We start from the raw sequence: 72,089 nt of genomic DNA, 5'->3' as shown, positions 1-72,089 counted from the left end.
GCGCAAACCGTGAGGTTTCGGCTTTTCGACAGTCCAATACCGATACGACGGCGATGTCTCAGAACTACTTTTATGCTCCAGCGCTCGCCCGTAATGAGCGGATGTCTCGTAGCATGCGCTCGTGAGGAAACGAATGTGACCGTCATATGCCCCGCTTATGCGTTTGCCGCTACACCAGTGACACGTCGCATAGGGAGACCGTCTCCACTGCATCAGACACACACAGCCTACAATGTAGCCAGTTACATTGCCAACCTATGCCGAGAGTGAACGAAGACTCTCAGCCTCCAAGTCGAGTTCATTCTTTGAGACGAGTTCATAAGCATTCAAGTGATTCCTAGAACAAAACGACCATGCCTGTCTGCTATTTTCTAGTAAAACGAGAACTCAATACTATTTAGGGGTATCTTCACGTGGAACGTCTTTCCTGAAGACTTTCTCAGTCAGTATGAACAGCTTACAGCTCTACAGGCAGTCATTGTTCCGAGAAAAAAGTACAGAAACGCTGGCCCGCCAACTGCAATCGATGGGTCGCAGCTCGCTTACGCGACAAGGCCGGTGACTTCCACCTGTTTGACGCCCGTGCGTTCCATGCGACATCCAGCTCCCCTTAGTGAAGACCAGTGAGGACAACGAGCGAGTATTGCTTGCTCCTGTTAAACGCCCACACATTTATTTTGTTGGCGGGTGAAGTCCCGCGAGTGTAGGCAAAGTCGTTGAGAATGGGACGGCGTCCACATGATAGACAAGAGGAGCTCGTCCTAAAGCAGGCGAGGCTTACTACAGGCCAAGGCAGGAAGGACATTCCCTTGCGTCCGAGCGACGAAGCCATCACGTGGCGCCTCTGTAGGCAAACTCCGCCAGTTGAAACTACATCAATGGTGGAATAATGAAATATACCAGCAATGGAAGATGTGAGAAAACGTTTAGGGATCATAGAGAAGCTAAAATGCTAGGTTTGAAGGCACAGAAGAATGCTGGAGTAAGAAAAGTACCGCGAGAAATAAATGGTACCAACCAAAGTAGTGCTACAAGCACATCCACCTGCGAGGAAACAGTGGATGAATGTTTCGCAAAAGACTTACAAGCACACCTTCAAATATTTATTATTTGTAGCTGTCTGAAGGTCGTTGTAACAATTACCATCTGGACGACATGTACGAAAGTCGAAAGCAGGAACATCTTGGAAGGAAAGAACGCATTGTGTTGCATGGACGTCGTTATGAGCGATAACTTGAGTGGCTAAAAAAATTGAAGCAGCTTTATGTCTTAACGTCGTGAAGACTGGTGAAACAGCAGAGCTGGTGGCATCATATTGCTATTTCATTACATGACTTTCTTCTATATCAGTTTGGCACCGTCTGCACTCTTCACAGTCTTCGCGACGCTCAGTCAGTGAAACTGCTTGGAATTACAAAGTCATAACGTTTGGCAAGCGTCATAACGCTTGGCACATACCCGCTACACTTGTTGATACAGCTTCTTTGTTTTTAGTAGACCGGAGGTGATTATTGGGGCTCGGTCCAATTTCTGTGACCGAAAGCAAGATTAGCAGCAGTCATATTGCACCTAATCAAGCAGTTATGTCCAAACGGCAAAGCGCAGCCAACTCGTGCCATGTTGCAAATTAATAAAATTAAGAGAATTCCGAGGTGATCGCGTGAAAGCAAGATGAATGATATCTATAAGGTCAAAGAAAATATTTCTAAGACATATTCGTACAGGCATAATAATGCAACTAGAGGTGTATTACAAGAACCACTGAGTAAATTCGAGCGAGCGAGCTGTTTAGAGAGCAACATTATTGTATTCACATAGTGCATGGGCATATCATCAACCCACAATAGTGGGTTGATGATAGTGGGAGTTGGAGATATCGAATGAACTTACGACAACGTGGACCGTGAAATACTTCACGAAATTCAGGAGTACCACTGCATGCACTGCAATATTGTGAAAATCCGAGAACTAATACGCCTGTATAACCTCAAAGGTGTTTGGGAAGGCAAGAAACAAAACGCGGCGTTTTTTTCTGAACGCTACAGTACGACGACTGCGGAACGGTGAATCAGGGCTTCACTCGTCTTCTATACCACGCTGAATGAAGGATGCCATTGTTGTTCACACTTTCATTGCGATAGCAATTATATGAACACTCTCGACAGGTTTTTGCCGTCGGCGTTGGCGTTGCCATCATGTGCGGTATAATGTCCAAGTTGATAACATTCTGCCTATGCATCGTATGCTCTACCCGCGAGTAAAAGCGCCTGAGCGCTGGCGACGGACGCGGCTGAAGCAGAGATGTAACGAGCCGAACCCATCTCCGTTGCACGGAGGGCGCGTGCGATAAAATCACCCCGTGTGGGACCCCTGCCATCGATTGCTTCTCTGGCAGAGTGAAAATGCCCCGTCTGTCTTGAAGGAGCATGACGGAACGCGAGAGAGGGGGGGGGGGTGTGTCGCTCGAGAAGCAATAATGAAGTTTGATTGTAAGGGCGCGGTCAAGGTCGCTGGCACGCGCGCTATCTCGGCAGCCGTCAGCGGACAGCTCGTATACTCTTCTACGTATTCTGCTCTCAACGCGAAGCAACGAGTAATTTTTTTATACCAGCGTTTTTTTTCTGAACGCTACAGTACGACGACTGCGGAACGGACGACTGCAGGGCTTCACTCGTCTTCTATAAACGATGCGCACATAGTGAAACAGAGGATTCCTGGACTCATGCATGAAGTACGATATAGTTCTAACAGCAAACGGTGCGACGGACGTGGAGGAACTGGCATACCGGTGTTGATTCCACTGCAAGCGCCGGCGGACAAACAGAAGAAGCGTCGACGAAGATGATAGGAGTAAAGGAGGACTCTCGATGCTTTGCGACACGAGCATGGAAAGCGATACGCAAAACTTCTGTACACAGCACAAACTGCACTGGTGCTTTTTGATGTATTCTCTAAATGGATAGGCCCTTCATAGCGACAGTAGTGAAAGCGCATGTGTGATCCAGCCTTCGATTACCTTCTATTCGGAAGAACTGAAATGTCTAAACAGTTATGTCAGACTCGCACGTGTGCATGGTTGGCAGGTGGCGCTACCATACCGGAGCACGCAACGATAAGATCCGGCTTGTCGTTTCAGCAGCAAAGTTCGAGATCGGGCTAGTTAGTTTCAGCCCCATTGCGCCCTTTTTGTTGACAGTCGTTGTTTGCGCTGTCTTTATCTCTTGCGCAGGTGTTTACGCGCCTTCATTCTGAATTTCCTCTAATATTATGCAATGTTAGGACAATACTGATAACTAAACAATGTGCAGTTTTTAATGCTATGTGCATGCGGTGTGAAATGTTCAGCCAAGCGCTTATTACGTCATTCCGGCTTATTTCTCAGTCATTCCGCTGTGTTAGTATCGTCGCTGACAAATGAAATGTGCGGTAATTTTCTATATCGCTACATTACGTGACGGTTTCATGTTGAATTGTTAAGGCCAAAAACTCCAAGAAGCTTGTCGAAAGAAACAGGGCGATTACTTGTCAGTACTACCACTGGCTAGGGCAACGCACGAACCAGGACGAACCAGTCGCTTCTGTCTACACTCTTGCAAAGGAAGGAGCACTTGGACCTCAGCATCACCGAGTCACATGACCCGAGAAGAAACGTCTCGTATGACTTACTGCAACCACCGTACAATTTTAAATAAAGGCAATGTTTTTCAGGCGTTCCATGAGTATAGCTACATTGCCAGTGTCAGCGATTAGTCCGCGTAACCGGAGGCCCAGTAGCTTACGCCTTGCAGCTTCGAGAGGCTCACTGTTTATAAGCATCACTTCTGCCAGAGCCGTGGCGGATAGCAACGTGATCATCAACCAATGGCGTCATACCCGACGTTTCACCTCATATCATGTGACCCTGAAGTGCTGCAGTGCAGATAGTCTCACCTCACGAATGATTCTCATGCAAATGGTATAATATGCAGTCGCTCAGGATGTCACCGTGATGTTTCGCCTACCCATCTGCGCGGCAGAGCTCTCGTCGAAAGGCTGTAATGCATTTCATCTCGTCAATACCACAAAATTTTATTCATCGATGCCTACCTCCCGTCGTAACACAAACCCATGCGCGATACACTCGGCTTTTCTTCTCACAGAATTACCTCGGTCAATTGTATATCGCCTTGAGTGACCCCTATTATTGTGCCAAACCAGCTACCGGTAAAGCCTTCAGCATATCCGCGTTCGCAGGAGTATGTGAGATATGACAATTTATTGTTAGAGTGTTGCTGCTGCTGAATACGGCTTGAACTATTTCGGTTTTTTGGTTTCAGCTTGAAAGAGCGTTCCCGGTTTAGCTGCCCTTGAGGATATAGACTACCCAGAGCAGAACTTTTAGACAAGTAGACTACTTAAGGCAGACGTTCCAGACAACTTTGAGATAACCAAACAGATTTTCCGGCTTCTATTGGCCTCGCGAACGAAAGGAGTGGGCACCTAGGCGCGAGTTGACGAAAACTCCTAGTCTGAATAGCTCCTTGCGTCGTCTGCGGGCCACACCATGTTAGCACACATGTGAATGTCATGCGCGTCCTCAGCGGGCAGCTTATTCCTTTATTAGCACAGTATCGAATACTTGTACGTATGCCTGCACGCTATACACAATCACTTCGCCTGCATAGGCTTTTACGTACACTATTAGAAGAGGGCGTACACTTATCGGTATGGCACTAGGTGTAATCATCATGCACATCACGTAGAGCATTTGACGCCGTCATAAAGGAAAGAATTACTGAATGTCGAGGTGTAAACGCAGATTTGTCATTTCTGCAGATTGCAGAAATACGGGCCTTTTTTTGGTAGCCGCTGGAGCAAGAAGTAAATGCTTAGTTGGCTCAGTCGCGCATCAACAGTTATATTGCTGTATGGGCAGGACACAAGCTAAACACTAACAGATAAAACGAGAAAAAAACATCGAGCACAATGTCACCGAAATCCAGCACGCCATTGATTGGCAGATTCCGCTTCCCTCACACGTTACAGGAACGTTAGGCCGGCTTCGTGCATTAGAGTAGAAATGAAGGGCGAATATATCACCACTAAGCTGCAGTAAACCCGATTTATTCGTCGAGCATCGGCTCAAACAGCTCCCAGCGAAGCGCCGTTGTGTAAATTTGGATACGTGCCACTAAACGCCAATCTACGCTAACGCGGCGACGGCGCTGCAACCTGTAGTCCGACCTCGCGGTGAATAGGATGTTTACAAGATTTCGGAAATATTCCGTTATTTACGGCGTATATATAAACGCTCCTATTTCGCACGCAGTGGAACCAAGCATACGGCTTCTCGGAGCACTGGCTTACCTCTCGTTTCAGCAGATTTTCAGCCGCGAAGTACCTCCAGTCAACGTCTTCTTCCGCACAACACTTGCCGTCAATCGGACAGGCGTGTTCCACGGTAGCCCAGCACTGCTGGAAGCAGGAATGACACAGTACGTGGCCACATGGTAGAAGAGCGGTTGTTTTGCGCACCAGTCCGCAGACACTGCACAGTCTGTTCTGTGGAAGAGGCGTAACGAATTCAAGAGGCTTCCAGTCCAGGTCTTCCGTAAAGCCTACCAATGTATATCGCTGGGTCATTATTCGGAGCATCTGTCTTCGCTGAACGATAGGCTTGAGCTGGGGCTGTTTCACTCGTGCGATGATAATGATGTTGTGCCTTTACACATGGCTCATACCCACTCAGGGTCGGGTGAACTAGGAACCCTTTTGTTCTTTTCTTCATGGTCCATCCCAGCAGTGTGAGCACTATACTCTATAGTCAAGTTTCCAAAAGGTGTGCTCATTGATCGCACGTTCTAGCCTGGTTCATGCAAAGAAGAAGAAGACCGGGAGAGCACGGGAGGCGCAGACGCTCTGATTCCGTAGTGCTATCCCCTAAAGAGGCATCTGACATGTTGGAAGACATCGCGAAGGGACTCGAAGCGCGTTTTGCGCCTACGTGTTTGAGACCTATGATGTTCGCAAGTTCGACATCGGACTTTCAGACAGTCACTATGGCAGAATTGGCAGATGTCATATTACCTGTAAATCAAGCGGCTCCTGGACCGGACCGCATTACAAACTCTATGATTAAATTGATGTTTAATTCCTATCCCGATGAACTTTTGAACATAGTTAACTGCACTTTACAGTACACATGGATCCCGAGTTCACGGAAAATTGCTAAAATTGTGCTGCTACGATAAAATCAGAGCCTCGGATATGTCCTGGATAACATTCGGCCTTTCTCGCTTACTTCAAATTTAGTTCAAATAATTGAAAAAAATTATTCATATTCGGCTTAGCGAATTCATTTCTCGTCAGGGTATCCTTTCTTCAAGGCAAATCGGTTTTAGACAGGGATGTTCGATATGGTCTGCTCATGTTGATTTGGAAAGCCGTATTCGACTTGCAGGAGCATCTGGTCAGATTTCTGCGTTACTTACATTAGATATCGCAAAAGCCTATGACAGTGCTGAACACGGTATATTGATTTCTAGATTTCTGAGTTGTGACGTGCCAAATTACATCGTATCATGGGTAAAGGACTTTCTCTTCGAGAGACAGTTCTTTTGTTGCCACGAGGGGGTGACGTCTGGGTCATATAAGCAAACAAGAGGTGTCCCGCAAGGATCGGTTTTTTCCCCACTTTTATTTAATATTTTATTGTCATCTATCCCAGTTAATCGAGATGTTCACCTTTACGTCTATGCCGATGATATCGCTTTTTTCTCGTCATTTTATGATATCTATACTTTATACCAAATTTTGTAGTCTTATTTGACTGAACTTGAGGTATGGCTTGACGGACTTTCTTTCTCGCTCAACGTTAATAAATGCGCAGTACTCGTATTCCCTTTGGCAGATCGCGTTTTTATTTCACTTCATTATCGAAACAAACAGATCCCGCAAGTAACATCATTAAAATATTTAGGGACTGTTTATCTTCACGATTTAAATTGGCAACAGCAAATTGAATTAAACACTCGTAAATCAAAACGCGCCATGGGGTGCTTGCGCCGCTTTTGTAATAAAAATTCAGGAATGCGCAGAGAAACTTTGCTCATGATATATAAACTTTATGTGCCCCCCATTTTGGAATTCGGTTGCGTCCTTTTTTCAAGATCTGCTGCTTACAAATTAAGACCTCTATTATTGTTAGAAAGACAAGCGCTACGTCTGTGTCTTGGACTACCCAGATGTGTTGCTATTGGCGTGCTGTATTGGAAGCTCGAATCATTGCACTTGATGCAAGATTCAAGCAGCTTACCGTGCAGACGTTTTTAAAGCTCTACGATGCACCTCTCTCCCGTTCTCAGACAGTTCTTATCACGTCTCCCGATTCATTCTTCAAGCATCCGTGGCAACGTTATCGAAGGCCTCAAGTAATTTTCGTCGAGTCGCTGTTATCAGACCTACAAGTTTCTTTGCCGTGCTTAGCTTGCCCAAAACCGTGTTCGCTGAAGTTTAATTTAGTTTTCGACGACATTTTCTAAAAAAATGCTAAATTGCTACCAAAGCGTATTCTCGAAGGTGTCCTTCAAGATCACCTCGGTTAATTTCCTGCTCACCTTGTAATTTCTACGGACGCAACGCAAAATCTTCAGAAGGCCGGAGTGGGCATTTTCTCCCAGCAGCTCAATTGGTATTTTGCTCTCAGACTGCATGACTTCATCCCAATATTTCTTGCAGAACTTATGGCAATCACATTGGCTGTTACAAAACTAAGTTCTCAAAAATCGAAAGTTAATATTAATACAGATACCTTGTCGGTTTGTATGCATTTAACGTCCGCAAAACAATCACAGCTACTTAGAATATTTTCGAGCATTGTATCATGTAGCATATCAGAAGTTCGGTTAGTATGGGTCCCCGGGCATGTTGGAATCTCTCTAAATGAAGCAGCTGACGCACTCGCCATGGCGTCTTTAGATGGTCCAGTGTTACATGTCGTACCCCTTTTTTCTTTCGTTACCGGAGACAGATTCAAACGACTGTTATACTTAAAAAACACCGAAACAGCTCTCATACAATCAGAGGAGTACCGGCACTTACAGTTCCCACGGAAAACCACCAAATGTCTTTCACGTCAATGCGAGATGACCCTTACAAGCTTTCGCTGCAGAGTTCCCCGGTTAAATTATTACCTGCATAAATCTGGCTTTTCATTACCAAATCTCTGTGCAGTTTGCAATGAACCTGAAGCAATATATTACTTTTTTTATCATGCCGCCGTTTCGCCTCACTCCGTAGAATATTTCTGGTAATGCCGACTGGTAGGCTGGGCTTACAATTTACTACTTCTAGCCTGTTGTCATTTTGAGCGAATCAGTTTGGGGCAAGCCGCAGTGCTTTTATGACTGCGCTGCACAAGTTCATTCAAGCAACAGGAAGAGTACGCTGCTAGTGCTACCGACCACTGAATCCAACTTTTTTTTTTTCCTTTTTTATTATTATATATCTTTTTTCAAACTTTATCCAATGGCTTTGTTAATTTCTTAACTCTTTCACTTTTTATTTACATCGCGTTTCGTTCCTTTTTTTATGTTCATAGGGTGTACATTTCCCTTTATAATTGTCAGTGTGGCTGGGTATGAGCCAGTCTCCTTAAGGCGACAAAGAAACAAACAAACAAACTAAAGGCATGGCGATTCCAAGCTGAACTGAATCAAAGCATTGTAACTATAAGATGGAACAGAACCATATCCAGCAACCGAAACTGGGTTAAATTTCATGGGCACGTAAAGCACGTCTGACTGTCGTTCACATTTATACCGTCTGTGATAAAAATGGCGCAATTCCCAATTGTAACGTAGACTCAAAAAATCAGTTTCAAATCGAAAAAGAGCCAAATCTCGCGTCTGTTTGAATCAAAGTGAGCCATAACCAATAAACCAGCTCTGCGTCTATAATCGTGACTAAAACAAGCAACGCGGCCGCATCCACTCTGTCTCATTTGTGCCCTAGTGGCTTGGTATCGTGCTTTCTCTCCACAACTGGTTTTTCTTTGGCGAGTTGGCACTTGTTGCAGGACATGGTATCCGCCTCGAAATCTCTGAGTGGCGCTCTCTCACGTTTGACGTCAGAGAGAGGACTAGCGTGCCAGTCTTCGCGAACGCGCTCGCTACGTGATGGCTGCTTGACGCTGCCAGCCAGTCTGTCATGCTCGAGCTATTGAAACATTAGTAGGCAAGATCTCAGAGCAATTTTTACTTAATGTTTAAGCAAAATGCCCTGCGAAATCGAGCGGAGTTGCCGTCAGGAGCACGTTCAGTGTCGATTGCTCCTGGTGTCGTCTGCTAGCCATCAGCGTTTACATCTGCACGTATGGCGACGATTTCTTTTCGCGACTGTTCTAGCACCGTTGCGCAGTCAAAATGTCTTTCCGGCCCGTTTTAAATCACTAATTTCAGCGTTCGGGCTTCGGCTTATACTTATAAAAATGGTTATACTTATAAAAAGAGATTACTTATAAACATGGTATAACAGTTAGGCCCCTGTGATCTTCGTTAACGAACTCAACGCCAAGGCGGAAGAACTACGCCAGGCTTAACGTTACATGCAAATGAGAAATTCACGAAATTTTGTTCATTACCTTTTTAATTGTTACCTTGAGGACCTTTCTCTATATAGCATAGTTGTAGGACGTGGCAACTTATGACATGCCCATTTTTGTTAAATTGCAATAGACTCATGTAATGAGATAATTATCATGGAAATTCGAGGCTCCGATCTAGGTGACACCGAAACTAAGCGCTCCGGGTGCGCAGTAAATCCGCGAGCCCTGTTACGTCAAATCTGAAGCTCACGTGACAATTTCTGAAATAAAAAGGCGCGTCGAGGCGGAATATTGTCGGAAGAAACTGGAAGTCGTCCCGAATACCCAAATGGAATGCTTACTTTTTGCGTTTGGTGTGTAGTGCTTATCTGTTTCTTTTGCGTTATGCCCATGGCAACTGCGGTTTTCACTTTTTCTTTCTCTGTACAGCTTAAAAATAGGTGGTAGCCACTGCGACGCCGCTTCTCACCGAGAATCGAATGAGTTCTCCACAATTATTTCGAGTTTTAACAAAGAAACTGATAAGCACTACGCACCAAACGCAAATAATAAGCGGCCCAGTTGGGTCTTTGAGACGGCTTGCCGTTTTTTCCTGACTACGTTCTGCTGCGACGCGACTATTTTCAATGTTCGCCACCTGAGCGTCGTGCCTGACGTGAAAGGGCTGACTGATTTCTTGAGCGTCAGGTGCGCTCAGTTTCGGCATCGCCTCAATCGGGGCCTCGAACTTCGGTGATTATTATCTCAAATTACGTTCATTGTATGGGAATCCTAAAAAAATTGACATATCATAGAATGTCATGCCCTACAACTCTTCTTTATAAACTACGGCTCTAAAGTTAATAATTAAGAAGTGAATTAACGAGTTTTTTTTAATTACTCATTGGAATGTAACTTTAGGTGCGGCAAAAATTTTCTGTGTCGCAGTAGAGTACATTTGCGAAGAAGACCAGGGCCTGACACTCACATCATAGTTTATAAATATATTCGGTAGTGTCTAAAAAGCAACCTGTACATATATGCAAAAGTTTCTTGTATAGGAAAGCCTGTATTGCAATGCGCATTTTTGTTAACTTCTTGTGGTGGGCTCCTTTTTTCTCTAATGCAGGTTAAATGCTGGAACGCAAGTCATGGTTGCACACTTGTCATGGCTGCTTCGGAAGTTCCCAAGCACTTCCACCGAGAATGCGAGTACCACGGCACAACCTGTCCAAGATGCTCGAGGATGGTTTTGATCCGTGGTATGAGGGAACACTTGAGAGCTTCATGCCACGCCGTTACATCACCTGGCGCAACGCATGGCGAGGGAAGCATAGGCGACGCTGTGGAGACAATAGAAATACAGCGCAAAGACGGAAATACAAGAAAGAAGACAACACGCTTGGGTGAAAGTCTACTGTCATGGATTTCCAACAAGCCAAAGCCAACGTTACTAGAACAAACTCAGTTTAAAAACTCCGCCGGAAAGGTAGTCCGCGTGGCGGTCGTAAGAACTAGTGGCGCTGCAGTCATGTCTAGCTCCCGCGGCTGGCGCTTGTTGTGATCGGCGTCGCCGATGTACGAGCGCACGTGGGTTACAGCGACGTCTGCGTTTTGTTCGCTCGTCATTTTTGCGACTGTCCTTGACCAGGCTTAGCGTTTTGTACGAAGACACGTGCATGATGTACGAAGCGTAACGAGGGCGAACAGATTCACAGTGCGGTACGCCGACTTGCTTTGCGCTGGGCTGCAAGAGCGGCTACCGCAACGACGACTCCGCTTCACGACACTTCTTCGGACCTTCAAAAGACCCTACCCCATTCAAGCTTTCCATCGCAAAGATAGAAAGCTTACTGCGAAATGCAAGGTCTGTGACGTTTATTTTGAGAGTGACGACATTCTAAAGCACTATCGTCGTGTCGTTGCGGGACAAGAAGTTTTGATCCCACGTGGAAAGTGGGAACTCGCGCCCGGTGCCGTGCCGCGCTTGTTCCCAGCACTTCCACCCCACATTTCAAAGCCAAAATGTTCGGGGTTTAGGCGCAAATCCCCCCAAGACGCACGGCCTCCCGCGAAAGCCCAGTGCCCAGTTTGGCGGAGCCGCCAGAAATAGAACAGCAAAACGAAAGGCAGGTGATTACCTATATACGCTACCGAGACTGAGAGTTACATCACACTGACATTCGATCAGTTGTCAGCTGTCGCTATGCCTTCAAAGCAGTGTATTTTCGAGAGAATTTACGACGAGGTATCGAACAAGATGTGCGGAATATTTTACACTCGCCGGCTCGGGAACGGGCTGCTCAGCGCAAACATTTGACACGGTACACATAGAAAAGACGAGGACCAGCGCTGGTCCTCGTCTTTTCAATGTGTACCGTGTCAAATGTTTTGCGCTGAGCAGTTTAATAATGGAATACCAACTAGCCCAATCCCACACTTTGCTTCGGGAACGGAGACTTACTTGTTCAAAAGATAATTGTAGTTAACGAGCAGTTTAACTGCGTAGTGAACGGCTACAGCACGAAACGCAAACGGCTGTCGTACGGTGTTAGAAGTGCTGCGGGCATGGAACATCTGCTCGGTGAAGTTGAAAAACTGAAGTTGAATACTGACGACTCTTCTAGCGACAGAGTATGCGCGAATAACTGCTCGGTGGTCACATCGGCCGATCTGTTCAAATCGTTTAAGGCACCGTAGAAGTATGCGACGTAGAAAGGTGAGACACCGAAACTACAACTATCCGCTGAAAAAATTGCTCAGAGACAACACCTATTCGATGTCATCGCACACTGAGATTTCATTTACCGAGTTCTCGTAAAATATTCCGATTTTGGGTCAGTATCCCTTTAACCGTCGCGAAAACGTGCCTTGTAAACATTGCAAAGCATTGGTGATGTTTTTCGAGAAAGTTTTTTTCAATAAATTGTAGACAATATGAGTACTGTTTTTCTAGAACGTTTTTGTATCTCGAGTAAGTACGCTTCTTTGTACACTATAAAGACTTTTACAAACGTGTTGGGTTGTTCTTGGTCTAGATAAGACGGCAGCGGCTAAAATTGTGGTGGTAGTTATAAAAATTACGATGAAAACCTTCATTCGCTCAGAAACTCCTATGCTTGGAAGTTAAGCGCAATGTAGACAGCTCAAATATTGTCCCAGGGTCGTGACGTCGACGAAGGCAGCAGTCAGCAGGTCCGAGATGAAACTTTTTATTTGGCCGAACTTGTGGCCGGGAAACTGAAAGTCAAACTACAGCAATACACTGATAGCGTCGAACAGAGCGTTGACCACCGATCAACTGACAAGCGGTCAAGCGCGTCGACTTTTATACAGGCGCTATCGAACTTTCCAGCAATATCGCTGGTGGCGGCGTTATCTCTCGACAAAGCTGGAACATTCGCGTGCGGCGTGCAATCTTACCAAAACGATCTACTACAATCTCGAAGCTTCTCGAACACTGCTTCGCGGACAGCGTCGAGCGTTGATAAACGTCCTTGCTGGTCAAACCCGAATACATCAAAATAAAACAAGTGGGCGTGACAATATAGACCGAACATCGATTCTTAGCCAGTCAATGAACAACGCACGCGGGCCAATGCATACAGACGACCGCATATCCACCTAAGTATCCACCTAATTAGTACAATAAGAAAGTTGCCGCGCAGTTGCCTGCGGCAACTGCGCGGCGGACCGCAGCGTTATGCCGTGGCAGCATACGACGCACCAATAGTGGCGCAAGACGGAACTGCAGCGCCGCTAGTTCTCGCGACCGCCGTTCCGACCACCGTCCTCCGCTGGCGGAGATACGGAGCTTTGAAACTGAGTTTGTTGTAGTAACGTTGGCCAAAGCCTCCACCTTTTTCAAGCGGGGAGACAGACATGATAGAAGGCTTGTCAACTGCGGAGACAGGCATGTTGGAAGCCATGAGGAGAGTATTGCAGGCGGCAGGCGACATAAAGACGCTCCTACTACACTGTAAAAAATACGTGTAAAAGTACAGATATCTTTACAGAAACTGTCTGTGGTCACACAGAAAATTTCTGTTAATTGCCCTTAACAGAGATATGTACCTGAAAAAAACTGAGAATTTCTGTCTTTAAAGTCGGCGCTTTACAGACGATTGATCACGTGTTTCTTAGTACTTGAAAAACAACTATAAAAAATAGACTGCACCAAGTAATAAATTGCTTATATTTTAGGAAGCAAGCCAACGGTAGCAATTAATTTTGTTTCAAGTAATATGCGTATTTGTACATGTTGCGGTCCTTTCTTTTGGCGCGCTTCAATGCACAGATTCAAATTTCACGCTGTGTAGGCCTAGTTTCTTCTTTGTGGACCGGACCAACTGATGCTCCTCGTTGTTTGCTGGTCGACGGTCTGCTGCCATTGAACCACTTCGCTTTGTTACAGTTCGTTCATCAGGTGAGTAAGAGCTCCCGTGCTGCTTTATCTGATTACTGAACTCTATTCTGTGTTACTGAAGTGCTATTACGTGATTATTTTGTTGCTGTAGCGCTTGATGACAACGGCTCGTGTAGCCATACACAGTTAGGAACGTTTTTTGAACTAATGTAGAAATGGTTGCTAGTGCACGTCGTATTTAGCTGTGCTGCTGCGCTTAGCAGTGCGGCAGGAGGTGTAATCAAAGCAGTACTGCCATTTGAAATGTGCCAAACGGCTGCCGCCGTCTGCGCAGTGTGCTTCGTTGTTACCGCGCAGAGCGTACTATCGTGCACGCCGAGTTCAGGCGTTGAGTGCGCGAGATTGCGTCACACTGCAATGTGTTCGTCCTTTGTCTTATCTGTAAGGAGCTAGTTTAGGCGCACCGAAGCAGGTGCTCCGCTAATGTTGCCATCAAAGATTGCGTTCGTGTCATGTGGTGTTGGCGGAATGAGTCCCATTTATGCGGATCGCGTGCGTCCTTAGATTATGATGCGTGATTTTTTGTTCTGCTTTGCCAGCCTCGTTATAAACGGCCCTTTATAGTCCAGCGCAGCCTTCGCGTCAACCAGCGTCAGCAGAAGTTGGCGACGCCACGTTCGTTGGTTCGTCACGTTACGTTGACTCGAAAACCGAGCACTACGTCGACTTGACGCATGCGCAGTTGAACACGCCCGGCGTCCCTTCGAAGTGGAGGCATTTGATGAATGCGCGCTCCGTCGAAGGTATCGGCGCCGTGATTTGATGCTGGATTTTGAGTGTGATGTATAGCGCTTACTTGTTCGAAACACGCTGGTTGTTCTTGCGTGCGTTTCGCTGGCTTGGGGGGGAGGGTGGGTGCTTTGAAGTGGAGGCATTTGATGAATGCGCGCTCCGTCGAAGGTATCGGCGCCGCGATTTCACGCTGGATCTTGAGTGTTGTGTTAGCGCTTACTTGTTCGAAACACGCTGGTTGTTCTTGCGTGCGTTTCGCTGGCTTGGGGGGAGGGTGGGTGCTTTGAAGTGGAGGCATTTGATGAATGCGCGCTCCGTCGAAGGTATCGGCGCCGCGATTTCACGCTGGATCTTGAGTGTTGTGTTAGCGCTTACTTGTTCGAAACACGCTGGTTGTTCTTACACGCATTTCGCTGGCTTGGGGGGAGGGTGGGTGCTTTGAAGTGGCGACCTTTGATGAATGCGCGCTCCGTCGGAGGTATCGGCACCGTGATTTGACGCTGGATTTTGAATGTGGTGTAAGCGCTTACTTGTTCGAAACACGCTGGCTGTTCTTGCACGCGTTTCGCTGGCTTGGGGGGAGGGTGGGTGCTTTGAAGTGGAGGCATTTGATGAATGCGCGCTCCGTCGAAGGTATCGGCGCCGCGATTTCACGCTGGATCTTGAGTGTTGTGTTAGCGCTTACTTGTTCGAAACACGCTGGTTGTTCTTGCACGCGTTTCGCTGGCTTGGGGGGAGGGTGGGTGGTTTGAAGTGGCGACCTTTGATGAATGCGCGCTCCGTCGAAGGTATCGGCGCCGTGATTTGACGCTGGATTTTGAATGTGGTGTAAGCGCTTACTTGTTCGAAACACGCTGGCTGTTCTTGCACGCGTTTCGCTGGCTTGGGGGGAGGGTGGCTGCTTTGAAGTGGCGGCCTTTGATGAATGCGTGCTCCGTCGCAGGTATCGGCGCCGTGATTTGGCGCTGGATTTTGAATGTGGTGTAAGCGCTTACTTGTTCGAAACACGCTGGCTGTTCTTGCACGCGTTTCGCTGGCTTGGGGGGAGGGTGGGTGCTTTGAAGTGGAGGCATTTGATGAATGCGCGCTCCGTCGAAGGTATCGGCGCCGCGATTTCACGCTGGATCTTGAGTGTTGTGTTAGCGCTTACTTGTTCGAAACACGCTGGTTGTTCTTGCGTGCGTTTCGCTGGCTTGGGGGGAGGGTGGGTGCTTTGAAGTGGAGGCATTTGATGAATGCGCGCTCCGTCGAAGGTATCGGCGCCGCGATTTCACGCTGGATCTTGAGTGTTGTGTTAGCGCTTACTTGTTCGAAACACGCTGGTTGTTCTTGCACGCATTTCGCTGGCTTGGGGGGAGGGTGGGTGCTTTGAAGGGCGACCTTTGATGAATGCGCGCTCCGTCGGAGGTATCGGCGCCGTGATTTCACGCTGGATTTGAATGTGGTGTTAGCGCTTACTTGTTCGAAACACGCTGGCTTGTTTTCGCTGGCTTGCACGCGTTTCGCTGGCTTGGGGGGAGGGGATGCTTTGAAGTGGAGGCATTTGATGAATGCGCGCTCCGTCGAAGGTATCGGCGCCGCGATTTCACGCTGGATCTTGAGTGTTCCGTGGTTGGGGGAGGGTGGGTGCTTTGAAGTGGAGGCATTTGATGAATGCGCGCTCCGTCGAGGTATCCGGCGCCGCGATTTCACGCTGGATCTTGAGTGTTGTGTTAGCGCTTACTTGTTCGAAACACGCTGGTTGTTCTTGCGTGCGTTTCGCTGGCTTGGGGGGAGGGTGGGTGCTTGAAGTGGAGGCATTTGATGAATGCGCGCTCCGTCGAAGGTATCGGCGCCGCGATTTCACGCTGGATCTTGAGTGTTGTGTTAGCGCTTACTTGTTCGAAACACGCTGGTTGTTCTTGCACGCATTTCGCTGGCTTGGGGGGAGGGTGGGTGCTTTGAAGTGGCGACCTTTGATGAATGCGCGCTCCGTCGGAGGTATCGGCGCCGTGATTTGACGCTGGATTTTGAATGTGGTGTAAGCGCTTACTTGTTCGAAACACGCTGGCTGTTCTTGCACGCGTTTCGCTGGCTTGGGGGGAGGGTGGGTGCTTTGAAGTGGAGGCATTTGATGAATGCGCGCTCCGTCGAAGGTATCGGCGCCGCGATTTCACGCTGGATCTTGAGTGTTGTGTTAGCGCTTACTTGTTCGAAACACGCTGGTTGTTCTTGCACGCGTTTCGCTGGCTTGGGGGGAGGGTGGGTGGTTTGAAGTGGCGACCTTTGATGAATGCGCGCTCCGTCGGAGGTATCGGCGCCGTGATTTGACGCTGGATTTTGAATGTGGTGTAAGCGCTTACTTGTTCGAAACACGCTGGCTGTTCTTGCACGCGTTTCGCTGGCTTGGGGGGAGGGTGGCTGCTTTGAAGTGGCGGCCTTTGATGAATGCGTGCTCCGTCGCAGGTATCGGTGCCGTGATTTGGCGCTGGATTTTGAACGTGACTACAGAGCTTATTTATGACTAGAGGGTATGTCTTTCTCGGCACCAAACTGACCTTTTGTAGCGTTAGCTCCACTGGCCTAGCCGAGCCAGTTTCGCGTGGCTCCTCAAGAGCCGTGCTGCGCATGCGCGAGGATCAGTGATGTCACGCACAGGAGCCGGCACCTCCCGCGCACTCCGCCGCCGCAGCGCGCGACTCGCCGCCGCCGGTCTGCGCTTTCCAGTGGAGTGACGTCGTAGCCGTTGCAGACGTATTGGCGCCGGCGCGCGCGCAGCTATTCGCCTTCGCTGTGCAGTCGCCGTCTGACACTGCGCTGGAGCCACTTGATAGCGCCTCTGACTAGCGTTTGCCAGTGTAGTATAGTCATGGAGAAAGAGAGCGCAAATGCTGCTCAACGGCGCAGAAGTGCGGAGAAGCTTAACTCATCGGATCCCGAAGTAGTTGCCTGGCAAAATAAATATACATGTGCCACATAATACATATACCGTGTGTGTGTTTCATTGGAGCAGCAGTAAGCATTATAATCAAGCTAATCCTAGACATTCAGGAAAGCTAAGAATAATTAGCCGAACCTTTGCTAACGCTACGTTATCGCGGCACAGCCGAGCTAAGCCACTGCAACATTCTTTCTTTTTATTCAGCACTTCTTCCTTCTTGCGCATTTCACGTGTGCTGCTAGTTGAGCCCCGTTGACCTGATCGGCTTTTTGCTCATCAAATAAATCATTTATCACCGTCGTGTGCCTATTGTCGATGCTGCTTTTGGATGCGCCAATCGGTAATCTGCCGTCTTTTTGCAAGTTCACACATTTGCAAGAGACGTGCTAAGTTTTTATTACGAGCACAATTTCGAATATCGAATTATTTATATATCGAACTATTTCACAATCTCCATCGAGTTCGATATATCCGGGCTCGATTGTACACCGAAAATAGAGCGAACCATCGCAGGTGCAGACCAGCACTTTGAAAATGCGCCATTTCACTTCCACTTAGGGCAAGAAATTCGGGGCTAATGCAGCCTGAAAATCGCTTGTTGATTTTTTATCTTTTCTTGCATTGTGCTTTTTGTTAAGCATCGCTGGGGCGATCAAAGTGTTTGAGAGTACGCAGTGTTAAAATATGTGCAAACATCCAGGTTTAAAAGGGCTTGAGCTTGTTGGCTTGGCTTCATAACAGAAAAAAGCGCGGGCAAACGGGACAAGAAAGTCCTGTCAGCCTTTCTTGTTCCGTTTGCCCGTGCTGTTTCCTGTTATTAACAAAAATAACAAATTCCATTTTGCCTCGTGCCTACTTATTCGATCAATGCTCGTTTCTTTATTCAAGGATACCATCTGGGATGATGACCTTCAGGAAATGCCAAGTTGGCCTTTCATATTTGCGAAAGGTATGCTATTCTCCCCTTCTTAATATCAGTAAATTATGAACCCAAATTTTCAACTTGCAGGTGGTGGTTTCCTGACAGCGAAGTCCTTCACAGTTTGCATTGACAACGTTCCTCTCATGCAAGTATGCAGTCCTAGAGAGGCGTTCAAGATATTATTCCTGGCACACTTTGCGTCAACGTTGCCTACCCAAAAGAGGCAAGTCTTACCCTGGAGTTCACTCATAGGTGAGATTGAAACTAAATCTTGAGCACAATGCTTTGGTCAATAACTCTAGCTTTCCGGTAACATTGAAAAAAAAAATGTATGGTATATTGCTGACATAAAATACCTTTATTTATTGAGATGGCTTCATTTAGTTAAAAGGAAAAGAAAGCGTTTTGGAACAAAATACTAAAACTAAACCATTATCCCATCAATGAGAAGCTACCTGTTTTATGGTATACTGCTTGCGAGTATCCACAAACATACTGGCTGTCAGTACTTAGACATTAGAAAGTTCAAATTCTAATTTTAGTGTTATATAGGTTAGAAGTATCATTTTAGACTTATGTGGCAATATTGTATTTAAAGTGAACGTAATGCAAGCAGAGATGGATGTATGCAGAAAAGCCTATTCTTAAAGTGGGTGCCTTTGTAGTTACACTGTATCTAAGGATATTTAGGTACTTCTGGACTGCTAAAGAGAATTGTCTCTTCTTTATAGGTCAACTGCCACTGTCAGTCCCGGAAAGGGCATAAAGACTGAGCATACACGTGGGAAAAAGCACAACATGAACCCGAAAGTGGCGTCATTGATTAGCTCCCTCAAGGACTTGACTTTTAAACATCCGTGCCTGCCAACTCGAACAATATCCCCGGGAGATTCCTTAATCTGGACCCCTTGTGATACTGTGGGCATAGTGAACGAAACGAGAATTGCAATGGCATGTTTTTCTTTGTTAGACACAACATTAATTACAACAGACAAGAAAGCCAAGGCAACTACAGGGGATGTTATTTGTAGTCATTACGAAGCAAATGTGAAGAAAGCAAAGTGGAACGAAAAGATAACGTGCCGCTGGCAGGGACCGAACCGGCGACCTTCGAATAACGCATAGTGACCGCATGGGATAGTGTGGGCACCTCTCGTATTTCAAGATGCACATGTTGGCAACTGCCTGAACTTCTACGTTTCATGTCAATAAACTTGTTTGCATTTCGCTTTATGGTTTACTGAATTAACGAATTTCTGAGAGAGGATGCGTGCTATAAAGGGGACAATGCAGATGCAAAAAATTATGGTGCTTTCTGTTTGTGAGGTTTTCTATTCTCGCACCACATACATTGTAGGTTTGCATAACCTGTCAAATTGCAGAATATTTGTCAACTGACGTTGCTGCGATGAGAAAGAAATACAATTTCAAAAATGTCTTGTTACTTAAAGCAGAAAGCACATTTTAATTACAGAAACTCCCTGTACTGAAGAAATGAAAAAAAAAACTTGTCAAGTCACAGAAGATTTCTGTACTAAGAAACCAAAAGTGTAGTAAAATTACAGAAATTCTCTGTTAGTGAGAACCGAAAAAATCATGTCAAGGTACAGAAGTTTTCTGTTACTGAAAACAGAAAAACCATTCGAAATTACAGAAATTTACTGTTACTGAGAACAAAAAAAAAACATGTAACATGACAGACATTTTCTGTTACTGAAAACAGAAAAAACCATGTAAATTACAGAAATTTTCTGTTAGCAGGAACAGAAGAGACATGTAAAATTACAAAAACGTAAAAACAGAAAACAGAAAGAGAACAGAAATTTTCTGGCAGGCCAGCTGCCAAACAATTTCTGTTTTTTTTTCAAGAAAATTTTTACAGTGTACGAGCGCTTAGAGACAATGAAGCGCTTAATGACAGCCTCACAGGGGTTTGTCAAAGTGTGAACTCTCTTAAAGAATCAGTGAAAAAAGAAATTGCGCCTGTAGGACAAACGAGTGAAATGACACATTGCATGTTGGAAGGCATGAGCGCACTACATGGAGCGTTTAGCGGCGAAATGGCCGAGATAAAAAATCAAACGGCCGAAGAACTTCCGCGGATTCGAGACGCAATTGAGACCGCAAAAAAAGATGCAGAAGCACGCGCGAAGACAATGCTGGAGTTGCAGAAGAAAGTGCTAGCATACGCTGAAAAGAATGCGTCCCGCTGCGACTTCTTCATTCCAGTAATAGAGTTGCTTGAAGCGTTGGCCTTGAATGACGGCAACTCCGCATTTCACCATGGAAAGGTTTATCTTCGTGGTTACAAGATTTCACCTGGTGTAGAACTAAGGAGGAAGGGACGAAGCGTGTCACTGGAAATGGGGCTACAGCTGCACAGAGGCGACCACGACGATGAGATTCAGTGGCCATTCGAGCACAAAATCAGGTTCACTATTCTGCACCCTGTGAAAAACGAAGAGCAAATATTCGTCCACTAGACATGGCCTCATGTTCTTGAAGCATTTGAGAAGCCGGCAAGTTCAAGCAACACATTTGCTTACGTCAATGATGGTTTCAGTTTGGGAGATCTGCAAACTCGTGGCTACGTATGCAACGACAAGCTGCGTGTCGTGATGGAGCTCCTCTAATGCTTGCCGCATTTGGTGTCAACAAAATATACAACGTGTACACAGTGGCATAAAAATATCCCGTTTTTGCGTCGAAATCTTTGTGGACCTCTGCAGGTAGGCGGCTGAAAATTGCAAAAATACAGCGGCTGGAACACTGTGAAGCTGGGGAAAATTTGATATAATTGCAATACCACATCATCCTCCTCTAGGCATTTTTTTAAATATTAGGTACAACGAAACGTTTGTATATAAAAGAAAAAAATTTAAACTGTGGGACACATGAAAATTATCAGCTGTCAAGTGTACTCTCCAGCACCAATAAAGAGTAGATATTTACTGTTTGACTTTCGACATCATACATTTATTTTTGAAAAGCCCCCAGCTCTAGGCTTTAGTAAAGGCTAACTTATTTTGCACAATGAAGAATAAAAACATAAAACCCAGAGTGACTGTCGTGTGGTAAGGCGTAAAATATAGGAATATAATAAAAAAATATAAACAAGACATATAAGTAATACCACCTAGAGCAGTTGTTCTCAAATGGGGGCCCGCAAAGCCCATCCTGGAAAAAAAAGCGCGTTATTGGCCCGTGACGACTGCCCCTTCTGATTTTTGGTACGTTTTGTTGCATACCATTTTTTTCGCTTTGCGGCGAAATTACGTTTCCCTTCTTTATGACATGGCTGTAAAGATTTTATTGCAGTTTTCTAACACATATACGCGCGAGCATACCCTTTTATCCTCGAATATTTCAAGATGTAACATAGCTGAAAACAGGCTCAATTTGGCTGAAGACCGCACAACTTAATGCCAAGCTGTTGAGATCGAATTGGCGTGGCGTGTTTACTTTTCCAGGGAGAAATAAAAGGTACTCATTTCATGCTGCATATTGTGTTAACTTATGACCACCACCCCCTTATCTCTCACTGGACGGGGTCTCTCATCACGTTCACCAGTGCACGAGGGCCCCCCAAATATTCCATGGCTGAGAACCACTGAGCTAGAGTAGGAAGTTTATAACGGAAGGTATGTCGCTGTGCTACACTCCTTGTTTAGCGTCGGAGGTGCAGGTTGAATTGACGTAGAAAATGCTGAAATCATATAAATCTGACCCGACAGCAAATCCGAACATGAGAAACCTGGAATATTACGAAGAATTTTCTGAATTCTTTGTAATTTCTTTAATTTCTTCGTAATTTCTTTTCTTAACGTAATCATGCCTCAGTTAATGACAGATGAAATACTTCGCTGAAGTCACGGAGGAGACTGGAAGTGAAATGTTTTGTTACAGTTCGGCGAATGAAACGTTTTTGTTGTAAGCTAATGCGGTCTCCGTGTCCCTGCCGGGTGTCAAATCGTATTCACAATTACTGATCATGTTCTTGAATAAAAAACAACCAAGCTCGCGTAGGTTGTTCTTTCAGCAGCTCTGAAAAAAGGCAAAGCTTGCAATAAGTCGCCCAAGGCTTAAAAAAAGTGACAGCTTCGCCTAAAGCGCGAAGCAATGAATGCCACAGCAAGAGATTGGTCACTAAAATAAAACTCCATTTGGGTCTAGTTGGTAGGTATTCTTCGGGCTAAAATTACAGCGCAAATGCACTTGTTTTTCCTTCTTACTTCTTCTTTACTTCTTTGTCTCTGCACCCATCTGAATATGATTTCATGTTTTCGCGTATCTAATACACTATCAATCTTATTACACATTTTGGTTTAGAGCTATTGTTGTGTGCGCATGAGTGATAAGATTGCCTTGGGCTCATATATGCGTTGGCATGTGAAACCATAAACCACTTGTCAGTCAGCGCTTGTGTCGTACGGTTCTTTTCTTCATGGTTGTCTTGTGCGTCTGCGCTGTAATTTTAGCCTCACGACTCTGGCGACGGTGTAAGATACACACTGTGATTCTGGTTCAGCCGTCTCTTTTCTTCCATCCTTTGGCATACGACTACAAGAGCACAAGCGCTCCCACAAGCTCGCGCCACCATGAGCCACGGGGCACTCTTCTCTTCCCCTGGCCGACTGACCACGAGTGGCGCAGCGCTACAGTTCCGAAATGGAAACTAGCGTGGGTCGCCAGCGATACTACGGAAGCGCATCGAGGGCAACGATGCAGCATGGCCCGCGTCTCGCATAATTTTAATTTCGCCACGTGTGGCATCCTGTGCGTTTCACCTAACGCCGCGTGCGTTTACATTCTGCAGTTAGTATTCTGGAGAACGAATGAGGCATGGTGTAATAGTCTAAGGCAGCGAGCTGCGGAGCGAGGGTCCCACGTTCGAAACTCCTGTTCAGCGCTTCGGAATTTTATTGCGATAGCAAATATATATGGACACTCTCGGTGTTTCTTTGCCGTGGCCGTCATATCCGGGATATGTATATGTATGTATATATATAAAAAAGGCACACAGGAAAATTATGCAGAAAAAATTCCGAAGCACCCGACCGGAAATTCAAACAAGCGACCCCTCGTTCCCCTGCGCGCTGCGTTAGACAACTCAACCACACGACATGCAAGCGCCGGCGACATAACGGCGAGCTATTTATATGCACCATTTACCGCCGGTGGTACAGAGATGTCGAAGGAGCTTGGGCGTGCTTTCTATCACGCAACGCTCCTACATTTTCTCTCAATTTCAAAATTGTCCTTGATACGCGCACGACAAAGTGGCCCCTTTCTGTATCCAATCGTGATTTGGAACGAGAGAAAAAAAATAACACCGGCCACGCCTTGCGTCAGACACCCCCGTGCAGCTGGAGACGCAGAGGGGTCACTCCATGTGCCGCAGTTTAAAAGAAAAGCAAAAACCTAAGAGCGTCTGATTCTCCACAGTCGACACTTACAGCGCGTTGCTCAAGCACAAAGACGTAACAACTGTGGCAATTGTTCGTTCACGCTTGTCCTCTGTATACCGGTGCTTTCTTTTCGGACGTCCTTCTGTGTGTTTCAGCGGCGCGCTGCAAGTATCGCGCTGCTTGTCGTTCCTCGTGTGACATTCCACTTTCTTGCTGTAGCATTCATTGCTGCGCCCTTGCGGCGAAACTGGGACTTTATTTTCTTGTGAATAGTTTTTATCAATGTGTTTTATGCCGGGGTCCACCAAGATTTCAGTGACGCATTTCCGTCACGGAAATGACGTCGAAAATATGTACACGATCAGATGGCAAAGAAAAAAAGTGCCGTCAACGGGCATCGAGCCCACGACTGCTCAGTCCGCGACAACATAGGCCGGGCACGCTACCCACTGCGCCACGGTCACAGACTCTAGAGGCTTTACAAACGCGTCTTTTATATCTCACACTTTCCTCTCACAGTACTCTCGGTCGGCGGGGTAGTGTTGCCCTCTGGCAGCGGCAAATTAAACTACTTCATCATTACTGTGGCCTCCGCGATTAACACCTGCAACGCGTGTTGCTACACGTCCGCCCCATTCGGCGCATTCTCAATAGAAGTGCAATTTTGTGAATGACTTCACGCACCGCGAGGTGGCGACCTGAGCCCAAGCGTTGTAAGAGCGTCGGCCTCGCTCATAGCGTCCAAACCAAAAATCCAAACCAAAAATCACACCATCTCCCGCTAAAGGGAACCATGAGGCGATGCGAAGCAGCGTTTCGGAATGTCGAGCCCGCGTTTCAGACGGGAAGTGGAGAGGGGAAGGGGAAGTGTAGAGGGGGAGATAGAAGTGAAGTTATCAAAAATTGTGTAACTGTGGCTGTCTGTTCGTTTCTAATTTTTTAACATGTATACATCTCTGATCCTTGTGCACTTTATTGACTGGGACGGGTTACGGCACTTTGTCAGGCATTAAATTTCCTTTTTGCTAACCCTGCTCCTTATCTTACATGTGTGGTCAATGTACAGCACACTGTACTCTGTAACTGATTGATGATTGAATAAAGTTCTAAAGTTCTAAAGTGAAGTGAAGAGGGCGAAGGGAGGGGGAGGGGAAGTGGAGAGGGGAAATAGGGAGAGAAAGCGAAGTGGAGATGAGGAGGGAAGAGGGGGAGAGGGAAGTGGATAGGGGAGTGGAGAGGTAGTGTGTGGAGAAGTATGGGCATGCGCAGAAAGGGTGGTCACGCCGCACACCACCGGTTTGAACTCCGCCATAAGATGCTTCGCATCTAAAATGCCTCTGCGACGCGCGCCTGCCTCTCCTGGCTCTAACACCGCGTTCCCAGCTTTAACTCGCACCGGGAAAAATCCCGACCGAGCTACAGGGGTGGCGCGACGCGCTTTGCGTTTCCCTCTAGTCCGTCCATGGTGTTCAATCACACTTTTAACATGCTGCGGCACGGCGACCAAGTTCTGCGTCCAATATGCGACGCTATCGTTGCTATCATACCTCGTTCTCTTATTACGCTTTCACCGTTAAATACTGCAGCTATCACAAAGGTTTGTTCAATCGTTGATCGTTGACGTTAGTCGTCGGGATGGAAATGTACCACGAAGCATCAGAGTGGGTGCATCCACGTTAAGAGGTGCTATAGATGCCAGGCATTAATATACATAGTGCAAACCCTCTCATATAAATGTGCAGTAAATATTCAGTTACTTCTGTAAGGGCACGCTTCACTTTCGTGTTATTCCGATTCCTATGACGGAGGGATCAACCATGTTTTTGTGGCTTTTATGTATATATATACATACATATACATATCCTCGACATGACCGCGAAAGTGACGGCAAAAATCCACCGAGAGTGTCCATATAATTGCTATCGCAATAAAAGCGAAGCTGGATGCTTCTGAAGTCTACTCTGGTTGCTTCTAGGTTGTTGGCTTTAGCTAGGTAATGCTGCCTTGTTCTTAGGTTCCTTAACGCAAAGAGGTTCAAGTATCAGTGACTACGGAAAGTCACAGACAGGACACGAATATCCCATCTCCTGAGACAGAAACTAGCGCTGAAACCGGGCGTTCCCACTTCCCATAGACCTACGGGCACGTCTTTGTTCGCGTAGGGCTTTCATCACCTCGGTGTCTTCTCGCTGCTGCCGTTGTCTTTGCCGTTCCCGTTGTACCACTCCGTACAGATACTTCAGCGAAGCTGAAACTTGCGGCCGCGGTGTTTTTCACAGGGCTAATCGCGACGGTTCAATAAAGCTCTTCTCAATTACTAGTTAGGTCGGTCTATAAATCCTGATGAGTGTTTGCCGCTCGTTTGTTGCCCTTTTCATTTTTGGACCAGCGGTGAGTGGTGGTATTGGCCCAATGTTTGTGGCACATACCCGTTCAGGATGATGATAGTTTTCTGCAGGCCCTAAATTTTTAACAGCGAAGTTGTTTAGGCTAGCCTAATGTGTCCACCCTATCCCGAATAATAAACGGGAATGTGCCACAGGAATTGGGTAAATCCCACTACTCACCACTGGTCCACTAAAAATTAAGGACACAATAGTTAGCCCAACACTAGGGAACGCGAAAGGCAATGGCAGCTGCGAGAATGTATCATCATCGTAAACGGGTATGTGCCACAGCAATTTGGTAAATCCCACTACACACCAGTGGTCCACTAAAAGGAAAAATGGCAACAGTTAGCCCAACACTAGAGACTGTTGATAATTGTCATAACATAACAATTGTCATAATTGTTAATTCTTCGTGTGTGAGCAGCGCGCTACTTTCGGAAACGTGGCCTCTACAGCGAACGAGGTGACCTTCGTGCTCTCTGAAACGTCAACGGAAAGTTGCGGTGAAAGCACAAGACGTACAAAGCGCCCCTATCATGAGATAAGCGCTCACGCGCACGAGAGACACACCCTGTAGAGGCGCACTCGCATCGCAGCGCGGGGCGACGACCTATAAAGCGCGCCCTGCGCGCTCTTTGCGCCATCTCGCAAGTGATAACAAGGACACGCTGAAGCCACTGAGCTCTGAGCACCGCCAATGGTACATGGTGTATATAAATAACTCGCCGTTAGTAACCTGGAGAACGTGCGCTTTGTGGCTGAGTGGTTTCGCGCTGTGTAGCGAGGGGTCGTAGGTTGAACTCCCGGCAACTGAACTTTTTATTCTAGTTTTTTTTTGCCATCTGTTAGTGGTATATTTTACAACGTCATATCCGCGATGGAAATACGTTAGTAGAGCCGTGGTGGATCCCGGCATAAAACACTTTTGTGTTAAAAGACACATGCTGCTGAAATGGAAAACACTAACGAAGCATAGAGTAAACTCAAAAGGGGTTACCTGGACAGGCATTTCGGATTTAGTGGCACGATGTGTGATCGGCCATGGTTCGATGATCTTTGTCACCGCTTGTCGTGTGCTATACGGCTTCACTGGTCATCCGCCTTAACAGAGCTGAATGGATCCTAATGATTTTACAACTGTGCAACACTGCGATTTGTTTGCGAAAAAGTTTTCTCACTTTACGCTGTTTGGGCCATAGTTGTCTAGAGGCGCAACGTCAGAAATATCCCGTGTCGTAAACTCTCAGTATTCACCAATAACGTGGCTAAAAATGTACTGGCGGCGTTCGTGGGAGGCAGAGGGTTCATGATACGTATCTCGCTGCCGGTGGGTGGCCCAAGTCGGTTCAGTTGTCTTAGCACAGTTGCAAGCAAGGGCGTGCGATGCGATTTCAGTATTTACAGCAACAGCAGGAAGGGGCACACCTGCCTTGAGATGGAAGTTGGCGCCCAGATCCCATATGAAGCCTGCTCTCTGAAGTCTACACCTCGTTTACGGAGGTCTGCTCTTGAGCTTAGGTGAAAGTTCACACGGGCCTTGAGGTAAGCTAGAATGTAGTGGTATCTCCGAACGGCGTGGTAGAGGGAACCATTGCCAAGTAACCGAGCAAAAGGCACTGCCACCGCCCGTCGTATTTCACCGGCGCTCGGTATACCACAACGCGACCCATTCCTCAAAAGTATGCACTGGACTGTAATCCTAACTCTTCAAAGTGCCGCCTCATGAAGTTAGGCGCTTAGACTTTCTTGCCGTGAAAAGGGCGTAGACAAGCGCCAAACTTAACTTAATTCTGAAATCCTCAACCTAGCTATAAAGAGATATAAAGGTATTTTTCTGCGTATAACTCGCACCGTGAACTGCAAACGTCAGAAAAGGTAGACAAGAGAGACAAGAGATAATAAACAGGTAGAACAAGAAATCGCCGCACTGACTCTTTGTTTCTTGGAACCGTGAACCTTGTACTTCCCGCTGTCTCATCGGGATCACGACAAACACCCGGGGCACTGACCACTTGTGCAACAAATCGAAGTTCTTCAAAACGAAATGGGAACTTCTCTGGCTTAATTGTGAAATTTGCTAAACAGATCGCCCTTTATATCTGACTGAAGACGTTGCATCTGCTCCTTGAGTGTAGCGGTGAAGATGGCTTCGACTCTTGGAAACTAGCGCTATGCGAGGAGACGACCGCGAGACGTGGTACTAGGTGTGCTGCCGCTTAAAACTTTCTTGCTAGTCTCCCTGCTTCACAAAATATGACAGTCCCTTTAGGAATATCATAATTTTAGGCCCCTTTAGGACTGTGACAGTATATCAGTCTCTACGTCTGACAGTGTAGGAGTATCTATAACAGTCCGTTTAGGACTGTGACAGTCTACGAGTGTCTATGACATTCCCTTTAGTACTGTGACAGTCTATGAATCTTTACATCTGAGAGTCTACGAGTGCCTATCAGTCTCTTTAGGAATGTGACAGTCTATGAGTGTCTACATCTGACAGTGTAGGAGTATCTATAACAGTCCGTTTAGGACTGTGACAGTGTACGAGTGCCTATGGCAGATTCTTTAGGACTGTGGCAGCCTATGAGTGTCTACATCTGACAGTGTACGAGTGTCTATGACATTCTCTTTAGGACTGTGACACTCTATGAGTGTCTACGTCTGACAGTGCAGGAGTATCTATGACAGTCCCTCAAGGACTGCGACAGCCTACGAGTGTCTATGACGTTCCCTTTAGGTCTGTGACAGTCCCTTTAGGACTGCTATACACACGCGTGAAATAACACGTGCGTCTCGTGAGAGCATAGGCTTTCGCCTATGCTCTCACGAGACACTCCTTAAATTACTTCGACTTTCTCAGTCGATTGCTTTGTTGCGCTCCGCCCCATCCTGACGTTTTCTGCACCTCACCTGGCATTGCACTACAACCAATGTCGGCCCACACTTCAACAAGCGACGATGGTATCTGACACAATCATTGATGAAGCCAAAACATGACATCATGGGACATTGATGTGTCGGCAGCGTTTGTATTCGTGACATCGATGGTCACTGCCAAACAGGGTCGCCTTTCTTGGCTACATTGGGGTCGCCTTTCTTGGCTACAGGGTCGCCTTTCTTGGCTACTTTACGACACCGTGTCCCGTCGAAACTTTCGGGTTGGCTCCATGGCTATTTCCTGGCTACTTCTGGACTTCTGTTTTAGTACATTAAGTGGCCATGTTTCTATTTTCGGATAGTATACACTGTTTCCTCGCTTTTCTGTAGTGAGAGAAAATGCGCGTCCCCCCTCCCTTCCCCAGCAGGTTCGCATCGTGGGCCCCAACGCAACACGCGGCGCGCCTGCACATACGGAACGGTCCAATAGCCTGCATGTATGCAAACGCGTGTCTAGCACACTGCCCTTCATCTATGCTTATATGCGGCGCGTGTTCTCGTGTTTACTGCACAAAAACAAAGATCCGCAACAAAATTAAGATGGGCTTAATAACTCCCACCAGGTTTCGATATCTGAAGCTGGAGTCATATTACGTAAACTCTACTAATAAAATTAGCTTTGCGGCTTCAAGGAAAAACTGTTTGATGGTCTTATGTTCCTACAGACTTGTTATCTGGAATGTTCTGAATCTGTGCTCGTGAAAACATTCAAGTACGCGTGCACAGGTCAAAAATATTTACTGAGGTCTCGTGTATACAATTCGGGAGCCTTGTTTTTGCCAGATAGTCAGTATTCGGCAAGAACTCTACATATTTTACGTACATTATATGTAGACGCACTCAGTTTATTATAATTTATGCATGTATTTTTCACTTACCTGTGACTTGAAGACAAGAAAAAGGAAAAAAATTAGTGCTTCTATATGGTGTTGCTTATTCAAAAAGGCACAATTCATTCTTCAAACTTAAACACTCTAGTCAAAAGATCCCTTCTTTTCTGTTTGGCTAAAAATGTGGCGATGGCAGGGCTATATGGGCTACTTTTCTCTTCAATTCAGGCTCCGTTTTAAACACACGCAACAGAAACCGTGCTGCAAACACAATGCCATTTTCTTATTTGTGAGATATGTCTGGCACCTTAGCAAGACACAAAGGAATTTGCAACAATCCTGAAGTACTTCTAGCCAACTTTTTTTTGCATGATGTGCGGAAATGACACCTACCAGATCTGGTGCTTTCAGTTTGCAATGGGAGATTTGAGTCAGCCGCAAGCTCGCGAAAACATACATGCCGCGTGACGCTTTCCGGAAAGTGATGTGTGTCGTTAACATTGCCCAGTGCATCGCATCTTTTATGTGCGAGCCAAAGCTTGAGAATGCAACAGACGAGTGCGGCTGAAGCAGAGATGAAAGAGGCTGCGTCGGGCGAAAGAGCATAAAGGGTTACGGGAGGGGGGCTGCGTCGCTCGGGCAACAACTGCGAAGTCTTATCAAAAGGGTGCGCTAACTCGACAGATACCACCAGGTGGCTGCTACCTTTCTCTGTACTGTGCCCTCACTGCTTACTTCGCGTTAAGGTGGCCGCGAGCACGAAGACCGCTTCGCTCGCTGGCGCGATGGCATTCCCTTACGCCAGAGTTTTGTAGAATTTCGCGAAATCGCATTTTAAAGGAGTGAGCTTCCAGCCTTACATCGTATAACAATCCAATTTTTTTGCTATCGCATTCATTGCTTCGCCGTTGCGGTGAAACTGTGACTTTTTTGCCACGTTTCCAACTTGCTATTTTACGCAAATTGTGTTTGTGGATAACTTCATTGCTGAGTAAGCATTTTGGCGAAGACTCGAAAAAAAGCGTGCTTCTGTGCAAGATAATCCAGCGCAGCAAAGAGACATGTGACCTGGTCCTCCCAGTAGTTCAACACTAAATTGGCAACGAGATGCCAAGAGAAGTACCACGAAGAATTTTGTTTGAGGACTTCATAGGTATCACTAATAATACAATAATTTTTGGGGTTTAACGTTCTAAAACCACGCTATTACTGTAAGGGACGCCGTAGTGGAGGGCTCCAGAAATTTCGATCACCTGGGGTTCTTTAAAGTCCACCTAAATTAAGTCCACAGGCCTCAAGCATTTCCGCCTCCATCAAAAATGCAGCCTCAGCAGCCGGGATTCGATCCCGCGACCTTCTGGTGAGCGGCGGAGCGCCATGACCACTAGACCACCGTGGCGGGTTGCAATGCCATCAGAAGAAATAACAACACAATGCAATTTTTTTAAAGAAGAAAGCAACTCATTGCAGTTAATGCAGAGGCCTAGCAGTTGTCACAGTTGCATAAAGCAACTGTCCGTGCTGCAACAAAATAGTAAATCAGTACAATTTCCTACGCAACAAGAAAACGCTAATAAATATTCTTAAAATAAGACAGGAAGGATAAGGAACCGACGCGAATCCGACTGGAAATCATACTGAGCTGCATACATTGGGTCGCCAGTTTTCATAAGTAAAGACATCACGAAAACATACTTCCATGTAATGCTTAAGCCCTTTCTGACAATTGAGCATTGCAGAATTTCCGCTTGAAATATTTACCACGAAGTATCGATGGGCACAAACGATTGCAAGGAGTGCCATGATCGAGTCCCGTTCACCGTATGCGTTTCCTAATCGTGCGCGTCAAAGTTTGTTGCCTAAACTGGCGATAAGAGACGCCCATTTCTTCACACGATTCTTTCCAACGTCGCTGCAGCCGATATTGCCGCGAGTCTTATATTTCATGAGTGTAAGCTTCACCCACAAAGACTGTGGGCAACGCGCTGCGCAGGCCTCGCCGTGATGTGTAGGAAGCTTCGCGATTGTTTTGGAACAATCTGTTAAGATTGCGCGCCGCACGAGAATGTTCCAGCTTTGTCGAGAGATAACGCCGCCACCAGCGATATCGCTGGAAAGTTCGATAGCGCCTGTATAAAAGCCGACGCGCTTGACTGCTTGTCAGTTGATCGACGGATGACGCCCTGTTCGCCGCTATCATTGTACAGCGTGTATTGCTGTAGTTCTAGTTCTCATTTTCCCGGCCACAAGTTCGGCCAAATAAACAGTTTCAATCTGCAAACGCCGTCTGCTGTCTTCGTCGACGTCACGACCACGTGACAATATGTTTCAGAAAGCGGCGACGGCTCATCGACAAAAAAAACAAGGTAAGGTGGGCTTAATTTCGCACGAGTGAAATGCCCCCAGTTCGAGCCTATCCTTCGGAGACGACGGTCGCTTTGAACCATGGCCCCTGCCACCCAGAAGTATACATTGGTAGGCCTCACGGAAGAATTAGACCGGAAGCCTCTGCATTTTGTAAAGCCCCTTCCTAGGAATAAGCTGTGCAGTGTATGCGGACTCGTACGCAAGGCAGTTGCTGACACGCTACGTGGCCTTGTGGCCACGTAGCGTGTCATTCCTGCTATGAACAGTGTATAGTGGACGATCAACATGCCTGTCTGTTTGATGCTGAAACCTGCCAGGAAGAAGACGTCGAGTGGAGAGACTTCCCTGCGGAGAATCTAATGCAAAGAGAGGTAAGCCACTGCTGCTTGACATAGTACAGTTTATCTTGCTGCGTACAAAGTAGTCGGAACTAATGGCATTACACCGCACACTGTTCAGTGTAAAGAAACTTCTGAACCCGTGGCCAACCAGATACTCAGGCTTATGTATTAAAAGCGTTAAAACGCTTTCTGGAAGAGAGCAGTATTGCTGGCACTCATTTACGCATTCATGTTAATATTACTCTATGGTCACTTCCTGTAATGTGCATGTCCTCCTTATTATATGTTCAGTTATTAGGGAGTTTTAGAATACCGTGCACAAAACTTTGCGTTAGCGTTTGTCGCCACTGCGCATGCATCGTACGCTATCCTCTTGCGGTCCCCCTTTAAGCGACGGAATTATAGGGCGACAGCAAGGAACGCTCTTTGCGTACGCTATTCCAAACTACGTATTATGATGAGCTGACTGCCATGCTGGCTAGATGTGAGGTTTCATCTCCAAGATGGATAGAGACATTATTGGGGACTTCAATAATTGCATTACGGACTTGAGCAGTGTGCTTGATTGGGCTGGTTGGTGCATAGTAGACGAAGACTAAAACAGCGCCTAAGACGGGACTAGATGAATACAGACACGGCACTGAACTAACAACCAAGGTTTATTGCAAAACAACTGCAATGTATACGTATAGCAAGCAGGTGTCTGCGTAGAGTAACGGAACATAAGCAGAAATGCACATACATGTGATAAAGGCCGTACAACAAAGATAATCAGCTTAAGCACATTATAGCAAAGCTGACACACAGTACCCTTAGATATCTAATTTCACTGCAGTGAAGGAAAATTGAGGACACGCTTACAAAAGAAACACCATGCTGTTGAATGTGGAAGGCTTCGCTAATCTCGTGTGCGCGCTGCTTGTTGTAGAGCCCAATGGCCACGCATTTTTCAAGAATTCGCTGACATCCGCCAAATGGCTGGGAACAGAGCCTTTTAGATAGTAAACGTGCTACCTCAGCCGGTCATATATGCATCGGTCTATTTAGCCGATGTAACAGCGCCCACATGTAAACGGTATCTTGTACACAATCGCTGATACACATTCAGCATTGCGCTTAGCGTGCTTCTTAACACGTGCTTGTTTCTTAGGTCCTTCATTGTTGACCCTGCGGCACAGCCTAGCATGCTTGCCGCGTGCGCAGAACACAGCTCACACCTATTTTGCCACCAGCCTCCGTTAGCCTGAGCGACACCTCGCGTACAGTCGCAAAATTTTTGAGAGTGAAGACGGGAGCAGGTGGATTTCCGAGCTCCCAGAGCAGTTAGGCGGCGGCAGCAAGAAGCATTGCTTATGCTCAGTGCATCCGGCATGCAAAAATTCTGCCGTTGGGCGCAATGCGTCAGGCAAAAAATCGCGTGTCGTCGGCTGCACGCGAACTGCACTAAGGAGGCCGTGTACTTTACAGTGGTAACAATGTTGAAATTGCAATTTCTATCCATACGATTGACGAAAAAAAATTGAAAATATGTTACATATGTTATCTTTCTATGACTTTTTCAAGATCATCGTTGATCTGTATCTGGACGCTTTACCCGACACACATTTTGGGTTCCAGCATGACCTGGCGCCTGTATACGCGGCTGAAGTTGTGAAAGAGCATGTAGAAAGTGGTAGGATGACTGTGCTCTTCAGGCCGGCATGAACATTAGTCAAAATATAGGGAAATATACATAAAAGCAGCCATTGTGAGACACCCGTTTACGCGGCGAGTGCGGACGAGTAGCCATTCGCGAAGAGTCGCGAAATATTCGAGCACATCACAACCTTGTGCCAGCGATGTACTCGTCACTACCCTCCAGAATGGCAGCCAGGTCTTTTGAAAAGGAATATATGACAAAATACTAACACACCATGAAACAAAATTATTCTAGTTTACTGGTACCACTTTTTTAACGTATCGAGCTTTTGTGAATCGTGCACCAAATGACAGTTCCGATGTTTGTGCTTCTGTGGCTGTTAGTTGTACGACTGCAAGAACACAGAAGGAATAAAAAGCGAAAAACTAGGTGAAACGCCAAGCATAAGAAGCACACCATTCGTGCTGCAAGCATCCAAATTTTAGTTGCCGGCTTAATGCGATCACCCACCAAGGCCGAAGAACAGCTAGCAGACGACGCACTAGTACTCGGTGACGTGATGCGCGCGACGGGAAGCTGCCCTCTTCGCGCATCCGCGCAGATATTCTGACATGTCGCCTAACGGCGCTAGTAGTACAGAAAGCCACACGCTCCTGCGTTCACTCTGAAAAAGAACGCGACTGTACGTAGGGGATAACACCTATGCTATAGAGTGAGGCGTGATAAGTTGGCTGTTACTTTGCCTTTTGTTGCACACCCTTAATTGCGTTAGGAGAGTCTCGGCGATGAAAGCTACCAGACGCTTAGGGAAACCTGCGTGTTGAAGACGGTGCACTTGTTGCATAAAACTGCTTTCCACCTAGTGATGGCATGAGCGAATTAAAGCTGCCTTTAGGCAGTAATGGTCAGTTCTTCGCTTGACGAACTTATAATGCACGGACGTGAAAGGAAGAAGACTTCTTTTTGCCCGAGGCTCGTACCGCCGACAGACATGGTCAGATTTAAAATGCCTTTCAAGGTCCAGGAATTGTAGCTTCTTGTCAGAAGTAAACTCAGATGTTAACTCCAGAAGCTTCATTTCACGCCGAAATACGTGAAATATATCACCAATGGTTCGTCGCGTCTGTGTGTTCATCTCGTCACGTCTTAATTAAGCACTGTTGTATTCTCTGTCTGCATTACGGACTATTTCTTTTGCGGTATGGTTGTCTCGCTTGACAATTCTCTGTTTGCGTGTTTTAATTTTTTCCATGTCCTACTGTTTGTGTGTTCAGCTGTTGTGATGTATGCTCCATCCATTCAAAAGCTATGGAGTAGCCGGCGCCTTATCTGTGCGCCAGCATCTCATTCACATCATGTCAATAAAAAAAGGTTCTTTACATACACACCAAAACTACTTTTTTTAGTAGTTACACAATGTGCAATCATTAAGTCTGTGCGATTATTCGAAAATTTCGATTAACGACTCGAACAGTGTTCTATTCGATTCGATATTCAAATCGAATAGTGTATATTTTTAACACCGAATATTTTTTTAATAATCAGCACCGACGGGGAAGCCCCAAGCTAACGAAACGTTGCAACAGCGAGAGGAGATTTTTACTAGTTTAACAAATAAATTACGAAGATGCATCCAGCCCCAGCTTTTAAGGGACTGCGGACGCTATATTTATCGCCGTATATTTATCCCTATATTTATCCAATCCACGATCATCATCAGATTGGTCCTGGGACGGCGGGTATCACTTCTTGCATTCGGATACACAAGTGCAATTTTGTAAACGTTTACATGACTAACAACCGGCGCAAGTGTTATGGTGATTTAAATTTTCTTGCGGATGCAGTATTCAACATTGATATTTACCTGCCTTTGGTGCTAAGCCTCATGACGTGAAAATTGGTTTATCTTTTCATTAAAGGTTTAGCTGCATGTGCCGTGTTCGGTTCCACACTGCTTAATTTTCATGCCTCAGCTTCCTTTAGTGGCTCGTGACAAAGTGCCACCTTAAATGTTGTACTGTCTGCTCTATTTGAATGCATAGGCACAAAATATCCCCTATGCTCTAGTCACTGATGCATGCAAGCTTACCTCAGATTACATAATTCCAGTAGTTTCTGTCGGTTAAAAGTAATCGTAATGTTTTTTTTTGTTGTTGTTGTTAAAGTGTGTCAATATTTGTAGCAAATAAAATGTTATGGAGTTCTAGAGCTCTTTCGAAAATGGTTGTCTTACTATTTGCAAAGTACTTGAATAGTATTCCATTTGTGTTAGATTCGCTGTCATCACTATTCGAATTGTATTCGATTTTGCTCTAAGATTCACTATTCGCGCACTCCTAGCAATACAGTTACGCAATGCAGAAGGTCAGATAGGCGGTTACGCACGTGACGCAACCACTGCGGACAAACGAGTTCCTCAGGAACGAACAGCTGCTTGCGCGAAGTAAGATCATGTGTGGCGACATCATCAAGCTTGAGAAGACGACACGCCTTTCGATGGAGGCAAAATGCTAGAGGCCCGTGTGTGACGTTCCCGAAAACGCGGGCTGGGCGCCAGGCCTCTCCAGATGTACATCCATTTCCCCAAGACAAGCTTCGGCAAAAAGAAGCCCCCTGCGGTGACGAACGCGCATTTCGGAGCAAGGTTCTCGGAAGAATCCTGTTGACGGTCTTCGCAGGCCCAGCGCTCAAACACCAGGATCGGTTGCCACTGCAGCAACTGACGCCGGACGCACCCTTCAGTTTTATGGCATGGTGGGGCAGCGAACGCCTTTCATCGGTTCCATTCAGGCGGCTCTGCCGTAGTCCCTGAGCCGCGCCGGGCGCGACATCCGTCAGCCTCCGCGACTCCCGGGCTCATTATCGCGTTCTCCGTAGATGACCGCCGCCGGCGTTCCAGGAAGAAGAAGCGGCGACTTCGGAGAATTGCACGGAAGACACCGGGTTGGAGGCGTCGAAACCCGAAGTGGACATCTGGCGGTCAAACACTGGAAACTGTAGCGACGCGGGGGGGCGGCCAGAGGCCTTTCAATGCGGCGCTCGAGAACACTGCGCGTCGTCCATTAGAGACGGCACGTGTTGTCCGAGCGTCGAGATTCCCGGTCGCCTATAATTCACGCGTCATCGGACAGCTCGCCCGTTTCACTCTCTCAATTTGGCGCTTCTGCATTGTTGCTTCCTCTACTTTGCTGGAGAGGGTGTTTTCCACTGGTGTAGACTGCGGGGGCAGTCGTCGAGAGTGACACGTACTGGTCGACAAGGAAATATTTTGCGAAAATGGTGACAGTTGGTTGGGTGTCGCGGAGGGGCGGAGTCAGGGTCTACGAAAAGCGGCCGCGGGACCAGGATCAGGGGGGAATGGAATGCGAGGCGATGAGATCGAGATGAGAGACGATGAGATGAGGACCGAGGCAGAGGATGGAATGAGATAGAGAGTAGAGACGACGAGATGACGACTGCGGTAGGCAATGAAGAGGATGATGGAGACGATGAGGACGGAAGAGATCAAGAGAGTCGAGAGTAGCTAGAAGGATTGGACCGCGACCCGGAAAACAACTCACGAGCCTCGACCCAAACCGACCCGAACAACGAACCCCTAGGCCTGCGACATCATGGATTCACTCGTGAGATGAGCTACATCCCTTTCTATATTTAAACGAACTTTGCGGGAAGGGAGGCGGCAGGTTGAGAAATTGCGCGGTTTTATTCACTAGTAACTTCGTTTTGTGTGTCCTCGTTTTTTTTGTGTTACCTTTACTGAGTCCTGTTCCTGCGGTATGTTTTCTTTAACTCATGACCTTGATTGTTCGCGCCGTTGCATTGTAGCAGCTATTTAGATTATGTATCCTGTGTCACGCTTCACGAGTGTTTTATTCATGTATTATAATTTTGTGTAGATGTATGCGGGCAGCATGTGTGTACTCCATTTGCAATTACTATTCAATTAAATGTGTCAGTAATTAGGAACAAGTCGTGGCGTCTCTCACTTCCCGGCCCCAGCACGAGTCCCTGTGTGTAGAGTTATTGAGACGTGTAGCCAAGAGGGAAACTACACTGCAAACGGGTTTGAGCCCTTTAGGGAGTTTCGGGCTCGACGCATAACGTGCATCTAAAAGGTACTACGCAAAACCCCCTTCAAAAGGAGGTTCAAAAGGAGGTTTTATTTACATCCTGTAAGGGAGTGATTAGACGGAACTAAGGAGGTAAATTTGTGTTTTTATTGAACTCATTTTGAGGGCTTGAACGGAGCGCATTGGAAGTTTTTCTGGTTCTTTTGAGAGCTTTTAAAGCCTCCTTTTGGAGGTAAAGTTGGTGTTTTTATGTAAGCCATTTTGGGGGCTTGAACAGAGCGCATTGAGAGTTTTTCTGCTTCTTTTGAGAGCTGTTAAAGCCTCCTTTTATACGAGGCCCTAGAGCGGTCGCGAAATAAAAAAAGTATATTTTAGGCAGTATATTACGTTTACCGGCCAATTACCGCTACTATTCATCACTAGGACATAATAGAAAATGGACATCAAAGTATTTATGCACAATCATGACATTTACATACCAGTACGCACGACACAGGAATCGAACTCGCGACCACACGCACTCAAAGCAAGCACTATAACCATTACACCACAGCGCCACCACTTGCAAGCTTGTTTTTTTCGTGGGCTTATATATGTACCAATGTATGTACAAAGCGGCTGGTAACCCGTCGGCACAACTTCGAACTTCTGTTCTTGTACCATCGGCGTGTGTTTGCTCTTGCGGAAGGTCAATACATAATTTGTGGGGCGTCATACAGGCCGAGCCGATCGACGTAAACACCCTCGGCTCCGAATTCTCCGGTTCACCCTGTCGTGCCGCTAGAAAAATTATAAACGTGTGCCCTCTTCGCTCGCGCTAAATTCGTGAATACCAGCGTGACAAAGGTATCTTCAGATGAGCGAACGTATGTGCATTCCATGAGCGTATGCTGTGGAGCAATTTTCGTTATTTCTGCAGCCGCGAACTGCGCGCGTCCAGATGCGGCAGCGTGTTAGGAGCGGTTCGAAGACCGCCTGCGTTCTCATATGAAAGTTACACACGCAGAGGCCCGACTTAGTAGAACATTGTAACGCGCCTACATTAAGTGCATTTAATGCGCGTGTACTGCCGCAAGCTGCACGCAGGGGCAGCAGCGCACTCTGAGCAGGTCAACGAAAATCTGTTTCCGCAATTGGCTCTTATTCGCAATGCACCCTTTAGCGCGGACCGCCTGCGTTCGCATATGAAAATTACACACGCAGAAAATTCCAGAGTTACAAGGACATTGTAACGCGCCTACATAATGTGCGTTGAATGCACGCGTACAGCCGCGAGCAGCGCCTTCTGAGCAGCTGAACGCTTATCTATTTGCGCAATTAGCGCTTATTCGCAATGCACGCTTTAGCACGGCATTCAGTGATTCTCTATAACACATATTCAGTATTTGTTTGCTTTCATACTCGGATGCTACCTACATTCCTTGCTAATTAGCTTTTAATGGTAAGCATCACGCCACCGCGTTAAAGCGAATGCCTAACGCGTGCCCCAAGGTCAAGGTCAACCTCCCCAGTTTACCAGTGACAGGTCTCCCACAAAACAAAAAAGTTAATGTACTTGCACTTCTCTCTTGTGAACGTCCATATGTACTTGGCCCTCCCCTCAGGCAGATGATGCAGTACCCATTAAAAAAAAGCATTACCCTCTTCCTCAATGGAACAGCTGTTCTTGAGAAAATATCGTTCTGTTGAATGACTTCACCACAGCAGCAGAGAGGTTGGCTTGTTTGCAATTCAGAATTTCACAATCGTAACACACAAACACGAGGACTGTAGCAAATATGCAGAAAACTGGAAAAACTATCATATATGCACTCCCTCGTCCACCTGCACACTACGTTAAACTTTATTTATACAACAGCAACCTTCAATTATGCTACTATTGATAAAAGGTCACCCAATCTACGTTAGAACACAGTGATGACTTTCTGTCTTTCTATTGCCTATCTTCTACAATGTGTCATAATCTGTGAATCATCTGCTCATTGTGTTTGGTAATAAAACACAAGCAGTTACATTGAGCAGGCAGTGTTTCAGCAATTTGTTTTGCAAGCACAAATTCATTTCTTCAATTTGCATGCACGAGAAGTAGTCATACTTCAATTGATACAAGAACCAGTGGTTGCAACATTTTATTGGAATCAAAACAGCAGCAGTTCTCGTGTCAATGTAAGGATGTAGGTATATATTTCCATCGTCGTGCACAGAACCTACTCCCAAAACTGAACACGTGGAACAACATATACAGTACAGCCTAAGCACTATACATAATTCACAGCAGTAAAGCAATACGAAAGTAGGGTGTAAAATCTCATCATGATGCGCACTAACGTGTGCACTTCACCGTGCCAGTATGTAAGTATAATCCAAAAAAAAAGCTACCCAAGGAACTTGGTGTCAGCCTACACACGAAGGCAACTAATTAGTACAATAAGGCTAGCGTCACTTTTGGGAAATATGAAACCGTGTAGACAGGCAGTTGTACAGTTTTTTATTGCATTAGTTTGCCCTATGGCATCAAAACATGTCGCAGATGATTTTGGAGTTGAGTTTCCTACAAAAAAGCCCAAAATAGACCTGTGGTGTTGACTGTAGGTCCACTTACCAAGGTGCATAAAAGCATTCAGCAATGCCCACAAAATTACAAGGTTGCCTTCATATGTTGCTGTACATATTTACTCACAGATACCTGGAAGCCATCGTAAATTTCTGGCAGTGTGCTTGGGAACTTGTCGGCATAATCACATGACTGCAATGTACCAATACTTCTAATATGCATAACAAGTACAGCCATGCTTCTATGTTTCTATGCCAGCTAGTGCCATCTGTAACTCAAAAGTTCGTCCTTAATTCCTCACTTGATGGCTTACGCATAATTACCACATTGAAAATAATCCAAGCACCATGGCTGCAACGTCAACTTGCAATTAGGCAATCACAGGCACTAAATACAAAAATTCCTGTAAATAGTGACTGGTCGCTTTGCACACTGGATCCTAGGACTTGATATGTCATGAGGATGAATAAAAATTGACTACACATATATAGAGACTGTGAAACAGTCAGGAGTTCAGTTCATAGGTAAGGAAAACATGAAAACAAAATCAGAACACATAGCAACGAAGGGGACGGAACGACACACTACTAACAACTGAAGTTGAACATGTGCTTCGCTTTTTTAGTCATGCCCGTTTATATCTTTCTGTGGTTTTGATTACACTTCAGTTACTAGTAGCGTACTGTCCTGTCTGCCCCCTTCATTCCTCTATGGATGTGTGATTGTTTAGTTTTGTAATTTTTTCGTACTGTGTGTTTACATCTTTCTGTGGTTTCGATTAAACTTCAGTTGCTAGTAGCGCGTCATCCTGTCCCCTTCATTTCTCTGTGCTGTGATTTTTTTTTGCACCCCCCTCTTTAACTATGAATATACACCAACTCGCCCAACTGCCCCTGTTAAGACTTATGTTTGCTGAATAACACTGGGTCCACTCAGCGTCTTTTTAAACAATGCGAAATTTTCAAATGCACACGATATCAGAAAGGCTGCACGCAGTATTACGCATAACACTCTGCATCAATACCAGTGTTGGCCTAAATGTGGTAAGATGTACGAGCTGTTCGACATAGTGTAAAGTGAGGCACATCAGGGTGTTCCCACAATCATGGGTGTCGGCAGGGGTTTGCACAAAGGGCACCTGCTGCCATCAAGACACACCAGCACTTGACCCCACCCAAGCTGCACCAATGCTCTCCTGCTCACCAGGCCGACACGTTACGCCGCCTTGCACCCCCAAGACAAAATCCTGCCGACACTCATGGCCACAATACACTTGACTTGAACACAGACTGGTGGGCAAGCAACACTTGCTGCTTTGCCAGAAGTGTATTCCTGAAAATTACACAAAAAAGAAGTCCACTAAGATTTCTGTATACATAAAAATGAATGTCTTACCGAAGATTCGCACTTGACTATCCTTATTGCAGACATTTTGTCAAAACACGAAATGAATACAAAATTGAGATGCTGCTAAGTACTTCCTTGTGAGCGTTTCACTTCGTGTGCACAGGGCGAAAAACAAACGGATGTAAAAAAAATGCGAAACACCACCAGAAGTGTACTCTTGCCATGTTTACCATTATGTGGGTAGTTTTTGATGTCAGTAAAGTTATCACTATAAGTACACTTTAAAAGGGTTGTGAATGTTAGCAAGGTCTTGATTAACGGCATCTACTGTGTTTAGGGGTGAAGATTGGGCAACTTGGCACTGAACCATGGCAAAAATAAACAGCGCACTTCTAGTGAGGATAAACTAAGGCCTGGGCACAATAACAGCGCTTTCACCTTGTCAAATTGTGTCAACAGTCATGATACTATGTATTGACCTTGAAAACTATGGCAACATAATGCAAAACAGCAAATTAACGAGATGGAATAGACAAGATGATTCAACAATCTGGTTCAACAGACTCAACAGCTGACTTATATCAATGCGATTAAATTAGCCTTGCACATCTCATAATAGCTAAGAATATGCACATGTAACCTTGGCAAATTCCACTGTTGATACGTGACCAATGAAGTTGCATTCCTTCCATGCCGTTGAATGGCCGTTCCTTCTTTTCTGTTTTCACTGTTTTCTGATTTTGATTGTTTTCACTAGCATAAATGTTCACCCTTTTTGATTTTGTCACTTTGCAGATGGCGTAGGTGTTTGCCTTTGAATGTGCACGTTTCTTCTGCTTTGTCTTTGCTGTTTCTTTTTGTATGCGTATATGTTTTGCCTTTGAACGTGCACACGTTTCTGCTGCTCTGTCTCTCTTTTTGCTCTACTGGGCCTTGTGCACTTCTCAAGCTACCATTGTCGCTTTTCACTTGAGGCCCATTTCCTGTATTTTGCTGGAATAAACATTTATCCATTCATTCAATACCATAAAACGCATGTGCTTCACAATACACACTGCACTTAGCAGATGTCTGTCACGTGATATGGCCGTCATTGTATAGCTTTAACATGATTTATTCGTTCTAGCTAAATGAATCCAAGCTAATGATGTTAATGTACCTTGATATGCTATTTCACTGTTCCTTGATGCATATGTATGAAGGTACAGTGCCTATGTACCTTAATATGCTATTTCAGGAGAAGGGCAGAGTGCGCAATGCAAAATTGTTGCCGAAAAGTCTTTTCACTTCCTGACAATCTGTGCTTCGGTGGGTTCTCACAGTTGCATGGCGGGAGAAAGATGTCCAGGGTAGTTGACTGCATCCAAGGTAGATGCGGCAAAATGAGAGCACACGGTCTTGTCACATGTCAATGTGCGCAAATTGACACGATGATGAAGGATTAAGACAAACAAATGAAGTTGGAGAAAAGAATAAATCGAAAACAAAGTTGTCCTTTATGCACATTCCATCATGTGACAATGTGATAACCGTGGCCTTTTGCTCTAATGTATATTCCCTGAAAGCATCATGCCTCATTCATGCTTTATCGCAGGCAAGAAAATTATATCGTGCAAACAACTTTATCAGGGCGCACTCCTGGGTCGATTGACTGGTCGTATGAAGCATGAGTGATATTCACAGAAGTTCCAAAACATGCATCACACATCATTGCTATCTGAGTTTAACGACTTAAATGCGAAGCATTTGTTAAACACTTCTACGACTTTGAACGGATCTATCTACCTATCTATCTAGCCGCCTACGACTCATAGCTAGTGTGGGTGTTTCATTAATGGGATGTATGCCAAAATTCGTGTGGCATGACACGACTGCATGAAGAACATGAATGATGGGTCTTAACTTGAAAATCATCATATGCATTTCATTAACGACATGATTTACACGTCACTCTCTTGGTTCTCTTGCGACTGTTTCGTTAACTTGATATTTACCAAAATAGGTGTGGCGTCACAAGAGTGTATGACGCACATAAACGACAGTTTCTAACTTGCAAATCATGACACGCTTGTCATGTATGGCGTTATTTTGACAACATGGTCTCGGGGGCGCTAGTGGCCGTTTCGCATGCTCCATATACACCAAAATTGGTATTGTGCTGTGTGACTGCACGTCCAACATAAATGACAGCTGGCAACATGAAAATAATGACATGCATGTCATGTACACACGCCACGCTCATGGTGCGCTCGCGGCCGGTTCGCTAGCTTGACATACACCTAAATTGATATAGCGTGACGTGATTGTGCGACGAACATAAATGACATATAGTAACATAAAAATAACGACATGTATGTCATTTACGGCATGGAGCCTGGTGCACTCGCGTCCGGTTCTCTAACTTGATATCATACCAAGACTGGCATAGCGTGACGTGACTGTATGACGTACATAAATGACAGCTGGTAACATGGAAACAATGAATGACATGCGTGTAATGTACGGCATGGGTTACATGCCACGCTCATGGTGCGGGCATTTCGCAAGCTTGACATGCCGATTTTCTTTTCTTTCTTTTTTTTTGCTTTTCATTGCACTTTTCAAGCGACGCAATGTGCAGAAGGTCATCTACAGGTGCATAAGCGACGATAAGGGCTCGCAAAGAGAGAGAACATCAGCATTACTTACCATTTTTGTTCCTGAATGTGCCGAGAACGCAGGGTGCCCATCATCTGCTTGGTAATGCACAGCGGCACGCTCGCTTGAGTCGACAGGCCGTCGCGATTATCCCACTCGCAGCACAGCATGTCGCACTGTCGTCAAACCACGCATATCACATCCAGCGGCGAGAACACAGTGAGGCTGCAGGCACAAAACGCGCACACACGACCGACACAGCTGATCACTTGAGAAGTGGTGTTGACAAGGCCTAGCCGGCCTTGCCTAGCTACGACGATCGCGCCGCCGCCGGAACGACTCCCTCCTCACGTTTCTTTCTTTTTTTCTGTTTTTTTTTTCTTCGCGCGCGCATGCGGCGCGAAGCTTTGTCCCATTTCACTTCGGTAGCGTCTCGTCTGGCTTGCTTTTGACCTGGCGGGGGCGGGCCGAGTAGGCTGCAGCCGCCAAGGCCAAAGGGCTTGCTCGCTTCCTCTCCAGCCGTTCGGAGGGTTTCGTATATCTCTTTCTCTGGGCTATCTGTGCAAGGGATTTTTAGTGTGCTGAAGCATGCCGCCTCTTTCTTTCACTTCTTTCCCCCGCACAGCTGCATGCATGCCCGTCAGCACTGAAGGCATTATGGAAAGCTTCGGAAAAAAAAAAGAAAACATGCCAGAGGAAATGAGATGGGAGTTTTTTGTTCCTCTAACTCCATTCGACGAATGGCGTCAGATAGTGAATTTACCTCCTTTCTTCCACATATTTTCTTAACGAAGTAAAATTGAGGACGCAGAACTTTATTGCACCCACCTCATTACACCCTAAGGTAGTACTGTCCAGTCGGAGGTAGTATTAAGGGGTATTGTAGCCCTTAAAACGCCCAATTCGGCTAGTTTGCGTTTGCAGTGTAGGAAAGGGATTGAGTGGTCTTCCCTCTCTTCGGCGGTCGGTAACCGAGGGGGACGTCTCACGTGTATTGCACGATGTCAGTGCACGTTAAAGAACACCAGATGGTAGAATTTTCCGGAGCCCTCTACTGCGACGTGCCTCATAATCATAATGTCACGGGTGAGAGTATAAAAAGAAGAAATGTACTTACAAAATTTGGCAGATCCCACGTAGCGTGGGAATCGATGTTATGCGAAGCATGCGCGGGATGGTGACTGTTGCGTAATTTTTCACATTGAGCGAAACGTTACGGAATGACGCTAGAGAAATATGGACGTGGTATACGCACACGCAGTTGTTGAGGAGTCGCAAATGTATTATACAACCAATTGTTTACAGCTGCGTAACGGTGCCAACAGCAACATGGGTGTTTCCAACACCAGACGCGGTAAGCTGATATGTAGTGCTTATATTCTTCAATACTGGACAGGGCGAATCCGAACAGGACAAAGAAGGAACACAGATGCACAGTACAGGCGTTACTCGCAACTGAGCTTCATTCAAGAAAGTTTCCCTAGATATATACACAGCCGAGCGGAACGCGCAGGCGCACTGCACGTACGTTACAGTCACAGTTACAGTTGTTATGCTTATACTTGTCCATTATGACGGAGAGCGCACGCACGTTTCATGAACCCGTGTATATGTGTAGAAGCGGTTCTTGAACCCATCATCACGGTGGTGATGACCAGTTCTTGAACAAGGGCATCATCACCGTAATCAGTGAGCACCAGCAGCTGGACCAGACTTGTTAATCGGATCCGTTCGTGATCCCGGCTATGAGGAGTCTAAGTGTAGAGAAGGGCGAGGTATAGTGCAGCTGGTGGAAATCCTGGATGCCTCTTAAGAAGAAATGGTGTATGATGCATCCTGTGGTGGACGTGGAAGCGACGTCTTTTGATGCCCTCTCCACATCCAAGCCGTCTTTCACGCAGTATAAGGACCAAGCATTGTTGGGTCTTGGTAAATCAATGTTGAAGTCACCGGTAATGATGAGCTGCCTGGTTCTCTCAGCAGATTTATTGTAGGAAACGTTCACCTCGGTTATCGCGTAATCCACGTGGTCCAGGTTGCGGACCACGTGAACGAGTGGAATATTAGTCGAGCGTCATCGAGGGGTGTTCTGTCTTCAGCTTCCTCACTTTCTTTGCGTCCGCCGTGGTGGTGTAGCTGTGAATGGTTTTGGCACGTACCACCACAAAAATCGTCATCGTTAATAAAAAGTCACTAGAGCCGTCCTTTATTGTATCCTGGGTGACCATTGCATATTATTATCACCAGCCAGACTACAAACGCTTGAAAAGTAATGCCAACAGAATGTCGCAAGAGAATTTCCGGAGCCCTCCGTTACGACTGCCTCATAATCATATGGTGGTTTTGGCACGTAAAACGCCAGATATTATTATTGTTATTTGATTGCCGCATTTTGTAGCCCCGTTTGAATGAGTGCGACAGAAGCGCATCGCATCGCATTTAGCGCATCACATTCATGTAAACAGTGGTAATGTTCTAGGAAGGCGCATCGCACAATGCACTAGACAGGCGCAGCTTTGCGGGCCCCCGTCGAATCACGGGCCTTAGATCAAGAAACGGCGAACGGCGGCCCGCAGTCGTGAGAGCTCCGAACGCACCTCTCTCGTTATAACTCGACACCACATGGCCGCTGCGAGGAGGAAAAGAACGAGGGCGCCTCCGGAGAGTTTATACTCTAAATGTCTAAATTAAACTAATTTTCTTGTTCATGCGATAGCAATTATGTGGACACTCTCGGCTAGTTCATGCAACGTGTATATATATATATATATATATATATATATATATATATACATATATATATATATATATATATATATGATAGAAAAGCCACAAAGAAAAATAATTCAGAAATATTTTCCGACACGCGGAATCGAACGGCCGACCTCTCGCTCCGCAGCGCACGGAGTTAACGGCTACGCCACGAAGAGTACCGTCTTTCAGCATGCTAACGGCAAGCTATTTATATACACCATTTACTACAGCGTGCTTTCTTACTCACCAGCGAGATGGCGCAAGGGGCGCGCTTTAAAAGTCATCGCCCCATACGTAGCGTAGCGCACGCGCCTCGGTGCACTTCGCCTTTCGGGGCGTGGTCGCCTGCGTGCGCCTCGTGGAGGGAGCAAGGTGGTTGTATGCCTTGTGCTTTCACCGCGATGCCGGTGAAAGCACAAGACATACAAGGCAGGAAGATCAACCAGACGCGCCTCTGGTTTGCTATCCTTCACTGGGGGAAAAATCAAGGTATTCATGCAATGACATGTTACACTACTGCCTTTTTGTCGTGCACGCATAGCGTCACGTTGTCGTGACGGTGACGAAGGCAGCAGTCGACGTGTTCAAGACGAAAAACTTTATTTGGGAGAACTTGTGTCCGGTTAATGAAAGGGACGAAGTACAAGCAAATCAAACTTAACACTGATGCGGCGAGAACAGCGTCGGCCGTCGAGTGATCTGCCAAGCGGCAAATCACGTCGGCATTTATGTGCCATCGAAGACTGCAGCGTTATCAAAGGTGGCCGCGCAAGCTCCAGAATAACCTCTAATCTTCACGTGGTGCGCTTAATCTTATCGGAAGGTTCTAATACAATCTGGAAGGTTTCCAGTCATTCGGGCGCGACGTGCGCAAGGCAGTACAATTACACGTGTAATGGGCCAGTAACATTACAAAATAGAAAAACGAGCGCGTGTGGCATTGCCCCCCTCCCTCTAAAAAACGCCAGGCCTGCGCGGAAAGCGCAGCACAGTCGCAGCGAAAGCTGGAAGAGCGGCATTTCTAGAGCCCGTTATAAACTCTCCTGTGGCTACTAATACAGGTACATTAGCAACGTACCCACTACGCCACAAAGCGTAATTTTTGGGAAGTTGGGAAGCACCCAGCACGACATTATTCGTTGTTCTGCGGAGAAGCGAGGTACCATATGTAAGCGATTATGTGCAGTTTGTGATGCGGCGGTTGATGACGATGAATAATTATGGTTGCGCCCTTTGTAATGGGTTGGAAGCTTTAAACGACCCACTAGTTACGTAATGCATATTGTGTGACGCCCGGTCGTTATTTAACTGCCCCACCACGCTTTATAACACACTTTAACCGGAGAAACGTAGAGCGAGAGAGAGAGAGAATTGACTTTATTGAGACCCTGAGGAAATGGATCATGGGAGCCTTATGGGCTTCCTTGGCAACCAACAGAAGTGCACTTGCGAGTAACCCACTACGCTATAAATCATTGTAATTTTTGAGAAGTAGGGCAGTAGGCACTGTGCCATTTTTCGTCATTCTACAGACAGCCATGGTACCTGCTAAACGCATGTAAGGCATTATGCGCACTTTGTTGATGCTGTGCGTGATGACGATGAAGAATTATGGCAGAGCTCTTTGTAATGGGTTGGAAGCATTCAACAACCTACTCGTTGCGCAATTCGCATTGTGTGACGCCTGGTTACAGAATTCGCGCTGTGCGACGCTTGGTGCTTATTCTACTATTTTACCACGCTATATTGCATATGCTAATGTGGTTCCTTCCCGACATGAAGCCTGTATAGGACCCTTTTTGCAAAGCAGTTTCAAGCACCGGCATGGCTCAGAGGTTGAATACTGGGCTCCCACGCAAAGGGCCCAGGTTCGAACCTCGTTCCATCCTGGAATTTTTTTCTTATTTAGTTTTTTTTTTCTTATTTCGAGTGATACTGGTTACGGACACCGGCGGCGGCGGCGGACAACTACGGCACCAAAAACGGCCGGTGAAATGATCTCATAACAGCTTTCGCTGTAAAACGCATCGTCCCGATGCTTCGAACAGTTCATGGAAAGGAACAAATACGCATGTGCAGACAAAGAACAGTAATAAATACGGGAAGGAAGTAGAGTCCTGAGGTTCGCCAACGCGCATGAAACGTTTTAAGGCGCACAACATGGACTACTTCAGGTCGTCTGCGGCACCGCTGAGAGTTCGCAATACCGTCCGGGGTGGCCTCGTAGTCCAAAGTGCAGAGACGTCGAAGCACCTTCTATGGCCCGAAGGATCGCCGAAGAATTTTTTCGCTCAGTTCACATCTGCATATCGGCGTGCAGACCCCAACAAGGTCTCCGGGTGCGTATACTATGTTGCGTCGTCGAAGATCGTAGTGACGGCTGTCGATCCTGTGCTGGTTTTTGACACGCAGGTGGGCGAGCTGTCGAGCTTCCTCGGCGCGCTGTATGGCGGTAGCAACGTCGGGATTTTCTTCATCGGTGATGTTCGGCAGCATGGCGCTGAGCGTAGTTGCCAGGTTCCTTCCGTAGACCAACTAAAATGCCGCCATCTGCGTTGTTAGCTGCACAGCCGTGCTGTATGAAAAGGTCGCGTACGGAAGGATGGCATCACACGTCTTGCATGCGACGTCGACGTACAGTGGGGATGGAAATAAATGCGATCAGTGAGGCATTTTCTGCTGTTTCGCATTTCTTTTCAAGCGGTTGTAGCCCCGATGGTAATGAAAAGCTACTAGTCATACGTCATACAATCAAGAACCAGTGGTGTAGGCAGAAAGCTTTCACGGGGGGGTGGGCACCTCCTTGACCCGGCGTGGGGTCCGAGCAAATAAATGTGTTCGAGTGTCATTCGTGCTCTGCATCCCATGGGGAAAAAATTGGGGGCGCGCACGGGCCCGTTGTACCAACCCCTGGCTATGCCACTGTCAAGAACCATTCTAGCATCTTTTCATTGCCACCAAGGTCAGAGAGTGATAAAAACAGCGAATCGCGCGGTTCGCGTTTGTCGCCCTGTATATCGCCAGCATGTCGGCGATGGTCTTAGACGCTCGGTGTGGCCGTTGGTCTGTGGGTGATGGGCTGTAGTCTGGTGGTGACTTGAATAGCTGTATCTCAGGATTGCCTGAGTTTGGTTGATAGTAAAGGCCTTACCTTTGTCGGTGATGAGAACCTCTGGCACCCCATGACGCACGACGATATTCTCAATGAAGAACTTGGCTATGTCGGTGGCACTGCTTTTGGGCAGGGCCCTTGTTTCGGCGTAGCGGGTGAAGTAGTCGGTAGCTACGACGATTTATTTGTTTCCTTGCGTCGACGTCAGGAACGTCCTCAGTAATTCAATCCCGATGTGCTGGAACAGTCGGCGAGGTGATTCAATGGGTTGCAGAAGTCCGTTGGTCTTGTCGGCGGTATGTTACATCACTGGCAGTATCGACAAGGTCTTATGTAATGGGCGACGTCGGCAGTGAGGTGAGGCCAGTAGTACTTTTCTTGTATCCTCGCGAGCGTGCGGGAAAATTCAAGGTGTCCAGCCGTCGGGTCATGTGAAGCTTCTCCAACCTCTGCACGTAATGCTGAAAGTATAACCAGCAATTAGTTGGCTCGATGTGCTGAGTTTTTCTTTAGGAAATCATCGTTTCTCGAAAAAAAGGTTACGCCAGTTCTCGCTTGAATAACTTCGAAATAACGTCGGTCTTGCCTTCGGGGTATTCCACAAGGTCTCTGAGCTCTGCGTCCAATCGCTGTTCAGTGAAGTCGCGGGCACTAAGGGTCCCGACGAAGCAGTCATCATCCTGGTCGTCCTGCAGAGGCGGGTCGACGGGGGCGCGAGGCAGGCAGTCGGCGTCAGAGTGCTTTCATCCGGACTTGTAAACAACGGTAATGTCGAATTCTTCAAGTCTCAGGCTCAACCGTGCCAGGCAACCTGAAGGCCCTTTCAAGTTAGCTAGCTAACACAAGGCGTGGTGGTCGCTCAGAACTTTGAAGGGCCTGCTGTAGAGGTAGGAGCGCAGCTTTGACATAGCCTAGTTGATGGCAAGGTACTTCTATGCTATTGTGGAATAGATGGCTTCCACCTTGGATAGTGACAGGCTAACCCAACTGATAACCCTTTCAAATCCGTCAGCTCTCTGCACAAGGATGGCTCCGAGCCCTACGCTGCTTGCGTCGGTGCAGATTTCCGCATCGGCGTATTTGTCGAAATGCGCAAGTATGGGAGGCATCTGCATGCGTCGTTTCAATTCTTGAAGTCTCTCGACTCACGCCGTTTCCCACTTGAATTCCACGTGGGTCTTCGTGAGGTGCGTTAGTGGCTCGGCGATCCGTGAAAATTCCTTGTCGAAGCGTACTGCAAAAGGCGCACTAGCCGAGCAAAGAAATCCGCGTACGACCTTCTTGTTGGTTGGTTGAGGGAAGGCCGCGGTGGCAGCAGTTTTCCGGTGGTGTGGGAGAACTCCGGACTTGCTAATGACGTGGTCCAAAAGCAAGATCTCATAAGCGAAGCGGCGCTTTTCTGGCTTCAGGGTGAGCCCGGAGGTCTTGATTTTTTGAAGTAAAGCTTCAAGCAACGCTCCCCCTCCGTGCTCACGTGAAGACACCACACAGCCGCAGTACCGTCTCCAGACGCCGCTGCCACACCATACCGCCCGCCTGTCTGCCAAGACTACGCCCAGAAGACCGACGTTTGGCGCTCCTCTGCCACCGCCCGCTCTGCTGCCACTGCGTTGAAGGCAGCCACACCTCCCGCAGCTGCCAATACCGACAGATGGGGCTACACGGTTTCGCTGTCAACGCGCCGTGTCCACACAGGGGCATAAGTCGGCAACAAATGGTGGAGCTCACTGGGAATCACTCAAGATATATATTTTGCTCACTCGGACTCCGACTCACTAATAATTTCCTCAGCTGGATTCACTCCGACTCAGACTCACAAAACATTTCTTCAACCGGACTCACTTGGACTCAAACTCACCAAAATATTTCTCACTTGGGCTCACTCAGACACACGGCCAGATCTGAGTCTGAGTGAGTCTCAGTGAGTCGACTCATGAGTGAGTTTGCCGACCTATGCACAGGGGTGAACGACCACGCGACATCGCTGACCACCTCGCAAGAGCGCGTGCGGCATTATACCTTGTGTCTATACACGTACACCATACTGATGAAGCGACCACGATGACTTCGCGACGTTTGCATCATGTCATTTGTGTTATTCATGTCGTGATACTGATGCCACTGATGTCATGAAGATTCATGTTCTCACCTGTCGTCCATAAACGTCTGTTGACGAACATTTTAGGATATAGCAACGTCATGACAAGGCCACAATAACATCACGATGTCACCTTGTCATGCATGTAATGACCTAGAATCCATGTTGGTCATGCGCTAATGTCACGTGTAATATGATGCCAAGTTGATGAAAAGACCACGATAGCACCAAGACTTCGCCATACATGTCTTGATTTACGTTACATGCATGACATAATATTCATGTCGTGAAGTCCCGCTTATGTTTGTCATAGCCTTATACCCTGCCAATTTTTGTGGGCATCAAATCATTGAAACAACTGCGAGAGCACTAACACTGTGTGATAGAAATCATGCATGACATGATCTTGATCTCCTGAGCTGTCACTGATGTGCGTCATACACACATGTCGTGTTTTGCCAAAATTTGTACATGTTAAGGTAATGAAACGGCCTTATCATGAAATAACGGCGTATGTGACATACATGGCATGACTTTCCTATTATGGCCTGTCATTTGTATTCGTCATACGCTGATGTAATAGCGTGCCAGTTTTTTTTTTTACATATCAAGCTAATGAAAAGGCCGCGAGAGCAACAAGAATGTCTCTTTTTCTAAATCACGAAGTCAACGAAATGTATGTCACGATCTATCATTATGTTCGCAGTACGGTTATGTAATAGCGTGCCGATTTTTGCATATATATTATCCACTTAATCAATCGGCCGTGACAGTAGCACGACTCTACCATATAAATCATGGCGTACAAGACACCCACTACTTGATTTTCGTGCTATAAAAAGTCAGTTATGTTCCTCATATTCCCATATCGTACCATGCCAACTTCAATATATATAATAGTTAATGAAACGGCCGCGAGAGCACGAAGACGAGGGCGTATAGACAGAACGACAGACACGCTCAATACGACTTTGGCGCGCCAATAAATGCTTCGCAATTAAAAAACGAGTTATAAAGAATTCAAAACCGAACCATTGCTTACACACTCCCCAAAAAGGTAATGTTATATGCTAAAATGGCCATTATTCACATGGTTTTTGTACGAACTACAGTAGTTCTCTTTTACCACCCAAATATCCCCGAAAATGCGCTATTATCGAATATCTCCGTTGTTTACGGTGGTCAATTTTGTAATCTGAGAAAGTAAATTAAATTTCACCGTTTTTATGAAAACATCGCTGGTCTCTTATATCTTAGCATTTTTTAAATACCACCGAGAAAACACCATAAGAGTGTAATTCTAAGGAGCACGTCCCGCAAACGTAAGGCATCATTCACACAGCCATTAAGCGCTCCGTCGCTTCACCGTCACGTCACCGCGTTTTCTTAGGGGCGAGGATTACCTAGTCGTTTTCTGCTCAAAAACGCGTTGACAACGGTACTCTACGTCATTTTCAACCCGTTTTCGAGGAGAAAACGACTAGGACATCATCGCCCCTAACGAAACGCGGTGCCGTTACGGTGACGCGACGGAGCATTTGACGGCTGCGGGATGCCTAAGTGACGAAATGATGTACCGGTTGTGTTCTTGAAATAAAACCATTTGTGTGAGCGCGAAAAGTGAATGACTCTTCCTCCTCTTTACATATCATCATCACTTGTGCATCTTCGTCATCTGTATATATCATCATCAATGTGATTTCGGCTCGAGCACGGCTGAATAAAGCGGTTCCTCATAAGTGGTGGACGGTGCTTTTCGATCCTCAAGTCCTCTCGCCTGTTCTCGCTGGAGCTTCGCTCGGGTCGTCGCGTCATACCACCTGCCATGCCCGGTCAAGAAAATCCTGGCTCGTCAGACACCGCCGGCCCTCTCCAGCCTCCACCGCCCGCTCTGCCCATAACCAACCGCCTGCGTGATCCACCTGTGTTCTCTGGTCTTCGAGGGGATGATGTAGAAGATTGGATCCAAAACTACGACCTCGTCAGCGACTTGAACAGGTGGGACAACCCACAGAAGTTGCGCAACGTCCCTTTCTACCTGTCTGACGTCGCGAAAACCTGGTACTGGAACCATCATCCAGATCTTCCAGACTGGGACACGTTCGCGCAGCACCTTCGGCAAATCTTCGGTGCCCCCACAGTTCGAGCTGAAGCAGCTAAGAAGAAGCTCGCTGAACGCATTCAGCTACCCGGTGAGTCATACACCTCGTACATTGAGGATGTACTTGCCTTGTGCAAGCGTGTAAACGCCACCATGTCCCCGACCGACCAAATACGCCACATTATTAAAGGCATCAACACCGTCGCCTTTAACGCACTCGCTACGCAAAATCCTGTCACCACTCAGGATGTAATCACCATTTGCCAGCGACTCGAGGAACTCCAGACTCTTCGCCTATGCTACGATGCCACCGACATTCGTCTTCCTGCGACCCTCGACTTGCGTACGCTGATTCGCGACATCGTTCGTGAAGAGCTTCACGGGCGCTGCTCTTCCTGCGCTACGGAAACTCTACCTTCTGCACAAACCGGCTTGCGAGACATCATTCGCCAAGAGATCGCGGCCGCATCGCGTCTGACGTGTTCCGACGGCCCCTGCGCTCGCCAGGCGCCAACGTACGCTGAAGTTGCGGCGCTCTCTGCTGCCACCACCGTTCCTGGGCCTACACCAGGAGACCACGCGTCTGTGGCTTCGTTGTCCCCGCCGGCGCGTGCACAGCCTTACTACACCACTCCGCGCCCTCCTCGGCCCATATGTTACTACTGTGGCTATCGAGAACACATATCCCGCTTTTGTCGAAGGCGCCAACAGGACGAGCAACGCGGCTACGTTCCCGACGAACGCCCAGGCATCCGACCGACCACCAGCTACCAACGGACGACCTACCGCTCTTCCTACCATCGTTCACCTTCTCCTCCCTACCGTCCTGATATGGCTGTGAATTCACGCGAGTCTCGTCGCAGGTCACCTTCTCCACGTCGCCGTTCAGTGTCGCCTCTGCGACCCGCCTCCCACGTCACGAACGCCCACTCGGAAAACTCCCCTATGCAGTTTTAGGAGGGGAAACTGCATTTACCGGACAGCCAACAATTCCTCCAGAGCGACCATCAAACTTGTTAGTAGTGTTTGTAGAAGGTGTACGCGTCGAGGCTCTCGTGGACACTGGCGCTGCCGTTTCGATTATTCGTGCTGATTTTTGTTCCCGCCTTCGCAAAGTGACCACGCCTTACTGCGGCCCACCTCTCCGTGCAGCGACCAACTCTATCATTCGTCCATTGGCACAGTGCACGGTTCGCGTCTGCATAGATGGCATTCGTCATCACATTGTGTTTGCGGTATTTCGTGAGTGCACCCACGAACTCATTTTGGGGTGGGATTTCTTATCTTCTGCGTCTGCTTCCATATCTTGTGATCAGCGCCTCATACATCTGAATGCCACTGACTCTTCTTCGCCTGAACACGAAGGACGCATTCGACTTGTCGCCAGCTCAGATTATGTTCTTCGACCATCTATGGAAGAGATTATAAGCGTTAATTCCAACGACATTGTGGATGGTGATGTCCTCATTCTTCCTTACGGCCATACCCTGTCTCGAGGCACTGTGATAATTCCTGGCCTTATTCGCTTCTCTGACGGGCCTGCCTTCCTTACAGCTTTACATCAAACCCCCGAATCTTTACTGCTGCCCCGTGGATCAACCGTCACTTGCGCGGTCGACACTCATCCCGTTGCGATTGTTGCCCTTCCGAGCCAAGAACTACCAGAGTCAACTTCGCCGCCACTCAATGCCTCTTCCACACCTTTGTTGGCAACCATAAGCCCTGACCTAACACCTGCACAGAGTCAAGATTTGCTCGCCCTATTGAACCGCCATCGTTCTTTGTTTGACGTGAATTCGCCCGTCCTCAGCATGACTACCGCCGCTACCCACAGCATTCAAACTGACGGCTCCCGTATTATCCACCGGCGCCCATATCGCGTGTCTCTCGCAGAGCGCAAGATCATCGAGGACAACGTCTCGGACATGCTACGACGAAACATCATACGTCCTTCCTCGAGTCCCTGGTCATCCCCAGTTGTTCTAGTACAAAAGAAAGATGGCACAGTTCGTTTCTGCGTCGATTACCGTGCACTAAACAAAATAACGCGCAAAGATGTTTATCCTCTGCCACGGATCGACGACGCACTGGATTCATTACATGGCGCCGAGTATTTTTCTAGCCTTGACCTCAGATCAGGCTACTGGCAAATACCGATGTCGGAGTCTGACAAAGAGAAGACCGCCTTTTCCACCCCAGATGGCCTCTACGAGTTTAATGTGATGCCTTTTGGGCTTTGTAATGCGCCCGCTACCTTCGAACGCATGATAGACAGCGTACTGCGTGGTCTGAAATGGAAAACATGTCTCTGCTATCTCGACGACATAGTAGTGTTTTCATCCACGTTCTCGCAACATCTGCGACGTCTTGAGGAAGTCCTCACCTGCCTCGCAAAAGCCGGCCTACAGCTCAATACGAAAAAATGTAGCTTTGCCAGCAAGACAATTAAGGTTCTCGGCCACTTAGTCAGCAAAGAAGGCATTCGGCCGGACCCTGAGAAGCTTGCCGCCGTTCTCAACTTTCCCCGGCCACAGCGTCAAAAAGACCTGCGCAGCTTTCTTGGGTTGGCTTCTTACTTCCGGCGCTTCATACGCGACTTCGCAGCACTTGCGTCTCCGCTCCATCAACTCCTCGCAAGTAACGCGCCCTTTGTTTGGTCCGAAGACTGCGAGAGTTCTTTCCTGGCGTTAAAGCAAGCCCTTACGTCCGATCCGGTACTGTGCCACTTCGACCCCGACGCACCCACCATCCTTCACACTGACGCTAGCAGTCATGGTTTAGGTGCCGTTCTCCTGCAGCGTGACAACATCTCGCGCCAACGCGTCATTGCTTACGCTAGTCGTGCTCTCACCGTTGCAGAAAAAAACTACACCATCACTGAGCAGGAGTGCCTTGCTGTTGTTTGGGCAGTACAAAAATTTCGCCCATATCTCCACGGCCGCCACTTTACAGTCGTTACCGACCATAACGCACTGCGCTGGCTTTCGTCACTGAAAAACTTATCGGGTCGCCTTGGTCGCTGGGTGCTTCGCTTGCAGGAGTACGATTTCGATGTCACCTATAGGTCTGGAAAGAAGCACCAAGACGCCGATGCCTTATCACGCTGCCCTCTGCCCAGCGAAGATAACCAACCATCGTCGCTCCAAAACGACACCGCATTTCCAGTCGCAGCGCTAAGTTGGCTATCATCCGGCACCCCATCCGTCCTCGTTTCGCACCAACGTGTCGACCCTTACTGCCGCACTATTGTTGAACGCATCAACGGCTCTTCTCCTCCTCCAAACGCCCGACTCCGTCGACAGCTCAGACAATTCAAGCTTAACGGTGGTGCTTTATATCGCTATGTTTACCACCCCGATGGAAACAAATGGGTCCCAGTCGTACCACGTTCTCTCCAACGTGAGGTTCTGGAAGCATTTCACGATGATCCAACCGCCAGTCATCTAGGCTATCATAAAACTGACGACAAAATACGAAGTCGCTGCTCCTGGCCTGGCCTTTCTTCAGCCGTAGCCAATTATGTCGCCTCCTGTGTCCATTGCCAACGGCGAAAGCGACCAACGACTGCTCCTGCTGGCTTAATGCAACCACTTCCCTGTCCCGCCTTGCCTTTTGAAGTCGTCGGAATAGACTTGTACGGCCCTCTTCCTACAACATCGAGTGGGAATCGTTGGATTGTCACGGCCGTTGACCATCTGACCCGCTACGCGGAAACCGCCTCTCTACAATCTGCGACTGCGACTGACGTCGCCGATTTCTTTCTGCGCAACATCTTTTTACGCCATGGAGCCCCACGCGTTCTCCTCAGCGATCGCGGCAAAGTCTTTCTGTCTTCTATTGTTGACCAAGTTTTGCGTGCCTCCAACACCATTCACAAGACAACATCTAGTTACCATCCGCAGACAAACGGATTGACAGAACGCTTTCATCGGACCCTCTCGGACATGATCTCAATGTACATCCACCCCGACCACACGAACTGGGATGCAATCCTGCCCTTCGTGACATTCGCTTACAATACGGCGACGCAACGCACTACCGGCTTTTCTCCATTTTTCCTCGTCCATGGCCGCTCCCCGAGTTTCGCCCTGGACGTCTCGTTCCTTTCGGCACCTGCACCCTCAACAGCTCCTTTCTCTGAACAATTTTTGTCTCGCCTCGCACACTGCCCTCACCTGGCCCGTGTTAACACCGGCCTTTCCCAGGAAACTCGAAAGGCTCGCTATGACTCGTCTCGGCGTGTTGTGACTTTTTCCCCTGGAGACGAAGTTCTTCTCTGGACTCCACTGCACGTTCCCGGCTTATGCGACAAGTTCACCAGTCGTTTTATCGGACCGTACACGGTCGTCGAACAGACATCCCCTGTTAATTACCGCGTGTGCCCTCTTAGCACTCCATCTGATCACCGTTGCCGTGGGACAGAGATAGTGCATGTATCTCGTTTAAAGCCTTATACCCGACGCATTTCATAGTACTCTCAGGCGGCCAGGCGGCCGCTTCCGTCGCGCGAGGGAATTAGTGTGAGCGCGAAAAGTGAATGACTCTTTCTCCTCTTTACATATCATCATCACTTGTGCATCTTCGTCATCTGTATATATCATCATCAATGTGATTTCGGCTCGAGCACGGCTGAATAAAGCGGTTCCTCATATTTGAGATAACGGAACGAACAATCGGGCTAATAGGTCTTGATTTGTCTCGGAATTGGGTTGTACAGAGCAAGATACAACACGGACGACATATGAGCAGCGGTGTTCGTGTCTGCTCCTACGTCTTGCGTCTTTTATCTTACGTTGTAAAAGTCAATCCAAAGACGAAAATAAAGCCATCTTTGCGAACTATATTGACGCAAGTATTCTGACAGTAAAAAAAAGTAGTGAACGTTTGGACAATTTTTTCCCCTACACCGTTTGCTGCCGATATGGAACCTTCCTTGGGCCCAAATTTACAGAAAATCTTTTCCCTGAATATTTTGAGAAAGGCTTTTCTTCAGACACAATTTTCTTTTAGATGCGGAAGCATCTTATGCTTGAGGCAGTGTCCGTTCTGCGGCGTCTGCACCCGTCCTGCGCATGCGCCAACTCTCCCCTCTATCCTAGCGTGAGCGCGAGGAGGTGGAAGGAGGTGGCGTGAGCGCTGCCTCCGCTTCGTTTCTCCTTTCCCGTTTCTTTCTCTCTCCGCCACAGCTGCGCGCTCGTTATAATGCGGCGCGCGCTCGCTCCCGTTGCACTCTCCTTCGCAACGGCGCTATGGACGCTCGCGAAGCTAAACGTAAACGGCAACGCCGTCAAGCGAATCTCGAAGCTGCGAGACTGCGAAAGCACGCATTCGCTGTTCTTCCGCCATTCTCTCTGTGCAATGGTGTGCGAAACACCATGAACAACGTCAACGTCGGCGCTAGTTGCAGCGGCAGCGCCACCGCCGCGGAGCAGAGGAAGTCTCGGGAAGCCGAAGGTAAACGTCAGCGTCGGCAAGCGGTAATTCAAACGCCTCGACAACCACTGTCTCATAAGTCACATCAGAGAAACGGAAACTCGATGCGCACCCCCTGCGATGCTTTCGCATCCCACCATGGTTGCCCGTAGGGGGAGATGATGTGTGATTTTTTTTGTTGTAGACATTCACAGAACCGGTTACATAGGATGGCGTTGAATTCAGTAATATTAGGAGTGGCTAAATTTTCTGACCCAAATGTTATCATTTTGACACCCGTAACATATTGCCAGCACTATATATATAGCAGTACAGCTATCGCATATGCACGTTTTCTACAGGCAGTTTAGTATTGTCTACAGTGCATCTTATATCCTGATGTCACGGATATATTTTTGCTCATGCAGGTTAAATGCTGGAACCAAGGACATGGCTGTCCCATCGTGATGGCTGCCTCAGAAGTTTCCAAGCACTTCCACCAAGAATGCGAATACCACGGCACTGCCTGTCCAAGGTGCTCGACGATGGTTTTATGTCGAGATATGGGTGAACACCTGAAATCTTCATGCCACTCCCTCACAGAACCTCGAGTCAGAGTGCGTGGAAGGCTCGAGCAACGCCACCGAAACAAAAGTGCTGAAAGGCGTCAGGAGAATTGTGAAGGAGGAGGCAGGTGAAATGAAGGCACTTCTAGAGCAAGCGTTTAGTGATAACCGCGCTCTTCATGACAGTGTATGCGAGATCTCGCAAAGTATGAACTCTATGAAAGTGTTGACGAGAGAAGATGCTGCATCTATAGGACAAATCAATAATGTATTGCAGCCTATAGTTTGTGGTATCAGCACGCTACATGGGGCGCTCAGCAGTGAACAAATGCAAAGTACGGAAAGATTTGCACGAGTTGAAGCTGCTGTTGAAGCCATAAAGGGTGTGAAAGCCAGCAACAAAACGCTGCTAGACAAGGTGGAGAAACTAATCGCGCACGCTCGGAAAAACGTAACATGGTGCGCGTTTATGGTTCCACAAGTAAAGTCACTTGAAGCCAAGGCAATGACAGATGGCAGTGCCCTATATCTTCACCGGCCGGTCCACCTTCGTGGCTACAAGATATCGCCTGGTGTTGAACTTTATAATGTGAGTGCAGGTATGGTCCTCTACATATGTTTTCAGCTGCACGAAGGTGACATGGATGAAGTCGTCCTATGGCCATTCGAGCACGAAGTGATGCTCACCATTCTACACCCGGGCCAGAAAAAACCATACATAATAAAGTATAAAACTTCCCGCGCTGCGGAATATTGTGAAAAGCCAACTACATCAAATAACGTTTCTCCTGCTTTGGGCCTCCCTATAGATTTTAGAGAGGTAAAGCGAGGTGGCTACGTTTACAACGACGAAATTCGCGTTGTGTGGGACCTTCTCGAGAATGTACTGGAATAAATCGGGCATGGAAGCAAAAGCATACAACGTAAGGTCGTAGAGCAATGATAGAGTGTATCTCTAAGTGTTATATACGGCGCTGTGTGGTGCCGCCTGAACTCTGCGTCAAGGCATTTCTTCGGTCTACTAGAAGCACACGGCGCCTTGAATGACCATGACACACATTATCACATCTTCGAATCTGCGTCTCTCTTCAATGCAAGTGTTAAGTATGAACGATATCAATTACAAGGATTCTATACATTCCGCTACATAAAGCTACTTTTAGCTATTTAGCAGTGTTAGCTTTTTTTCATCTGCCTGATTCAAACGGCGTATGCTTGCCAAATTCGTGCTGATAATGCTTTGGGCCGGGAAAAACAAAGCAAGCCACCTGTACAGGCTACTCAAACAGTTTCCTGGACGAAGAACCGTGTACCTTGTAGCGTCCTTAACAGGCAATAAACATACGAAGCGAGGTTTTGAGTTCTGTTTTACTGCGGACCCCATGAAGAGCAATACTATGTTTAATGATTTTTGTATTGGGGCACACTGTTGTGTGGAACCCACGGATGATTTCCGCGTACTGTACCCAAGCGCTTATCATATGTCACTGTTATTCGACTAATCCTAGCAGTGAGGCCGCACATGTGGTCATGAAGTCACCTTGAGCAAACCAGCCGCAGTAGGTCAGGGAGCATCAAGCGCACCCACCGGAGCTGGGTTCCTGCAGCAAGTGAGTTCATACTGTTATGCACGCTGCACCGGTATAAGTGCTCTGAAAATAGTTATTGCCACGTGGATCATCAAAAACATGTTATCCCTCATTTTGTTAACACAAGTGCTATACAGTGGTTTTTAGTGGCCAAGCTCCTCTTAGTCTAACCTTGTCACGCGTCCGGCGTAAGGCGTAACCGGAAGTATCTCCCGAACAGTATAATTGGCGAGGTGGATCGGCAACGGGCGAGCGCCGATTCGTATTGTCTCCCCCCCCTTCTCTCGCCTCGCAACGCTCCGCGCTCGCTGCGTTGCAGATGCGTGCTCTAGTCCACCCCCCACCTCCCTCTCTCGCGAGGCCGACGCAGGCAGCGTCTCCTAGCGAGTTTCTTGATTGAAAAAACCGACTGCTCGCGCTCCACAACCGTTGATTGACCACCCCGTATATATAGGCACTGGATTTTGACCTCCAAGGTAGTGCCTGTGTGAGATTTCTCTTGTGCGTAAATAAACAATAAAGATTCACAGCGTACATGTAAAATTAAAGTGAGCTGCATGTCGCCATCACTCTCATCGACCCTTTAGTCTAAACGCGCCCGATCTCACGTCGTTGATGATGTACTGGCCAGAATTCACGGAAGATTCAGATGTGGCGCGTGTCATTGGTGGAAGGCAATCGTTCGATTTAGTGCGGCGACGTGCGCTAGGGGGACCGTTGTAATAAAATCCGCTCGCTGTTGGCGCGATTTCACTTTCACTCGGAGTATAGACGGTATTCCGATGATTTCCTCCGGAGTTTCGCCCCACTCATCATCATTCACACCGTAGATATGCTGTGGATTTTTTACATACACCGTTTAACGATAACGGCACGCAGAGCTCGCAGGTGCTTCAGTATGTGTCGTAGATTGCCCGAAAGGAGCGCTTTAAAGCAATGCTCCTACATTTTCCGGCACTCCGGAAAATGCGCATACCTTCGTCATTCTGCGGGAAAGCCAGGCACCAGCTACACGTCTGTAAGGCATTATGTGCACTTTGTTGACGCGACGACTGATGACGATGAAGAATTATGACTCAGCCCTTTGTAATGGGTTGGAAGTTTTAAACGGCCCAACAGTTATGTAATTTGTATTGGGTGACGCCCGATCGCTATTTCCCTCTCCCGTCATGCTGTATAACATACGTTGACGTGGGAGAGAGACGGGGGGGGCGAAGAACTTTACTCAGACCCCGAGGAAATGGATCATGCACTTATAGGCTTCCTTGGCAACCAATATAAGTGCACTTGCGAGGAACCCACTATGCTATAAATCCTTGTAATTTTACTGAGACCCCGAGGAAATGGATCATGCGTGTATGGGCTTCCTTGGCAACCAATACAAGTGCACTTGCGAGGAACCCACTACGCTATAAATCATTGTAATTTTTGAGAAGTAGGGCAGCAGGCACTGTGCCATTTTTCGTCATTCTGCGGAGAGCTGTCGCACCTGCTAAGCGCATGTAAGACATTATGCGCCCTTTCTTGATGCTGTGCCTGATGACGATGAAGAATTATGGCAGAGCCCTTTGTAATGGGTTGCAAGCATTCAATAACCTACTCGTTGCGCAATTTGCATTGTGTGATGCCTTGTTACAGAATTCGCGTTGTGCGACGCTTGGTGCTTATTTACTCTTCTATCACGCTATCCTGCAAATGCTAATGTGGTTCCTTCCCGACATGAAGCCTGTATAGGATCTTTTTGCAGAGCAGTTTCAAGCACCGGCATGGCTCAGATGTTGAATACTGGGCTCCCACGCAGAGGGCCCAGGTTCGAACCTCGTTCCATCCTGGAATTTTTTCTAATTTCGTTTTTTTTTTCTTATTTCGAGCGATAGTGGTTACGGACATCGGCGGCGGCGGCAGCGGCGGCGGCGGCGGCGGACAACTACGGCGCCAAAAACGGCCGGTGAAATGATCTCATAACAGCTTTCGCTGTAAAAAAGGGTGTGTGTGGCGCCTGCTCTTTGTGATATTTTTACAGCGAAAGCTGTTATGTGTATACGAAAAATAATAAACTCTCCAGCCACTTTGCTAAAGTTAAACTTTAGAAGCTATAAAACTGACCCGACGTTTCGGGACCGATTCGGTCCCTTCCTCAGGGGTGACTGTTCGGCCGGCTCCGAAGCTAGCGAGTTTCTTTTGTGGTGTCCCCCTCTCCATCGTCCTTCTTCCCGCCATTCTTGTTGCCGCGGTGTTTCTTCCACTGGTTCCGTAGACCGTACACGTACACACTCGGCAAGGTTCCAGTTGAGCGGTTGACATTTCCCGGTGTTGTTTGGATATGCCAGGATTCCAAGAATTGTCTTTTCGTGTGGTTCCCTTCCGTGTCGATTATCCGGGCGTCGTCAAAATTGATGCGGTGGTCCATCTTTTCGCTGTGTTCAGCGAGGGCGTTTCGCGCAGCGTTGAAGCTACGCACGTCGTTTCGATGTTGCCGTGTCCTTTCGGGGAAGTTTTTTGTTTCACCGATGTAAGTGGCGTCACAGTCCGTGCATGGAATCTCGTAGACCAACCCGGGGCATCTTTCTTTTGGCAATCGGTATTTTGGCCGTGGCAGGAGACGCCCGATTGTTGACACGGGCTTGTGCGCTACCTGGATGCCTTCTCTTCCCCGCACCCTGGACAGTTGCTCGCTGATTCCCGGAACGTATGGGACCGAGATGCGGTAGGAACGTTTGGGGGAAGCCTCATTATTAGTGTCACCCATTGCAGAAGAATGCGGATGGGGGGCGCTTTCCCGGCGTCGCTGGCGCACTCGGCGAATAAAGCTCTTCGGTTATCCATTGTCCAGGAGGTCGGTGGTGATCGCTTTTTCTTCTTTTCTCCGTATTTCTTTGGAGCTGCAGACGGCCTCTGCGCGATTCAGAAGTGTGTTGACCACTGATGTTTTGTGGGCGGTCGGGTGGTTAGAGCTGAACTGCAGGTATCGTCCGGTGTGTGTAGGTTTTCGGTACACCGAGAAGCTCAAACGTCCTTTCAGCCCCGTTTTTTGCCGTTTCACTAGCACATCCAGAAAAGGAAGCACGTTGTTCTTTTCATGTTTCACGATGAATTGCATCGCCGGTTCCATCGAATTTAGGTGTGCCAGGAAACCGTCGATGTTAGACTCCTTGATCACGCAAAAGACGTCATCCACATACCTCAAAAATATTTCTGGTGGTTCGGCGAACGTGTCCAAAGCTCGTGTTTAGATGTGTTCCATCGTCAAGTTTGCCGCTGTGGCTGAAATGGCGGCTCCCACGGCGGTTCCCCTCGTTTGTTGGTAGAATTCACCTCCGACAGAAAAGTATGTTGCGTTGAGGCAGAACTCCATCAGACGGCACAGTTCGTCCGCGCTGAGGTTCGTCCTTTCGCTGAGGTTCTCATCCCTCTCCAGGGCGGCTCGGGCAGCTGAGACCGCGAGGGGTACGGGCACGCTCGTGAACAGCGAAACTACATCGAAAGACACGAGGCTTTCATCACTGCCGATTGTCACCTCCAACATGCGCTGAACAAAATGGGTGGCGTTCTTTACATGTGTGGCTGTCTTCCCCACTAGTGGTGACAGGGTCCTGTGTAGATGTTCGGACAGCATGCGAAGTGGGGATGTTCTAAAGTCAACTATCGGACGTAGCATGAGGCAACTATCGGAGCATGAGGCAAGCGTTCTGTCTAAAGGACACAATTTCAATACAACTACTCCGCCACCTCTGCCACAGATCATCGCAGCCGTTGAAGATGGCATACAACACATAGACAGCGATTCAAGAGACAACGTAAGACTCAAAGCCATTGGAATCCTCTCGAAGCTACCAGCTCGACCGCGAGGGAACCTTACAAAACCTGAAAAAGAAGCACTTCAAGAACTCCGAAAAGACTCAACCATAATCATCCTACCAGCAGACAAAGGTAATTCGACCGTTATACTTGATCGGAAATCCTATGAGGACAAGATAAAAAACCTGCTGAACGACCCAGAATACGTGAAACTCACGAAAGACCCCACACCCAGGATTCAACGAGAGCTAAACAAGCTATTGGCTGACATGCCGAAACGGTTCCGCGCCGGTATTCTACGGCCTTCCAAAGATCCACAAACCGGGGAGACCGCTACGTCCGGTAGTTGACTTTAGAACATCCCCAGTGACGAAAGCCTCGTGTCTTTCGATGTAGTTTCGCTGTTCACGATCGTGCCGTACCCCTCGCGGTCTCAGCTGCCCGAGCCGTCCTGGAGAGGGATGAGAACCTCAGCGAAAGGACGAACCTCAGCGCGGACGAACTGTGCCGTCTGATGGAGTTCTGCCTCAACGCAACATATTTTTCTGTCGGAGGTGAATTCTACCAACAAACGAGGGGAACCGCCATGGGAGCCGCCATTTCAGCCACAGCGGCAAACTTGACGATGGAACACATCTAAACACGAGCTTTGGACACGTTCGCCGAACCACCAGAAAAATTTTTGAGGTATGTGGATGACGTCTTTTGCGTGATCAAGGAGTCTAACATCGACGGTTTCCTGGCACACCTAAATTCGATGGAACCGGCGATTCAATTCATCGTGGAACATGAAAAGAACAACGTGCTTCCTTTTCTGGATGTGCTAGTGAAACGGCAAAAAACGGGGCTGAAAGGACGTTTGAGCTTCTCGGTGTACCGAAAACCTACACACACCGGACGATACCTGCAGTTCAGCTCTAACCACCCGACCGCCCACAAAACATCAGTGGTCAACACACTTCTGAATCGCGCAGAGGCCGTCTGCAGCTCCAAAGAAATACGGAGAAAAGAAGAAAAAGCGATCACCACCGACCTCCTGGACAATGGATAACCGAAGAGCTTTATTCGCCGAGTGCGCCAGCGACGCCGGGAAAGCGTCCCCCATCCGCATTCTTCTGCAATGGGTGACACTAATAATGAGGCTTCCCCCAAACGTTCCTACCGCATCTCGGTCCCATACGTTCCGGAAATCAGCGAGCAACTGTCCAGGGTGCGGGGGAGAGAAGGCATCCAGGTAGCGCACAAGCCCGTGTCAACAATCGGGCGTCTCCTGCCACGGCCAAAATACCGATTGCCAAAAGAAAGATGCCCCGGGTTGGTCTACGAGATTCCATGCACGGACTGTGACGCCACTTACATCGGTGAAACAAAAAACTTCCCCGAAAGGATACGGCAACATCGAAACGACGTGCGTAGCTTCAACGCTGCGCGAAACGCCCTCGCTGAACACAGCGAAAAGATGGACCACCGCATCAATTTTGACGACGCCCGGATAATCGACACGGAAGGGAACCACACGAAAAGACAATTCTTGGAATCCTGGCATATCCAAACAACACCGGGAAATGTCAACCGCTCAACTGGAACCTTGCCGAGTGTGTACGTGCACGGTCTACGGAACCAGTGGAAGAAACACCGCGGCAACAAGAATGGCGGGAAGAAGGACGACGGAGAGGGGGACACCACAAAAGAAACTCGCTAGCTTCGGAGCCGGCCGAACAGTCACCCCTGAGGAAGTGACCGAATCGGTCGCGAAACGTCGGGTCAGTTTTATAGCTTCTAAAGTTTAACTTTAGCAAAGTGGCTGGAGAGTTTATTATTTTTCGTATAAATTTTTCACCCAGCCAGACAGATCTCTGTCGAATATGTTCACATTTAAAGCTGTTATAAGATCATTTCACGTGCCGTTTTTGGCGCCGTAGTTGTCCGCCGCCGCCGGTGTCCGTAACCACTATCGCTGGAAATAAGAAAAAAAACGAAATAAGAAAAAAATTCCAGGATGGAACGAGGTCCGAACCTGGGCCCTCTGCGTGGAAGCCCAGTACTCAACCTCTGAGCTATTCCGGTGCTTGAAACTGCCTTGCAAAAAGACCCTTTACATTCTTCATGTCGGGAAGGAACCACATTAACATATGTAATGTAGCGTGGTAGCAGAGTAAAATAACAACCAAGTGTCACACAATGCGAATTCTGTAACCAGGCGTCACACAATGCGAACTGCGCAAAGAGTGAGTTGTTGAATACTTCCAACCCATTACAAAGGAGTCTGCCATAATTTTTCATCGTCATTAGTCACAGCATCAACAAAGTGCACATAATGCCCACAGGTGTTTAGCAGATACCACGGTTCTGCTCAGAATGACGACAAATTGCGTAGTGGCTGCTTCCTTCGTTCACAAAAATTATGATTTATAGCGTAGTGCGTTCCGCGCAAGTGCACTTCTATTGGTTGCCAAGGAAGCCCATAAGGCTCCCATGATCCATTTCCTCAGGGTCTCAATAGATTTAATTCCCTTTCTCTATCTCTTTCTCACGTTAGCGTGTGTTATAAAGTGTGGTGGGAGAAAGAAATAATGACCTGGCGTCACACAATGCGAAGTACGTAACTAGTGGGTCATTTAAAGCTTCCAACCGATTACAAAAGGCTGGGTCATAATTCTTCATCGTCATCAGTCGTCGCATCAAAAAACTGCACATAATGCCTTAAAGATGGTACCTCGCTTCTCCGCAGAATGACGAGTAATGTCGTGGTGGGTGCTTCCAACTTCACAAAAATTATTGTTTGTGGCGTAGTGGGTACGTTGCGAGTGTAGTTGTATCTGTAGCCACAAGAGAGTTTATAATGGGCTCTAGAAATGCCGCCCTTCGAGCTTTCGCGATGACTGTGCTGCGCTTTCCGCGCAGGCCTGGCGTTTTAGGGGCGAAGCTCCTTAAGGCGGCACCCGTTCGTCCCTTGTAGTCGTAGTAGTAGTCGTAGTGCGTAACCAGTCTTACGCTTTGACCTCCATGGTGGTGCCGGTGGGAGATTTTTCCTGTGCGTTGTTGAACAATAAAAAAGTCGCAGCGTGCGCGTTAACTAAAAGCCGAATTCTTCTGGCTCTCATTCCCCATTAGCAGCCATTGGCATGTTCCAGTAGGAAACGTTAGTAGAAGTAGAAGTGTAAGTGTTCGCTAAAAGCCGACTTCTTCTGTCTCTCATTCCCATTAGCAGCCATTGTTTACCTCCAAGGTAGTGCCTGGTGAGATTTCTCCTGTGCGTGATTAAACAATAAAAATTTTGTTCAAAACGCCGTTGATTGATGAAATAAACCAACGAAAGACGCCAGATGTTTTGTAAAAGCAAAACGAAAAGACGCCAGCTGCTTAACGAAAGACGCCAGATGTTTTCTAAAGCAATGGTTTTCTAAACAACGAAAATTCACAGCGTACATGTAAAATTAAAGTGAGCTGCAAGTCGTCATAACAAATCGAACCTTTAGTATAAACGCGCCCGATCTCACGTCGGTGATGATGTACTGGGCAGAATTCACGGAAGATTCACGGTTTACCGATGAACCTCCGCAGCTTCGCCCACTCATCATCATTCACTCCGTGGATATGCTGTGATTTTTTACAGCGAAAGCTGTTGTGAGATCACTTCACCGGCCGTTTTTGGCGCCGTAGTTGCCCGCCGCCGCCGCCTGTGTCCGTAACCAGTATCGCTCGAAATAAGAAAAAAACGAAATAAGAAAAAAATTCCAGGATGGACCGAGGGTCGAACCTGGGCCCTCTGCGTGGGAGCCCAGTATTCAACCTCTGAGCCATGCCGGTGCTTGAAACTGCTTTGCAAAAAGGTCCTTTACAGGCTTCATGTCGGGAAGAAACCACATTAACAATTGCAATATAGCGTGGTAGAAGAGTAAAATAAGCACCAAGAGTCGCACAATGCGAATTCCGCAACGAGTAGGTTGTTGAATGCTTCCAACCCATTACAAAGGCCTCCGCCATAATTCTTCATCCTCATCAGGCACAGCATCAACAAAGTGCGCATAATGCCTTACATGCGTTTAGCAGGTACCACGGCTCTCCGTAGAATGACGAAAAATGGCACAGTGCCTGCTTCCCAACTTCTCAAAAATTACAATGATTTATAGCGCAGTGGGTTCCTCACAAGTGCATTTGTATTGGTTGCCAAGGAAGCCCATAAGCGCATGATCCATTTCCTCGGGGTCTCAATAATGTTCTTTGTCCCCCCCCCCTCTCTCTCCCACGTCAACGTATGTTATACAGCATGGCGGGAGAGGGGAATCGTGACCGGGCGTCACCCAATGGAAATTACATAACTGGTGGGTCGTTTAAAGCTGTGAAACGTGCCATTGCCATGAGGTGTATTGAATCATCATTTGTGAAATCGTGCCATCACACAGCTAACGAGAGCTTTAACGCGTAGTTAAAAAGGTTGCAGGATGCGCGTTACCCAAGTATGGTTGTGACGTCGCTCTCTGAAGTTTTGCTTCAGAAGTTGAAAGGCAAGCGCCAGCGGTGTAGAAACGACACCGAGAAGAAGCCTGTAGTAGTGCCGTATTGCCATAAAGTGGCTGACAATCTTAAGAATGTGGCCACTAGGTACCAAATCCCGCTTGTATTTTCTGCCCCCCCGGAAACTGTCTATGTTGTGCAGGCGCGTTTGTATAGAAAACAAAAAGCCGCAATGTGAAAAGAGACACCACAAGTTTGTCGAGTGCAGCGTAGGGGTGGTCTACAAAATTCGACTCTCTTGTGGCAAAGTGTATGTAGGTCAGTCAGGCCGCTGTGTGAATGAGTGCCTTAAAGAACATGAGCGATCCCTGCCGACTGGTACAGGCTCACATTTAGCTCAAGACTGCAAAAATTGCAATTCTCAAGCCTTGTTTAGACTAACTACTATCTTAAAAAAGTGTCGTGACACCACCGCCCGAGAATTATCAGAAGCTTTTTTCATTCAATCATTGGGGTCGCAGTGCATTAGTGTGCCTTCCATTACCTTGTTTTCTTCTGAATTTTGCTTTTTGGATTCGCTTTCATGATTGCGCTCAGGTGTCCAAGGTGTGGTGGTTGTGCGCATAGGATGCACGGCGCATGTCCTACCGGTATCTGGTTGCTCTAAAGAGTGGAGTGATGCAATAAACCATGTCAGTTGAGAGTAGCGCTGTGTTTCGTCTTCTTTCATGTGGTGTCGTTTTTTGCGCTAAAAAACAATGTGGTTCCTTGTTGAAGTTCCTCATTGCCGTCAACAGGGATTTGCAAAAATTAATTTATTCCTTAGTGCAATAATTGTAATGATAATACTTTACATATAAGGACCGCTTTTTTTTACTTTCGATTGAGATATAAAACTGATTTTTAATTGGAGCCTTGCGGGGCGTAAATTCCGTCTCAATGTGGACAAGCGATTTTCTGAAATTTGTGATTTTTTTCTCGTAAAGTTCATTAACTTGAGAGGTCTGAAAATATTTTCAACGCAAAATATACGTTTCTTAGAGTAATTATCAATTACTCAAATATTCATATAAGGCGCAATATTGCAATGAAAAAAAAAGCAAACAGACCATTTTGTTGAAA

At 47.3% G+C, this 72,089-nt stretch overlaps 1 long non-coding RNA gene and 1 pseudogene across 1 annotated transcript; both read left to right on the top strand.

Annotated features, from left to right (window-relative positions):
* Nucleotides 1-18,483: 18,483 nt before the first annotated feature.
* LOC125759589 (uncharacterized) lies at nucleotides 18,484-19,449 on the top strand. Its single transcript, XR_007417213.1, has 3 exons — nucleotides 18,484-18,589; nucleotides 18,650-18,814; nucleotides 19,294-19,449. It is a non-coding gene; the product is annotated as an uncharacterized LOC125759589 (long non-coding RNA).
* A 278-nt stretch (nucleotides 19,450-19,727) lies between these two features.
* LOC119403433 (uncharacterized) lies at nucleotides 19,728-21,195 on the top strand (annotated as a pseudogene).
* The last annotated feature ends 50,894 nt before the right edge of the window (nucleotides 21,196-72,089 follow it).

This window comes from Rhipicephalus sanguineus, chromosome 8 (genome assembly GCF_013339695.2).
Source record: "Rhipicephalus sanguineus isolate Rsan-2018 chromosome 8, BIME_Rsan_1.4, whole genome shotgun sequence".
NCBI lineage: Eukaryota > Metazoa > Arthropoda > Arachnida > Ixodida > Ixodidae > Rhipicephalus > Rhipicephalus sanguineus.
The sequence above is the reverse complement of the archived record's forward strand: the minus strand, read 5'-3'. Positions and strand labels throughout refer to the sequence as shown.